The sequence below is a fragment of the Ictidomys tridecemlineatus genome, unplaced genomic scaffold (assembly GCF_052094955.1).
Source record: "Ictidomys tridecemlineatus isolate mIctTri1 unplaced genomic scaffold, mIctTri1.hap1 Scaffold_338, whole genome shotgun sequence".
NCBI classification, from domain to species: Eukaryota; Metazoa; Chordata; class Mammalia; order Rodentia; family Sciuridae; genus Ictidomys; species Ictidomys tridecemlineatus.
This window is the reverse complement of record NW_027522400.1, coordinates 36,798-106,814: the sequence shown is the minus strand read 5'-3', so window position 1 is coordinate 106,814 and position 70,017 is coordinate 36,798.

Genomic DNA, 70,017 nt, shown 5'->3' with positions numbered 1-70,017 from the left:
AGGGTGGAGGGGTCTTGCCCTGGTGGGGTTAGTACCCTCGACCCTGGCTGGGGCAGAGAAAGGAGGTCATCCTGGAACCCAGGGTGAAGGGGTCTCGCCCCTGAAGGGGAGAGTGCTCTGAACCCTGGCTGCGGTGCTGTGCAGAGCTCCCAACAGCACCCAGGTTGGAGGGGTCTCTCCTCTGGATGGGAGAGTGTGGTGGCTTGTGGAGCTCCCTCAGGTACCAACGTTGGAGTGTTCTCCCCCTTCTCGTGGGAATTGCCCTCCACACTGGCTGCAGTGGCGTGTGGATTTCCCCCTGGCACCCAGGGTTGACTGGTCTCATCCTTGGAGGAAGGAGTTTCCTAGAGCTTGAGTGCAGTGATGTGCAGATCTCTCCCAGCATGGGAGGGGTGGGAGAGGGTCTCTGCCCTGGAGTGGGGAGTGCCCTCAAACCTGGCTGGGGAGGCATGCGGGGCTACCCCCTGTCACCCAGGTTTAAGGGATCTGGCCCATAGAGTAGGGAGTGTCCTCCACTCTGGCTGAGGTTGCTTGCAAAGCTGCCTCAGGCACCCATGTTGGAGGGGTCTTGACCCAGAAGAGAGTGCAGATTGACCCTGGCTGAAGAGGTGTGCTGAGCTCCACCCAGGGTGGAGGCTTCTTGCCCTTGGAGGGGGGAATCCCTTGGAAAGTGTTGGAAGCGGTTTGAGGAGCTCCCACTGGCACCCAAGGTGGAGGGGGCTCTGGCCTGTAGGGAGGAGTCCCCTCCATCCTTATGAGGAGGTGTGCAGAGCTCCCTTAGGCACCCAGGATGGAGGGGTCTCTCCCCTGGAGAGGGTGTGTCCTCGACCCTTGCCTGGGGTAGTATATGGACCTTCCCCTGGCACCCAGGGTGGAAGGTTCCCGCCCTGGAGCGGGGAGTCCTCTGGAACCTTGCTGCAGCAGCATTCGCACCCAGGGTGGAGGGGGGAGACCCCTCGGGCCTGCCTGGGTGGTGTGCAGAGTTCCCCCTGGCACCCAGGGTGGAGGGGTCTCACCCCTGGGGGGGGAGTATCCATGAGCTTGGATGCAGCTGCATGTGGAGCTCCCACAGGCACCTAGGGTGGTGGGTCTTGCCCATGAAGGGGAAGTCCCCTAGACCCTGGTTGCGGAGGTGTGCAGAGCTTCTCTTGGCACCCAGGGTTGAGGGATCTCATCCCTGGAAGAAGGAGTTCCCTGGAGCCTGTGTGCATAGGCTTGCAAGCCCCCCTGGTTCCCAGGGTAGCACTCTTGACTCTGCCCTGGAGGGGGGAGTACCCTCAACCCTGGCTCAGAAGGCTTGTGGAGCTCTCCCCTGGCACCCAGGTTGGAGGGGTCTCGCCCCTGTGGAGGGGAGTGCCCCCCCCAGAGAAGGGAGTGCCCTCCACCTTGGCTGCTATGGCCTGTGAATATTTCCCAGGAGCCCAGGTTGGAGGGTTCTCCCCCCTGGTGGGGCAGTGCACTGAACCCTGGCTGCAGCAGCTTGCTGTGCTCCCCATGGCACCCAGGTTGGAAGGGTTTCCCACCCAGGATGGTGGAGCACCCTCCAATTAGCTGACTTGGAGTGTGGAGCTCCCCTAGTGTCCAGGTTGAAGGGGGCTTCCCCTTAGTTGCAGCGGCATGCAGAGCTCCCCGTGCTCTCCCCTCCAGCACACCAGTTAAAGGGGTCTCGCCGCTGGAGGGGGGAATGCCCTGTACCCTGCCTGGGCCGGCATAAGGAGCTCCTCCCAGCACAAAGGGTGGAGGGTACTGGTCTGTGGAAGGGGGAGTGCACTAGACCCTGGCTGAAGTAGCATGTGGAGCTCCCCTGGCACCAGGTTTGGAGTGGTCTTCCTCCTGGAGGAGGTGTGCCCTTGACTCAGGCTGCTGTGGAATAAGGAGCAGCTTAAGGCGCCCAGGTTAAAGGGATAGTCCCTGGAGAAGGGAGTGCCCAAGACCCTGGCTGAAGCGGTGTGCTGAGCAGCCCCAAGCACCCAGAAGTCTTGACCCTGGAGAGGGGAGTCCCCTCCACCCTGGCTGCAGCAGCATTGGAGCTCTCCCAGTCACCCAGGGTTGAGAAGTTTCACCCCTGGAGGCGGGAGTCCCCTGGAGCCTGGGTGCATCTTCGCATGGAGCTCCACCTGGCACCCAGGTTGGAGGGTTCTCTATCCTGAATGGGGGAGTGCCTTCCACCCTGGCTGAGGTGGCAGGTGGAGCTCCCACCCCCCGTCCCTGGCACCCAGGTTGGAGGGGTCTCACCCCTGGAGGATGGAGTTCCCTTGACCCTGGCTGAAGCAGCATGTGGAGCTCCCCAGGCACCTCATTTGGAGTGGTTTCCTTCCTGGAGGAGGTGTGCCCTTGACCCTGGCTGCAGAGGCTTGCAGAGCACCCCCCTGGCACCCAGGTTGGAGGGGTCTTGCCCCTGGAGAATGGAGTGCTGATCCACCCTGGCTGCAGTGGTGTGCTGAGCTCTCCCCCTGCACCCAGGGTGGAGGAGTCCTGCCCCTGGAGGGGGGAGTCCTCTGGACCCTGGCTGCAGCAGCACTGGAGCTCTCCCAATCACCCAAGGTGCAGGGGTTTCATCCCTGAAGGTGGGAGGTCCCTGGAGCCTAAATGCATCTTCTTCTGGAGCTCCCCCACCAGCACACAGGGTGGAGGAGCCCACCACTGGAGAAAGGAGCCCCCTTGACCCTGGTTGCGGGAGGGGGGTGTGCATAGCTGCCCCTGGCACCCAGGTTTTAGGGGTCTCCCTCCTGGAGAAGGGAGCGTACTCAACAGGGCTGTGGTGGTGTGTGTAGCTCTCCCTGGCACCCAGGGTGGAGGGGTTTCTCCCCTTGAGGGGGAATGTCCTCAACCCTGGCAGGGGCGGCATAAGGAGCTCCTCCTGGCACCCAAAGTCCAGGGATCTCAACCCTGGAGCAGGGAGTCTCCAGCACCCTGGCTGTGGAGGCTTTTGGAGATCCCATGGGCAACCAGATTGGGGGAGTCTTCCTCCTGCAGTGGGGAGTACCCTCGACTTTGGCTGTGGTGGTGTGCAGAGCTCCCACCTGCACCCAGGTTGCAGGGGTCACCCCGGGATGGGAGTGTGCCCTTCACCCTGGCTGCGGTGGCTTGTGGAGTTCCCCCTGGCACCCAGTGTTGATGGGTCTCCTCCCTGGAGGAAGGAGTTTCCTGGAGCCTGAGTGAAGCCATGTGTGGAGCTCCCCTGGCACTCAGATTAGAGGAGTCTCCCCATTGGAAGGGGGAGTGCCCTGGATCCTGGCTGCACTGGTGTGCAGAGCTCCCCCCTGGCACCCAGGTTAAAGGGATCTCGTCCATGGAGTGGGGAGTGCCCTGGACCCTGGCTGAGGCAGCTTGCAGAGCTGCCTCAGGCACCCAGGTTAGAGGGCTATTGCCCCTGGAGAAGGGAGTTCAGATCAACCCTGGCTGAAGAGGTGTGTTGTGCTCCCCCTGGCACCCAGGTTGGAGGGGGTCTCGCCCCTGGGGGAATCCCCTGGTACATGGTTGCAGCAGTGTTCTGGTGTGCGGAGTTCCCACTTGCACCCAAGGTGCTGGGGTGTTGGGAGGGGTGGGCTCGCGCCTGTAGGGAGGAGTTTCCTTCATCCTTGTGAGGAGTTGGGCAGAGCTCCCTCAGACACACAGGTTGGAGAGAATCTCTCCTCTGGAGAGGGAGTATCCTTGACCCTGCCTGGGGGGCATAAGGACCTATCCCTGGCAACCAGGATGGAGGCTTCCAGCCCTGGAGGAGGGAGTCCTCTCGACCCTGGCTGCAGCAGGGTGAGCACCGAGGGTGGAGGGGTTGCCCCTGGAGGAGGGAGTCCCATTGACCCTGGCTGCAGTGGTGTGCGGAGCTCCCCAGGTACCCAGGGTGGAGGGGTCTGGCCCCTGGAGGGAGGAGACCCCTCAACCCTGCCTGCAGTGTGGCGTGCTGAGCTCCCCAGGTACACAGGGTAAAGGAGTTCCACCCCTGTAGGGGGAGTTCACTCAACCCTGGCTGCAGCAGCATGAGGAGCTCCCCCTGGCACCCAGGGTGGAGGCGTCTCGCCCCTGGAGGAAGGAATCACCTTGACATTGGCTGCAGTGGCTTGCGGAACTCCCACAGGGACCCTGGGTGGAGGGGTCTCCCCCTGGAGGGGGGAGTCCCCTCAAGCCTGGGTGCGGTGGAGGTGGCCTGCGGAGCACACCCTGGCACCCAGGTTGGAGGGGTCTCCATTTTGGAGGGAGTAGCACACTGAGCCTGGCTGCAGTGGCATCGAAAGCTACCTCTGGAACCTAGGTTGAGGTGTCACTCTCTAGAGGGTGGAGTATACTTGGCCCTGGCTTTAGCTGCATGTGGAGCACTCCTGGTCACCCAGATAGGGGGAGTCTCACCCCTGAGAAGGGAGTGCCTTTGAGCCTGGCTGTGGCAGCGTGGTGTGCTATCCCTGGCACCCAGCATGAAGGGGTCCTACCTCTGGAGAAGGCAGTCCTCTGGAGTCTGGCTGCAGCAACATGCTGAGCTTCCCCTGGCACCCAGGTTGGAGGGGGTCCTGCCATGGAAGGGGGAGTCCCCTAGACCTTGGCTGTGGCAGCAAGTGGAGATCCCTCACCCCCGCACCTAGGGTACAGGGGTCCCAACCTGGAGGGAGCTACCCCTGAAACCCAGGGTGGAAAAGCCTCCCACCTGGAGAGAGTAGTCCCCTTGAAACAGGCTGCAGCAGCATGGGGACCTCGCCCTGGCAACCCCTCGCCCCTGGAGGGAAAAGTCCCCTGGAGTCTGTCTGAAGTAGCAAGCAGAGCTTGCCCTGGCACCCAGGGTTTAGGGGCCTCCATTCTGGAGTGGGGAAGTCTCCTGGAAGCTGAGTGCAGTGGCCTGTGGAGCTCCCCCAATCACCCAGGATGGAGGGGTCTCGCCCCAGGAGAAGGGAGTTTCCTCCAGTCTGGCTACCCCAGCATGCACAGATTCTCTGGGCATGTACAGGTCACACCCATGGAGGGTGGATTGCCCTGGATCCTGGGTGCAGCAGCATGCAGACCTTACCTGGCATTCAGGGTGAAGGGGTCTCACCACTGGAGGAGGAAGTGCCATCGACCCTGATGCACCCAGGGTGGAGAGGACCCGACCCAGGAGGTAGGAGTACCCTAGACCCTGGATTCTGTGGCCTGTGGAACTCCCCCTGGGACCCAGGTAGGAGGAGTCTCGCCCCTGGAGAAGGGAATACCCTCCACCCTGGCTTCAGCAGCATGCTGAGCTCCCCCTGACACTCAGGGTGGAGGAGTCCTGCCCCTGGAGAAAGGCGTCCCATGGAGTCTGGTTGCAGTAGCATGAGGAGCTAGCCCTGGCACCCAGGGTATAGGGGCCTTGCGCCTGGAGTGGGGAAGTATCCTGGAGGCTGAGTGCAGTGGCCTGTGGAACTCTCTCAGTTACCCAGAGTGAGGGCTGTCATGTGTGGTGGGGGGAGTCCACTGAGCCAGGGTGCAGAATCATGCAGAACTCTCCCCTGGCACCCAGGGTGGAGGGGTCCCATCCCTGGAGGACAGAGTCTCCTCCAGTCTGGTTAGGGCAGCATGGAGAGATTCCCTAGGCACTTATGTTGGAGGGGACCCACACCTGGAAGAGGATGTCCCCTTGACATGGCTGCAGCAGTGTGCGGAGCTCCCTCTGGCACCCAGGTTGGAGGGGTCTCACTCCTAGAGGCAGGAGTCTCCTCAACCCTGGCTGCAGTGGCATTTGGAGCTTCCCTTGACACACAGGGTGAAGGGATCTCACCCTTTGAGGGAGGAGTCTCCTGGAGCCTTGTGCCACAGCCTGAAGAACTCCCCCTGCCACCCAGGGTCGAGGGGTCCCACCCCTGTAGAAGGGAATCTCCTGGAGTCTGGCTGCTGCAGCATGCAGAGTTCCCCAGGGCACCTATGGTGAAGGGGTCGCCCCTGGAGGGGAAGTCCCTTCCACCCTGGCTGAGGCAGCATGCTGAGCTCCCCCTGGCACCCATGGTGGAGGGGCCTCGCCCCTGGAGGGGGGGGTGACCTGGACACTGGGTGCATCAGCCTGCAGACCTCACCTGGCATTCAGGGTGGAGGAGTCTAGCCCCTGAAGAGGGGAGTGCACTCCACCCTAGCTGGGGCAGCATAATAACCTCCCTCAGGCACCCAGGGTGGAGGGGTCTCGCCCCTGGAAGAGGGAATCCCCTTGTGCCTGGATGCAGCAGCATGTGGAGCTCTCCCTGGCATGTGGAGCTCTCACCTGGAGGGGGGAGTCCCCTTGACCCTGGCTACTGCAGCATGTGGAGCTCCTTCCTGCACCTAGGGTGGAGGGGACCCCCCGTGGAGAGAGTTGTACCCTGGACCCTGGCTTCTGTGGCTTGTGGACCTCCTCCTGGGACCCAGGTTGAGGGGGTCTTGCCCCTGGAGAAGGGAGTGCCCTCGACCTGACCCTGGCTTCAGCAGAGTCCTGAGCTCTCCCTATCACCCAGGTAGAGGAACCCCGCCCCTGGAGAAGGATGTCCCCTGGAGTCTGGCTACAGCAGCATGTAGAGCTTCCCCCAGCACCCAAGATCAAGAGGTTTCACCCATGGAGGGGGGAGTTCAGTCGAACCTGGGTGCAGTGGCTTGCGGAGATCCCCCTGAAACCTGGGGTGAAGGGTTCTGGCTCCTGGAATGGGAAGTGCCCTCAAGACTGGCTGCTGTGGTGTGCAGGGCTTCCCCACCACCTAGGGTGGAGGGGTCTTGCCCCTGGAGGGGGGAGTCCTCTGGATCATGGCTGAGCTGAGTGCAGAGCACCCCCTACACCCAGGGTGGAGGTGTCTCCCCCTGGAGAGGAAAGTGCATTCAACCATGCCTGCAGTGGCGTGTGGAGCTCCCCCTGTCACCTAGGCTTTAGGGGTCTCCCCCCTGGATGGGGAATGCCCTAGATCCTGGCTGCAGCAGCCTGTTGCAGAGCTCCTTCTGGCAGAGTGGCAGGGTCCTGTCCCTTGAGAAGGGAGTCCCCTGGAGTCTGGCTGCTGCAGCAGCATACAGAGCTCCTCCCTCCACCTAGGGTGGAGGGGTCCCACCCCTTGATTGAGAAGTTCCCTAGACCAGGACTGCAGCAGCATATAGAGGTCTGTCCCTGGAGGAAAAAGTCCTCCAGAGCCTGTCTGCAGCAGCATGCAGAGCTCACCCTGGCATCCAGGGTATAGGGGTCTCGCCCCTGGAGTAGGGAAGTCTTCTGGAGGCTGGGTGCAGTGTCCTACCAAGCTCCCCCACTTACCCAGGGTGGAAGGGTTCTGCCCCTGGAGAAGGGAGTCTCCTCCAGTCTGGCTAGGGCATCATGCACAGATTCCCTGGACACTTAATTTGAAGGGGTACCATGCTTGGAAGGTGAAGTCCCCTCACCCGTGGCTGCAGCGGCATGTGGAGCTCCCCCTGGCACCCAGGTTGGAGGGTCTCGCCCCTGGAGGCAGGAGTCCACTCAACCCTGGCTGCACAGGAGTTTGGAGCTTCCCCTGACACCCAGGTTGAAGGGATCTCACCCCTTGAGGGAGGTATCTCCTAGAGCCTGTGTGCCACAGCCTGAGGAGCTCCCCCTGACACCCAGGGTGGAGAAGTCCCACCCCTGTAGAAGGGAATCTCCTGGAGTCTGGCTGCAGCAGTATGCAGAGCTCCTGCTGGCACCTAGGATGAAGGGATCCCACCCCTTGAGGGGGAAGTCCCTTTGGCCCTGGCTGCAGCAGAGTGCTGAGCTACCCCTGGCACCCAGGGTTGAGGGGTCTCACCCCTGGAGGTGGGGAGTGCCCTGGACCCTTGGTGTAGCAGCCTGCAGTCCTCACCTGGTATTCAGGTGGAGGGTTCTTGCCCCTTGTGGGAGAAAGTGCCATGGACCCTGGTTGCAACATGCAGAGCTCCTAGGGTGAAGGGGTCTTGCCCCTGGAGCAGAGAGTGCACTCCACTCTGGCAGGGAGGTTTAAGAAGCTCCCTCAGGCACACAGGGTGGAGGGGTCTAGCCCCTGGAAGAGGGAGTTCCCTTGAGCCTGGGGGCAGTGGCATGCAGAGCTCTCCCAGACACCCAGGTTGGAGGGGTATCTCACCTGGAGTGGGGAGTCCCTTGACCCTGGATGCTGCAGCCAGTGGAGCTCCTTGCTGCACCCAGGCTGCAGGGGACGCCCCTGGAGAACCTGGCTTCTGTGGCTTGTGTATCTCCCCCTGGGACCCAGGTTGGAGGGGACTCACCCCTGGAGAAGGGAGTGCCCTCGACCCTGGCTTCAGCAGCATGCTGAGCTCCCCTTGGCACCCAGGTGGAGGAGTCCCTCCCCTGAAGAAGAGTATACCCTGGAGTCTGGCTGCAGCAGCATGCAGAGCTCCCCCTAGCACCCAGGATGGAGAGGTTTGGCCCATGGAGGGGGGAGTCCCCTTGAGCCTGGGTGCAGTGGAGTGTAGATCTCCCCCTGGCCCCCAGGGTGAAGGGGTCTTGCCCTTGGAGAAGGAAGTCTTGTGGAATCTGGCTAAAGCAGCATATATTGCTCCCTCCTGCACCTAGGGTGGAGGGGCCCCACCCTTGGATGGAAGAGTACCCTAGACTCTGGTTGCAGCAGAGTTCAGAGCTCCGCCTGGAACTCAGGGTGAAGGGGTCTCGCCCTTGGAGTTGGGAGTGCCCTAGACACTGGGTGCAGCAGTTTAGGAGCTCCCCCAGGCACCCAGGTTAGAGGGGTCTCTTCCCTGGAGGGCAAAGTGTGCTCAATCCTGACTGCAGCAGAGTATGCAGCTCCTTCTGGCACCCAGGGTGGAAGGGTCCTGCCCCTGGAAAAGGGAGTCTTCTGGAGACTGGCTGCAGCAGCATGCTGAGCTCCCCCCTGCCCCTAGGGTGTAGGGATTCTGCCCCTGGCTGAGGATGGAGTGCTGTTGACCCTGGCTGCAGCATGCAGAGCTCCCCTGGCTACCACAGCAGAGGGGTCTCGCCCTTGGAGAGGTAAGTACCCTCCACCCTGGCTTCAGTGGAATGCTAAGCTACCCCAGGCACCTAGGGTGGAAAGGTCTCCCCCCTGAAGCAGGGCGTGCCCTTCACCCTGGCTGCAGCAGTGTGTTGATCTCCCTCTGGCTCCCAGGGTGGAGGTGTTTGGCCCCTAAAGTGGGGAGTGCCCTTGACCCTGGCTGCAGCAGCATGCAGAGCTCCAGCAGGCTCCCAGGGTGAAAGGTCTCGTCTCTAGAGTGGTAGTGCCCTCGGTCCTGGCTGGGGTGGCATATGGAGCTCCCCCTGGCACCCAGGGTGGAGGGTTCTCACTTCTGGAGGTGGATGTGTCCTCGACCCTGGCTTGGGAGCTTGTGGAGCTGCTTCTGTCACCTAGATTGGAGGAGTCTTGCCCATGGAGAAGGGAGTGCACTGGACCCTGGCTGCCTTGGTGTGCATAGCTCCCTCAGGCACAAAAAGGGAAGAGTCTTGCCCCAGGAGGCGGGAGTCACCTCCAGCTTGGCTGCAGTAGCATGGAGATCTCCCCCCACCCCAGCTTCCAGGTTAGACCGGTCTCCCTTCTGGAAAGGGGACTGCTCTGGACCCCGACTGCAGTGGCTTGTAGAGCTTTCCCAGCACCCATCGTGGAGGGGTCTCCAGCCTGGAGGTGAAAGTCTCCTCAACCCTCGCTGTGGCTGCTTGCTGAGTTCCCTCAGACACCAAGGGTGGAGGGGTCTCGCCCCTTGAGGGCGGAGTCCGGTATACCCTGGTTGCAGTGGCTTGTGGAGCTCCCCTGGCACCTAGGTTAGAAGGGTCTCCCGCCTGGAGGGGAAAGTGCCCTCAACCCTGGCTGCAGTGGCTTGTGGAGCTCCCATAGGAAACCAGGTTGGAGTTCTCTCTCCTCTGGAGGAGGGGAGTGCTCTCAACCCTGGCTGCAGCAGCAGGGTTGAGCTCCTCCTGGCTCTCAGGATGGAGGGGTCTCATCCGTGGAGCGGGTAGTGCCCTTGACCCTCGCTGCAGCAGCGTGCTGAGCTCCTCCTGTCTCCCAGGGTGGAGGGATCTCGCCCCTGGAGGGGGGAGTGTCCTCGAACCTGGCTGGGCGGCATATGGAGCTCCCTCTGGAACCCAGGGTTGAGGTGTCATGCTTCTAGAATGTGGAGTACCCTTGGCGCTGGCTGTAATGGCGTGTGGAGCTTCCCCTGGCACCCAGGGTGGAGGGGTCCCGCCCCTGGAGAAGGGAGTTCCCTGGAGTCTGGCTGCAGCAGCCTGCAGAGCTTCCCCCTGCACCTAGGGTGGAGGGGTCCTATCATTGGAGGGAGAATCCCCATGACCCTGGCTGCAGCAGTATGAGGAGCTCCCTCTGGCAAGAAGGGTGTAGGAGTCTTGCCCCTGGAGAGGGGAGTGCCCTCGACCCTGGCTAGGGCAGAATAAGGAGCTCCTCCTGGCACCCAGGGTGAAGAGGTATCACCCCTGGAGGCCGGAGTCCCCTGGACCCTGGCTTCAGGGTTGTGCAGAGTTACTCACAGAACCCAGGGTGGAGGGATCTTGCCCATGGAGGGGGAAGTCCCATCGACCCTGGCTGTGAAGGCTTGTGGAGTTCCCCTCCCTCCAGCACCCAGGGTGAAGGGGTCCTGCCCCTGGAGATGGGAATCCCCTCAAGTCTGGCTGAGACTTCGTGAAGAGCCCCACCCCCTGTACCTAGGGTGAAGGGGTCTTGCATCTGGATGGGGGAGTCTCCTCGAAACTGGCTGCAGCCGAGATGCAGCTCCCCGGGAACTAGGGTGGAGGGGTCTTGTCCCTGGAAGGGGGAGTCTCTTCAAGCTTGCCTGCAGCAGCATGCGGAGCTCGCCCTAGCACCAAAGGTATAGGGACCTCATCCTGCAGTGGGGAAGTCTCCTGGAGCATGGGTATTGCATCCTTCGGAGCTTCCCCAGTCACCCTGTGTGGAGGGCTCACATCCATGGAGGGTGGAGTCCACTTGAGCCTGGGTGCAGCATCCTGAGTAGCTCCCCCCTGCAGCCAGGGTGGAGGGATCCCGCCCCTGGAGAAAGGATTCTCCTCCAGTCTGGCTGAAGCAGCATGCAGAGCTCCCTTGGGCACCTAGGGTGGAAGAGTCTTGCCCCTGGAGGGGGAATACCCTCCACCCTGACTGCAGAAGCGTGCTGACCTCCCCCTGGCACCCAGGTTGGAGGGATCCTGCCATTGAAGGATCCAGACCCCTCGACCCTGGCTGCGATGAGAGTCCCCTTGAATCTGCTTCAGCATTGTGCAGAGCTCCCCTCCACACCTAGGGTGAAGGGGTCCCACCCTGGAGGAGAAAGTGCCTTCCACCCTGGCTGGGGCGGCATAAGGAGCTCCCCCTGGCACTCAGGGTCGAGGGGTCTCGCCTCTGGAGGCAGGAATTTCCTAAAGCCTGGCTGCAGTGTCATGCGGAGATCACCCTGACACCCAGGATGGAGAGCACTTGGCCCTTGAGGGGGGGGAGTCTCCTGGAGCCGGGGAGCAGCAGCCTGTGGATCTTCCCTCTGGCACCCAGGGTGGAGGGGTCCTGCACCTGTAAAAGGGAGTCTGGCTGAGGCAGCATACAGAGCTCCCCAGGGTACCTAGGGTGAAGGGATCCCACCCCTGGCTGAAGCAGCTGTGGAACTACCCCAGGCACTCAGGGTTGAGGGGATCCCACCTCAGGAGAATGGAGTCCCCTGGAGTCCAGATGCAGCAGGTTGAAGAGCTTCCCCCTGCACCTAGGGTGTTGGGGTCCCGCTGCTGGGGGGAGGAGTCCCATCAACCCTGGCTGCTGCAGTGTGCAGAGCTCCCCCTGGCACACAGGGTATAGGAGCCTCGCCCCTGGAATGGGGAAGTCTCCTGGAGCCTGGGTGTGGTTGTCTGCAGAGCTACCCCAGTCACCCAGGGTGCAGGAGTCTCATTCTTGGAGGGGTAGTCCACTTGAGCCTGGGTGCAGAATCATGCAGAGCTCCCCACTTGCACCCAGGGCGGAGGGGTCCCGCCCCCGAAGAAGGGAGTCTTCTCCAATATGGCTGCGGCAGCATGCAGAGCTCCCTCAGGAACCTAGGTGGCATGGGTCTTGCCCCTGGACAGGCGGCATGGAGAGATCCCCCAGGCACTTAGGTTGGACTGTTCCCGCCTCTGGAGGGGGAATTCCCCTGGACTCTGACTGCAGCTGCATGCACAGCTCCCCTGGGCATGGGCATTAAGGGTGGAGCCATCAACACCCTGGAGGGTAAAGTGACCTCAACCCTGGCTGAAGTGGCATGCAGAGCTCTCCCTGGCACGCAAGTTGGAAGCATTTCCCCCAGAGTGCCCTAGATCCTGGCTGCAGAAGCCAGCGGAGCTCCTTCTGGCACCCAGGGTGGAAGAGTCCCGCCCCTGGAGAAGGGAGTCCCCGTGAGTCTGGCTGCACCAGTGTGAAAAGCTCGCCCCTGCACCTAGGGTGGAGGGTTCCCACCCCTGGAGGGAGGAGTCCCCTGGACCCTGGCTGCATGTGGAACTACCCCAAGCAACCAGGGTGGAGGAGTCTCGCATCTGAAGCGGGGAATCCGATTGACCCTGGCTGCTGTGGCGTTTGGGCTCCCCGGAACCCAGGGTGGAAGGGTCTTGCCCCGAAGGGAGGACTCCCCTCAACTCTGGCTGCAGCTGCGTGTGGAGCTCCCCCTAACACCAAGGGTGGAGGGGTCTCACCCCTTGAAGGGGGAGTCTCTTCCAGCCTGGGTGCCATGGCCTGCTGAGCTCCACCCTGGCATCCAGAGTGGAGAAGTCCTGCCCCTGTAGAAGGGAGTCCCCTCAAGTCTGACTGCGGAATCATGCAGAACTCCCCCAGGCACCCAGGGTGGAGGGGTTTTGCCCCTGGAGGCGGGGATTCTCCTTGAACCTTGGTGCAGTGGCATATGGAGCTCTCCACAGAACCCAGGGTGGAGGCGTATCATGCCTGAGGGGGCTTCCCCTCTAGCCTGGGTGCAGAGGCATGCAGAGCTGGCCCCTGGAGGAAGTAGTGGCCTGGGCCCTGGCTGCAGCAGCATGCAGAGCTCTCCCTGGCACCCACGGTGGAGAGGTCTCACCCCTGGAGTGGGGAGTGCCCTCCACCTGGTTGAAGGTTTGCTCAGCTCCCAAGGAACCCAGGTTTTAGTAGTCTTACTCCTGGAGGGGGGAATCCCCTCGAGCCTGGCTGCCTTGGTGTGCAGAGCTCCCCCAGGCACCCAAATAGTAGGGGTCATGCCCCAGGATTTGGGAATCCCCTAAACCCTGGCTGCAGCACTGTTTGGGGCTCCCACTGGTCCTCAGGGTGGAGGGGTCAGGCCCCTTTGGGGCAGAAGTCTCTTGGAGCCTGGGTGCAGCAGCCTGAGGAGTTCACCCCAGCACCCAGGGTGGAGGGGTCTCGCCCCTGGAGGGAGGAGTCCACTGGAGTCTAGCTGCAGTGGCATGCTGAGCTCCCTCCCACCCCCCGTGCGCAGGGTGGAGGGGTCTTGCACCTTGAGGGGGGAGTTTCCTTGAGCCTGGGTGCTGCATCCTGTGGAGCTCCCCCTGACACCCAGGGTGACAGGGTCCCCTTACCGGGGAAAGGATTCTCCTAGAGTCAGCCTGCAGCACCATGCAGAGCTCCCCCTGGCATCAAGGGTGGAGGGGTCATGACCCTGGAGAGGGGAGTCCTCTGTAATTTGGGTGAAGCATCCTGAGGAGCTCCCTCTGGTACCCAGGATGGCAGGGTTCCTTTCTGAGACCCCTCCACTGTGGTAGCTCTCCCTAGCACACAGGGTGATGGGGTCTCACACATATAAGGGGGATTGCCCTGGACCCTGGCTTGGTGGGAGTAAGGAGCTCCTCCCTGCACCCAGGGTGGAGGAGTCTGGCACCTGGAGGAGGGAGTCCCCTGGACCCTGGCTGCGGCTGCGTGTAGAAATCCCCCCACAGAGGTCTTGCCCCTGGAGGGGGGACTGCCCTTGACCCTGGCAGGGGCAGAGTAAGAAGCTCCTCTGGGCATCCAGGGTGGAGGGTTCTCTCCCCTGGAGAAGGGAGTGCCCTCGACTCTGGCTGGGGTGGAGTAAGGACCTCCTTCAGGCACCCAGGGTGTAGGGGTCCTGCTCCTGAGATGGGAGTCCCCTGGAGTCGGGTTTCGGAGGTATGCAGAGCTCCCCCTGGCACCCAGGGAAGATGGGTCTCACCCCTAGAGTGGGAGTCCCCTTGAACCTGGCTGCAGCAGCTGGGAAGCTCCCCCTGACACCCAAGGTGGAGGGGTCTCGCCCCTGGAGTAGGAAGTGTCCTTGATCCTGGAAGCCAAGGCCTGCAGAGCTCCCCCCAGCACCCAGGGTGGTGGAGTCCCGCACCTCTAGAAAAGAGTCCCCTCAAGTTTGGCTGCGGCAGGATGCAGAGCTCTGCACTCCAGAGCACCTAAGGTGGAGGGGTACCCCCCCCCCCCTAGAGGCGGGAGTCCACTGGAACTTGGTTGAGCAGCTGGGAAGCAACCCAGGGCAGCCAGGGTGGAGGGGTCTCACCCCTGGAGGGTGGAGTCCAGTCAAGCCTAGGTGCAGTGGCATGCGGAGCTCCCCCCACCCCTGCCGGGCAACCTAGATGGAGGGGTCTCAGGCCTGGAAGGGAGAATTCTTTGGAACCTGGGTGCGACAGCATGAGGAGCTCCCCCAGGTATCTAGAGTGGAGAGGTCCTGCCGCTGGAGCTGCGATTCCCCTTGACCCTGGCTGCAGTGGCATGTGGAGTGACCTCAGGCACCCAGGGTAGAGGGTTCTCATGCCTGAGGGGGGGAGTTCCCTCAAGCCTGGGTGGTGCAGCAGCATGAGGAGCTCCTCCAGGCACCTAGTGGAGGGATTTCGCCATTGATGTGGGGATTCCACTTGACCCTGGCTGTAGTGTCATGTGGAGTGACCTCAGGCACTCAGGATGAAGGGATCTTGCCCCTGGAGGGGTGAGTTCCCTCCAGCCTGGCTGCAGCTGTGTGCTGAGCTCCCCCAACACCCAGGGTGGAGGGCTCTCGCCCATGGAGAGGGAAGACCACTCGACCCTTGCTGCAGTGGCTTATGAGGCTCCTCAGGTACCTAGTTTGGAGGGTTCTCGCTCCTGGAGAAGGGAGTGCCCTGGACCCTGGCTGCAGCAGCTTGCAGAGCTCCTTCCAGCACCACTGAAGATGGAGAGGTCTCCACCCTGGATGCAGGAGTCCTATCACCATGGCTGCAGGCATGCTGAGCTCCCCTGCAACCCAGGATAGAGGGGTCTTGCCCCTGGAGGGGAAAGTCTCCTCAACCCTGGCTGCAGCAGTGTGAGGAGCTCCCCTGGCACCCAGGGTAGAGGGTTCTAGCCCCTGGAGGGGGGAATCTCCTGGAGCCATGGTGCAGCACCCTGTGGATCTCATCCTGGCACCCAGGTTGGAGGGGTCTTGCTTCTGGAGGGAGGAATCCCAACAAGCTTGGCTGGGGCAGCATTCGGATCTCCCCAGGCCACCCAAGGTGGAGGAGTGTTGCCTCTGGAGCTGGTAGTACCCTTGAACATGGCTTGGGCAGAGTATGGGGCTCCTCCCCTGCACCAAGGGTGGAGGTATCTCCCCCCTTTAGGTGGGAGTCTCCTTGCCCCTGGGTGCCGCGGCCTGCAGAGCTTCCCCTGGCACCCAGAGTGGTGGGGTCCTGCACCTCTAGAAGGAAGTTCCCTGGAGTCTGGCTGCTGCAACATGCAGAACTTCAAAGGTCACCTAGGGTGGAGGGGTACGGCCCCAAGAAGGGGGAGTCCACTGGATCCTGGTTGAGCAGCTGCGGAGCAGGCACCCAGGGTGGAGGAGTCTCGCCCCCGGAGGGGGAGTCTCCTGAAGCCTCGGTGCAGCAGCTTGTGGAGCTCCACCCAGTATCCTAGGTGGAGATGTCTCCCGCCTGTAGGAGGGAGTCCCCTCCAGCGTGCATGCAGCGGTGTGGGGAGCTCCCCCAGGCACCTAGGGTGGAGGGTTTCCGCCCCTGGAGAGAGGAGTCCCCTTGACCCTGGCTGCTGCTCACTTGGGCACCCAGGGTGGAAGGTCTCATCCCTAGAGGGTGGAGTGCCCTCAAAACTGGCTGCCGCAGCCTGCAGAGCTCCCCCAGCACCAAGGTTGGAGGGGTCTCCACTCTGGAGGGGGCAGTGCCCTCCACCCTGGCTGTAGGCGTGCTGACATGCTCGCCCCATAACCCAGGTTGGAGGGGTCTCGCCCCTGGAGGGGAAATTCCCCTTAAACCTGGTGCAGCTGCGTGAGGAGCTCCACTGGCACCAGGGTGGAGGGGTCTCGCCCCTTGAGGGGGGAATCTCCTTGGTGGAAATGGGAGTCCCCTCCACCCTGGCTGCAGTGGTGTATGGAGCTCCCCTAGGCACCCAGGGTGGAGTGGTCCTGCACCTGGAGAAGGGGGTGCCCTTGACCCTGGCTGGGGCAGAGTAAGGAGCTCCTCCAGACACCCCTGGATAGGGGAGTCCCCTCACCCTGGATGCAGTGGCATATGAAGCTCCCCCAGGACCCTAGGATAGAGGGGTCACCCTCCTAGAGGGGAGCAATCCTCTCCACCATGGCTAGAGCAGCTTTCGGAGTGACCCCCAGCACCCAGGGTGGAGGGATCTCCCACTTGGAGGGGGGGAGTGTTCTCAACCCTGGCTGGAGTAGAGTAAGGAGCTCCTGCAGGCACCCATTGTGGAAGGGTATTGCCCCTGGGGTTGGGAGTCCCCTGGACCCTGGCTGCAGGGAGGGCGGAGCTCCCTCCAGAACCAAGGGTGGAGGGGTCTCAACCCTGGAGGGGGCAGTCTCCTCTACCGTGGCTGCAGCGGCTCGGGAGCTCCCGGAGCACCCAGGTCTAGGGGTCTCCCCCTTGAGGGGAAAGTACCCTCAACCCTGGCTGCTGTGGCTTGCAGAGCTCCCCCAAGTTGAAAGGGCCTCTCCCTTTGAGGGGAGAGAGCCCTAGACCAGGCTGCAGTAGCATGCAGAGCTCCTTCCTGCACCCAGGGTGGAAGGGTCTCCCACCTGAAGGGGCGAGTCTCCTGGACCCTGGCTGCAGTGGCCTGTGGTGCTCCCCCAGGCTTCTAGGGTGGAAGGGTCTCGCCCTTGTAGGGGGAAGTTCCCTTGACCCTGGCTTCAGTGGCATGCAGAGCGACCCCCAGCACCTATGATGGAAATGTCTCGCCCCTGTGGGTGTGTGTGGGGGGGAGTCCCATGGACCCTGGCTGAGGCTAAGTGTGGAGAGCTTCCCCTGTCACCCAGGGTGGAGTGGTCTCCCCTTTGCAGGGGGGGGGAGTGCAATGGACCCTGACTATGGAGGCCTGTGGAGCTCCCCCTGGCATCAAGGGTTGAGGGGTATCACCCCTAGAGGGCGGAGTGCCCTCCAACCTGGCTGCAGCAGCATGCAGAGCTCCCTAGGCTTCCAGGGTGGAGAGGTGTCATGCCTGGAGGGGGGAGTCCCATGGAGCCTGGGATCAGCAGCTCATGGAGCTCCTCAGGCAGCTAGGGAGAAGGGGTCCCACCAATGGAAGGGGGATTCCTTTTGATCCTAGCTGAAGCAGCATGCAGAGCCAACCCCAGCACCCAGTTTGGTGGAGTCTCCCTTATGGAGGGGAAAATGCCCTCAACCCTGGCTGCAGTGGCATGCTGAGTTCCCCTTGGCACTCAAGTTGGAGGGTCTCGCCCCTGGAGGGTGTGTCTCCTTGACTCTGGCTGCCATGGTGTGTGGAGCTCCCCCAGGCGCCTAGGGTGGAGGAGTCATTCCCCTGTAGGGGGGAGTGCCCTGGACCTTGGCGGCAGCAGCGTGGGGTGCTTCCCGAAGCTCCCAGGGTGGAGGGGTCCTGCTCCTGGAGGAGGGAGTTCCCTGGACCCTGGCTCAGGTGGCATATGGACCTTCCCCCAACAGCATCCAGGGTGGAGGGATATCCCTCTGGAGCGGGGAGTCCTTTAGACCCTAGGTGTGGCGGCATGCCCAGCTTTTCTGGGCACACAGGTTGGAGGGGTCTCCCCCATAGAGGGGAAAGTGCCCTCAACCCTGGCTGCAGTGGCATGCTGAGCTCCCCCTGGCACCCAGGTTGGAGGGTCTCACCCCTGGAGTGGGAAGTCTCCTGGACCTGGGTGCGGTGGCATTCAGAGATTCTCCCCCTCCCCGCACCCAGCGTGGACGGGTCTTACTCCTGAAAGGGGGAGTCTTCTCGAGTCTGGGTGCAGAGGCATGAGGAGCTCCCCCAGCACCCATGGTGGAGGGGTCTCGCCCTGAAAGGGGAGTGCCCTCAACTCTGGCTGCAGCATGTAGAGCTCACCTGGCTCCGATGGTAGAGGAGTCTTGCCTCTGGAGGGGGGAGTGGCCTCCACCCAGGCTGGGGCAGCATAGGAAACTTCCCCTGGCACCCAGGTTGGAGGGATCTTACCCATGGCGGGGGTATTCCACTCAATTCTTACTGAAGGGGCTGCGGAGTGACCCCAGGCACCCAGGGTGTAGGAGTCTTGCCCCTGGAGCGGGGAGTGCCCTCGACTTTGGCTGTGACAGTGTGTGGAGCTCTCCCCTGCACCCAGGGTGGAAGGGTTTGGTTCTTGGAGGAGAAAGTGCCCTTCATCCAGGCAGGGCGATGTATGAAGCTCCCCCTGGCACCCAGGGTGAAGGGGCCTTCCTCCAGGAGAGGGAATGCCCTCAACCCTGGCTGGGGCTGCATGCGGAGGTCCCCCTGACACCCAGGGTGGAGGGATCTCGCCCCTTGAGGGGGAATCTCCTGGAGCCTGGGTGTCGCAGCCTGCGGAGCTCCCACCCTGCACCCAGGGTGGAGGGGTCCCGCACTTGTAGAGGGAGTCCCCTTGAATCTGGCTGTGGCAGCATCTAGAGCTCTCCAAGTCGCCTAGGGTGAGGAGGTTTCATTTAGCCCCTAGATGTGGGAGTCCACTGGATCCTGGATGAAGTGGCTGTGGAGGGACCCCAGGCGCCCAGGGTGGAGGGGTCTAGCCCTAGGAGGAGGGAGTCCCCTGAAGCCTTGGTGAAGCTGCCTGAGGAGCTCCCCCCTTCACCCAGGGTGGAGGGGTCTCAAGTCTGGAGCAAGGAGTCCCCTCCAGCCTGGTTGCAGCTGCCTTGGGAGCTCTTCCAGGCAACTAGGATGGAGAGGTCCCTTCCCAGGAGGGGGCATTCCCCTGGACTCTGGGTGCAGTGGCAGCATACTGAGCGATCCCAGGCACCCAGGGTGGAGGGGTCTACCCCCTAGAGGGGAAAGTGCCCTCTACCCTGGCTGCAGTGGTGTGTGGAGCTCCCCCTTGCACCCAGGTTGGAGGGGTCTTCCCCCTGGAAGGGGAGTACCCTGGATCCTTACTGCAGCAGTGTGTGGAGCTCCTTCAGGCACCCAGGGTGGAGGGATCCCGCCCCTGGAGGAGAAAGTGCCCTCCACCCTGGCTGGGGCAGCGAATGGATCCCCCACCGCACCCAAATTGGAGGGGTTTTGCACCTTGAGGGGGGAGTCTCAGAGCTTGGGTACCAGATGGCATGAGGAGCTTCCTCAGCCCCCTAACCAGGGTGGATGGGTCCTGCAACTGGAGAATGGAGTCCCCTCAACCCTGGCTGAAGTGGCTGCAGAGCAATTCCTGGCACCCAGGGTGGAGGGGTTCTGCTGTGCAACCAGCACACTAGCTTCATACTAGAGGTTCCAAACACAGAAGTTAACTAGTGAGATCAAAATAAAGACACATAAAACTCAATTTACCTTTTTCTTGCCCAGCTCAGAGATGGATTCTCCTGGCTCATGCCTGGAGCCACCTGGCAGTAGTGAGGTTTACACAAGAGACCAGCAGGGGAGAGGAAGAAGCACACCAGAGAGTGGGCTTTTATTGGGGAACAAAAAATTCAGGGGAAATTCCATCCAATGAAGGTGGAGGGAGACAGCATTCCAAAGTCAGGGTCAGTGATTGGTTTCCAGGTCAATGGTCAGCCACACCCCCACATGGACAAGCCCTTGCACCTGGAAAGGGTGGGGAAAGCTCTGTTGCAGCTGGTCTGAGCGCCTCACACCCAATCAGGGAGGTATCTAGTCAGATGTGAGAATGGCTTCCCACAGGGGCCTCCAGCCTGGAGGGGAGTCCCCTGGAGCCTGGCTGTGGCAGCATGCAGAGCTTGCACTGGCACCTAGGTTGGTAGGGTCCCGCCCCTGAGGGGGAGCATCCCCTCGACCCTGGCTGCAGCAGAGTGTGGGGCTTCCCCTGGCACTCAGGTTGGAGGAGTCTCCCCCCTGGAGATGGGAGTCCCTTCAATCCTGGCTGCAGTGGTGTTTGGAGCTCCCCCAGGCACCCAGGGTGGAGGGGTCTCGCACCTGGAGAAGAGAGTGTCCTGGACCCTGGGTGCAGCAACCTGCATACCTCACTAGGCATTCAGGGTGGAGGGGTCTCCCCCCTGGAGGGGGAAGTGCCATTGATCCTGGCTGCAGCACAAAGAGCTCCCCTGGCTCCCAGGATGAAGGGGTCTTGCTCCTGGACTGGGCTGTAAACTCCACCAATGCTGGGATAACATAATAAGCTCCCTCAGGCAACCAAGGTGGAGAGGTCTCGCCCATGGAACAGGGAGTCCCCTCGAGCCTGGGTGTAGCGGCATGTGGAAGCTCTCCCTGGCACCCAGGTTAGAAGGGTTTCTCACCTGGAGGAGGGTGTCCCCTTGACCCTGGCTACTGCAGCATGTGGAGCTCCTTCCTGCACCCAGGGTGGAGGAGTCCTGCCCTTGGAGAGGAGCAACCCCTGGACTCTGGCTGCAGCAGCATGCAGAGCTCCTGCCCCAGCACCCAGGGTATGCCGCAGTCCGGCTGCAGCAAAATAAGTATCAACGTACACAAGTTGTTCGTCACCCCCCATTATTTTGCTGCAACCAGAATGCAGCAAGGGTAGAGAGGTTTCGCCTGTGGAAGTGGGAGTACTCTTGAGCCTGGGAGCAGCGGCGTGCAGAGTTCCTCCTGGCACCCAGGGGTCTCACCCATGGAGCAGGGCGTGCAGGGCTCCCTCACCACCCAGGGTGGAGGGGTCTTGCCCCTGGAGGGAACAGTCCCCTCAACCCTGGCTGCAGTGGCTTTCAGAGAGACCCCAGGCACCCTGGCTGGACGGGAGTCTAGCTTCTGGAATGGGGAGTCCACCGAACATGGTTGCAGCTGGGTGTGGAGCTGCCCCCAACACCCAGGGTGGGGATGTTTCCCCCTGGAGGGGAAAGTGCCCTCAACCCTGCCTACAGTGGTGTGGGGAGCTCGCCCTGGCACCCAGGATTGAGGGGTCTCTACCCTGGAAGGGAGAATGACCTAGATCCTGGCTGCAGCAGCATGATGTGGAGCTCTTTCTGGCACCCAGTTTGAAGGGGTCCCGCCCCTGAAGAAGGAAGTCCCCTGGTGTCTGGCTGCAGCATCATAGAGTTCCACCCTGCACCTAGGGTGGAGTGGTCCTGCCTGGACAGAGGAGTCCCTTAGACCCTGGCTGCAATAGCCTGCAGAGCTCTGCCTGGAACCAAGGGTGGAGAGTTCTCACCCCTGGAGGGGGGAGTCTACTTGACCCTGCTGCAGCATCCTACGGAGCTCATGCCTGGCACCCAGGGTGGAGGGGTCCTACCCCTGGAGAAGTGAGTCTCCTCCAGTCTGGATGTGGCCTCATGCAGAGTGCCCCCTGCACCTAAGCTGAAGGAGTCTCGCCCTTGGAAGGGGGAGTACTCTGTACCCTGGATGTAGTGGCATGTGGAGCTCCATCTGGCACCCAGGTTGGAGGGGTCTCACCCCTGGAGAAGAAAGTGCCTTCCACACTGGCTGCAGCAGCTTGCTGAACTCCCCTTGGCACCCAGGGTGAAGGGGTCCCGCCATTGGAGAAGGGAATCCCCTGGAGTCTGGCTGCAGCAGCATGCAGAGCTCCCCATTGCACCTAGGATGGAGGGGTCCAGTGATTGGAGGAGGGAGACCCCTTTGACCCTGGAGGCATCTGCGTGTGGAGCTTCCCTGGCACCCAGGGTGGAGGATTGTCACCCTTGGATGGGGGATTCCCTGGAGCCCAGGTGCAGCAGCGTGAGGAGCTTCCCCCTGCACCCAAGGTGGAAGGGTATCTCCCCTAGAGTAGGGAGGGCCCTAGGCCCTGGCTGCAGCAGCGTGCAGAGCAACCCCCAGCACCCAGGGTTCAGGGGTCTCGCCACTGAAGTCCACTGAGCCTGGGTGCAGAATCATATGGAACTCCCCTCTGGCACCCAGGGTGGAGGAGTCTGCCCCTGGAGAAGAGAGTCTTCTCCAGTCTGGCTAGGCAGCATGCACAGATTCCCTGGGCACATAGGTTGGAGGGGTCCCTTGCCTGGAGGGGGAATCCTTTGGACCCTGGATGCAGCAGCGTGCTGAGCTCCCCCTGGCATCCTGGTGAAGGGGTCTCTCCCCTGGACCCTGGAGGGGGAAGTGCCATGGACCCTGGCTGCAGCATGCAGAGATCCCCTGGCTCCCAGTGTGAAGGGGTCTTGTCCCTGGACACCTGTTTTCACTCCATCGTGGCTTGGATGATGTAAGAAGCTCCCTCAGGCAACCAGGGTGGAGGAGTCTCACTCCTGGAACAGGGAGTCCCCTGGAGCCTGGAAGCAGGGGCATGCGGAAGCTCTCCCTGGCTTTCTCAACTGGAGGAGGGAATTCCCTTGACCCTGGCTACTGCAGCATGTGGAGCTCCTTCCTGCACCCAGGGTGGAGGGGACCTGCCCCTGGAGGGAGAAGTACCCTGCACCCTGGTTTCTGTGGTGTGTGGACCTCCGCCTGGGACCCAGGTAAGAGGGGTCTCAAACCTAGAGAAGAGAGTGCCCTTGACCCTGGATTCAGCAGCATGCTGAGCTTACCCTGGCACCCAGGGTGGAAGAGTCCTGCCCCTGGAGAAGGGTGTCCCCTGGAGTCTGGCTGCAGCAGCATACAGAGGTCCCCCTATCCCCCAGGGTGGAGAGGTTTTGCCCATGGAAGGGGGAGTCCCTTGGAGCCTGGTTGCAGCATGTGTGGGTCTCCCTAGGGCACCGGGTGAAAGAATCTTGTCCCTGGTGCCCGGAGTGCCCTGGACCCTGGCTGCAATGGCGTGCAGAGCTCTCCCATCACTCAGGGTTGAGGGGTCTCACCCCTGGACGAGGGAGTCCACTGGACCCCGGCTGCAGTGATATGTGGAGTGATTCCCAGGCACTGAAGTTGGAGGGGGTCTTGCCACTGGAGGGGTAGTCCCCATAACCCTGGCAGCAGCAACATGCGGAGCTCCCCTCAAACCCAGAGTGGAGGGGTCTCGCCCCTTGATGGGGGAGTCTTCTAGAGCCTGGGTGCAGTGGCCTTTAGAGCACACCCTGCCATCCAGGATGGAGGAGTCTCTCTGCTGGAGGAGAAAGTCCCCTCAGCCTGGCAACCAGGGTGAAGGGGTCTCACCCCTGGAGGGGGGAGTACCCTGGAATCTGGCTTGGGAAGAATAAGGAGCTCCTCAAGGCACCTACAGTGATTGCTGAGCTGCTCCAATCACCCAGGGTGAAGGGGTCTCGCCCCTGGAGGGGGGAGTACACTCCAATCTGGCTTGGGAAGAATAAGGAGCTCCTCCAGGCACCTACAGTGGAGGTGTATCGCCCCTGGAGGGGGGAGTCCCCTCCACCCTGGCTACAGCAGTATGCTGAGCTACACCAAGCACTCAGGGCAGAGAGGTCTAGCCCCTGTAGAGGGGAGTGCCCCAGACCCCGGCTGGGGCGGAGTAAGGAGCTCATTCAAGCACCCAGGGAGGAGGGGTCATGCCATGGAGGGGGGAGTCCCCTCAACTCTGGATGAAGCTGTGTGTGGAGCTACCCCTGGCACCCAAGGTTGAGGAGACTCACCCCTTGAGAGGAGAGTTTCCTGGAGACTGGGAGTAGCGGCCTGTGGAGCTACCCCGGGGCACCCAGGGTGAAGGGGTCTAGCTCTTGGAGGGGGGAGTCCCCTCGAGCCTGGATGAAGCATCATGTGGAGCTCCCACCAGCACCCAGAGTGGCAGGGCCCCATTTTTGGAGAAGGCAGTACCCTCCAGCCAAGGTTCAGCAGCTGTGTGGAGATCTCCCCTGTACACACGTTTGAGGGGTTTCACCCCTAGAAGGGGAAGTCTCCTCGACCCTGGCTGCAGCAGTGTGTGGAGCTCCACCATGAAAGCACCCAGGGTAGAGGGGTCTCCCCTGGAGAGGGGAGTGCCCTCAACCCTGGGTGCAGCAGCATGCAAAGCTCCCCTTGGCAGCCAGGGTGAAGTGATCCCAACCCTGGAGATGGGAATCCCCTTGAGGCTGGCTGCAGATGACTGAGGAGCTTCCCCTGGCACACAGGTTGGAGTCTTCTCACCCCTGGAGAAGGGAGTGCCCTAGGCCCTGGCTGCATCAGCATGAGTAGCTCCCCCCTTCTCCCAGGGTGGAGGGGTCTCACTCCTGGAGGAGGGAGTCCCTTCCACTCTGGCTGCAGCAGCTTGTGGAGCTCCCTACCTCAGGCACCAAGGGTGGGGGGAGGTCTTGCCCCTGGAAGAGGGAGTGCCCTTGACCCTGACTGGGGCAGAGTAGGGAGCTCCTCTGGGCACACAGGCTGGATGGGTCAACCTCCTGAATGGGGGAGTCCCGTGGACCCTGGCTGCAGTGGTGTGTGGAGCTACCCCAGGCACCCAGGTGGGAGGGGTCTCACCCCTGGATTTGGGAGTGCCCTTGACCCTGGCTAAGGCAGAGTAAGGAGCTCCCCTCAGCATGCAGAGTGGAGGGATCTTGCACCTAGATGGGGGAGTCCCTTCCACCCTGGCTACAGTGGTGTGCGGTGTGCAGTGTGCAGAGCTACCCCTGGCACCCAAGGTGGAGCAGTCTCAGGGCAGGGGCGGGGAGTACCCTGAAATCTGGCTTAGGCAGAGTAAGGGCCTCCTCCTGGAACCCAGCATGGGGGTGTCAGGCCCTGGATGGGAGAGTCCCTTTGAACCTGGCTCCAGCAGTGTGCGGAGCTCCCCCTGACACCCAGGTTGGAGGGGTCTTCTCCCTGAAGGGGAGAGTCCCTTGGAGCTTGGGTGCGGCTGCATGCAGAGCTACCCCCAACATCCAAGGTGCAGGGGTCTAACCCATGAAGGGTAAAGTGCCCTCAATCCTGGCTGCAGTGGTGTGGAGCTCACCCTGGTACCCAGGTTGGAGGGTTTTCCCCCCTAGAGGGGGGGGCCCTCCATCTTGGCTGCAGCAGCATGTGGAGCTCCTTCAGGCACCCAGGGTGGAGGGGTCCTGCAGAGCTCCCCCCTGCACCTAGAGAGGAAGGGTCCCGCCCCTGGAGGAGAAAGTGCCCTCCACCCTGGCTGGGGCAACAAATGGAGCTCCCCCCAGCAAGGATGGAGGGCTTTCACCCCTTGAGGGAGGAGTCTCCTCTAGCTTGGGTGCCTTGGCCTGTGAAGCACCCCCTTGGCACCCAGGGTGGAGAGGTCTGCCCCTGGAGAAGGGAGTCCCCTCAACCCTGGCTGAAACAGCTGCTGAGGGACCCCAGGCACTCAGGGTGGAGGGGTCTCGAGCCTGGAGGGAGAAGTGCCCTTGCAGAGCTTGTGCTGGCACCTAGGTTGGAGGGGTCCTGCCCTGGATGGGGAAGTCCCCTCGACCCTTGCTGAAGTGGCATGCAGAGCTGCCGCAGCCCGGCTGCAGCAAAATAACTGGGGGGGGGGGGTGTGACGAACAACTTGTGTAGATTGATACAGCAGGAGTAGGAGCCGTTTATTGTAGGACCAGAGCAATATTTATACATTCCACACAGCTTATCTTAATTAGCATAAACTAGATACAGCAGTCAACCAATAAGGAATCTCTACACTTAATGGCTTGCTTTTGTTACTTCTCAAACCACTCCCTCTGGCATTTTGCCAGGCACCATCCAGACTTGTTTATGAACTCTAACATTTCTCTGGCAAAATGCCAGGCGCCATAATGACTTGTTTACAGACTCTAACACAGAGCTACCACCAGCACCCGGGTGGAGGGGTCTCGCCCCTGGAGTGGGGAGTGCCCTTGACCCTGGCTGAGGTGAAGTAAGGAGCTCCTCCAGGCACCCAGTGTGGAGGGGTATAGCCCCTGGAGGGGCGAGTCCCCTCGACCCTGGCTGCAGGGTCTTTGTAGCTCCCTTTGGCAGCAAGGGTGGAGGAGTCTTGCCCCTAGAGGGGAGAATCTCCTCGACCCTGGCTGCAGTGGCTTGCTTAGCTCCCTTGGCACCCAGGTCTAGAGGTCTCACTCCTGGAGGGGAAAGTACCCTCAACCCTGGCTGCTGTGGCGTGCAGAGCACCCTTGGCACCCAGGTTGGAGAGGCCTTTCCCTTTGAGGGCAGAGTGCCCTAGACCCTGGCTGCAGCAGCATGCAGAGCTCCTTCCTGCACCCAGGGTGGAGGGGTCCTGTCCCTAGAGAAGGGTATCTCCTTGAGCCTGGCTACAGCAACATGCAGAGCTCCCCCCTGCACCTAGGGTGGAGGGGTCTGGCCCCTGGAGGGAGGAGTCCCTTCAACCAAACCTGCAGCTGCATGAGGAGCTCCCCAGACACCCAGGATGGAGAGGTCTACCTGGAGGGAAAAGTGCCCTCAATCCTGGCTGCAGTGGCGTGCGGAGCTCCTTCAGGCACCCAGGGTGGAGGGGTCCCGACCCTGGAGAAGGGAGTCCCCTGGAGTCTTGCTGCAGCAGCATGCAGAGCTCCCCGCTACACCTAGAGAGGAGGGATCTGGCCCCTGGAGGAGAAAGTGCCCTCCACCCTGGCTGGGGTGACGAATGGAGCTCCCCCTGGCACCTACGGTGGAAGGGTTTCTTCCCGTGAGCAGGGAGTATCCTAGAGCCTGGATGATGAGGCCTGGGGAGCTCCCCCCCTCCCCCCGACACTCAGGGTGGAGGGGTCTCAAGCCTAGAGGGGGGAGTGCCCTGGAGCCTGGTTGTAGCAGCTTGCAGAGCTTGCCCTGGCACCTAGGTTGGAACGGTCCCACCCATGGAGGGGGGAGTCCCCTCGACCCTGGCTGCAGCGGCCTGTGGAGCCACCCCCAGCACCCAGGGTGGAGAGGTCTGGCCCCTGAAGGGGCAGTGCCCTCCACCCTGGCTGCAGCAGTATACAGAGCTCCTTCGGCTGCCAGGGTGGAGGGGTCTCCAGCCTGGAGGGCAAGTCCCCTCTAGCATGGGTGCAGCGGCTTGCAGAGCTTCCTGGCACCTAGGGTGGAGAGGTCCCACCCCTGGAGAGGGGAGTCCCCTGGACCCTGGCTGCAGAAGCTTGCAGAGCAACCTCCAGGTCCCAGGGTGGAGGGATCTCGCTCTTGGAGGGGGGGAGTGCCCTCAACCCTGGCTGGGGCAGAGTAAGGAGCTCCTCAGGGCACCCCTGGAGGGGGTAGTCTCCTGGACCTGACTGCAGAGTCATGCAGAACTTCCCCTGGCACCTAGAGTGGAGGGGTCAAGCCCCTGAAAGGGGGATTCCCCTTGACCCTGGCTGCGGTGGCTTTCAGGGTGGAAGAGTCTCACCTTTGGAGGAGGCAATCCCCTTGACCCAGGCACCCAGGGTGGAGGGGTCTTGCACTTAGTGAAGGGAGTGCCCTTGACCTTGGCTAGGGCAGAGTAAGGAACTCCTACTGACACCCAGGGTGAAGAGGTCTTGCCCCTGGAAGGGGGAGTCCGCTGGACCCTGGTTGGGGAGGAGTATGGAGCTCCTTTCAACACCCAGGGTGGAGGGGTCTCGCCCCTGGATGAAGGATTCCCCTTAACCCTGACTGCAGTGGTGTGCTGAGCTACCCCTGGCACCCAGGGTAGAGGGGTCTCTCCCCTGGAAGAGGGAGTGCCCTCGACCCTGGCTGGGGTGGAGTATGGAGCTCCTCCTGCCACCCAGTGTGGAGGGGCCTCTAGAAGGGGCAGTCCCCTTGACCCTCGCTTCAGTGGTATGTGGAGCTCCCCCAGGCACTGAGGGTGGAGGGGTCTCGCCCCTGGAGGGGGGAGTGCCCTTGACCATGGCTGCTGAGGTGTGCTGAGCTACCCATGACACCCAGGGTGGAGGGGTCTCACCCATGGATGGAGGAGTCCCCTCGAGCCTGGTTGAAGTATCCTGTGGGCTCTCCCAGCACCCAGGGTGGCAGGTTCCTGTTCCTGGAAAAGGAAGTCCCCTCTAGCCTGGGTCTGGTGGCATGCAGAGCTCTCCCTGGCACTCAGGGGGGAGGAGTCCCATCCCTAAAGGAGAAAGTGCCCTCTACCTTGGCTGAGGCCAAGTAAGAAGCTTTTCCCAGTTCCCAGGGTGGAGGAGTCTCGCCCCTGGAGGAGGGAGTGCCCTCAACCCTGGTTGGTGTGAAGTATGGAGCTCCTCCTGGCACCCAATGTGGAGGGGTCTCACCCCTAGAGGGGGCAGTCCCTTTGACCCTGGCTTCAGTGATGTCCACACATTACTGAGCTCCATGCTCCCCCAGGCACCCAGGGTGGAGGGGTCTCGCCCCTGGAGGGGGGAGTGCCCTCGACCCTGGCTGCTGGTCCTGGGGAGCTCCCCCTGGTAACTAGGTTGGAGGGGTCTCTACCCTGGAGGGGGCAGTGTCATCCACCCTGGCTGCAGGCATGCTGAGCTCCCCCTGGAAACCAGGTTGGAGGGTTTTCGCCCTAAAGGGTGGAGTCCCCTTGAGCCTGGGTGAAACATCTTGCTGAGGTCCTCCCAGCACCAAGGTGGAGGGGTTTTGCCCTTGGAGGGGGGAGGCCTTTGGAGCCTGGGTGCTGTGGCATTTGGAGCTCCCCCAGGCATCCAGGATGGAGGGGTCTTGCCCCTGGAGGTGGGAGTGCCCTCGATCCTGGCTGCAGCACCATGCAGAGCTTTCCCAAGCTCCCAGGGTGGAGAGGTCTCCCCCTGGACAGGGGAGTGTCCTCGAGCCTGGGTAAAACATCCTGTGGAGCTCCCCCTCGCACTCAGGGTGGCAGGGTCCCATTCCTGGAGAATGGAGTCGCCTCTAGTCTGGCTGCGGTGCCATGCAGAGCTCCCCCTAGCACCTAGGGTGGATGGGTCCTGCCACTAGAGGAGGAGTCCCCTGGACCCTGGCTGCAGCAGGTGGGACCCCAGGCACTCTGGGTAGAGGAGTCTCGCTCCTTGAGGAGGGAGTCCTCTGGAGTCTGGGTGCAGTGGTGTGTGGAGATCCCATGGCACCCAGGGTGGAAGACTCTCGCATCTGGAGTGGGTGTGCCCTTGATCCTGGCTGCAGTGGCGTGAGGAGCTTCTCCTGGCACCCAAGGTGGAGTGGTCTCGCCCCTGGAGGGGGATTTCCCCTCAAACCTGGCTGCAGCGGGGTGAGGAACTCCGCCCACCCCTGGCACCAAGGGTGGAGGGATCTCTCCCCTGGTAATGGGAGTCCCCTGCAGTCTGCCTCCTGCAGTGTGCAGAACTCCAGATGGGAGTTGGAGTCCTCTTGCCCCTGGAGAAGGAAGTGCCCTGTACCCTTGCTACAGCAGCATGTGGAGCTCCCCCTGGCATTCAAGGTGGACTTATCTCGCACCCAGAGGAGGAGGGAGTCCCCTTGAGCCTGGGGGAGTTCTCTAGACCCTGGCTGCAGCAGCATGAGCACCCAGGGTGGAGGGGTTGCCACTGGAGGAGGAAGTCCCCTGGACCCTGGCTGCATTGGCATGTGGAGCTCCCCAGGTACACAGTGTAAAGGAGTCTCACCCCTCTAGGGGAATCCACTCAACCCTGGCTGCAGCAGCATGAGGAGCTCCCCCTGGCACCCAGGGTGGAGGAGTCTCGCCCCTGGAGGAAGGAATCACCTTGACATTGTCTTCAAAGACTGTCTGCAATGGTTTGCAATCTCCCACAGGGACCCTGGGTGGAGGGGTATTGCTCCTGGAGAAGGGAGTGCCCTGGACCCTGGCTGCAGCAGGAAGAGGTCTCTACCCTGGATGCAGGAGTCCTATCCACCATGGCTGCAGGCATGCTGAGCTTCCCCTTTCCTGCAACCCAGGTTGGAGAGGTCTTGGCCCTGGAGGGGAAAGTCCCCTCAACCCTGGCTGCATCAGAGTGAGGAGCTCCCCTGGCACCCAGGGTGGAGGGTTTTAGCCCCTTGAGGGTGGAATCTCCTCGAGCCTGGGTGCAGCACCCTGTGGATCTCACCCTGGCACCCAGGTTGGAGGGGTTTTGCTTCTGGAGGGAGGAGTCCCATCAAGCTTGGCTGCGGAGGCGAGAGGATCTCCCCAGGCCACCCAAGGTGGAGGAGTGTTGCCTCTGGAGGGGGTAGTACCCTTGATCTTGGCTTGGACAGAGTAAGGGGCTCCTCCTTGGCACCCAGGGTGGAGGTATCTCCCCCCTGGAGGCGGGAGTCTCCTGGAGCCTCAGTGCTGAGGCCTGCGGAGCTCCCCCTGGCACCTAGGGTGGTGGGGGTCCTGCACCTCTAGAAAAAAGTTTCCTAGAGTCTGGCTGTGGCAACATGCAGAACTTCCCAGGTTACCTAGGGTGGAGGGGTACCACCCCAAGAAAGGGGAGTCCACTGGATCCTGGTTGAGCAGCTGTGTAGTGACCCCAGGCACCCAGGGTGGAGGAGTCTGGCCCATGGAGGGGGGAGTCTTCTCAAGCCATGTTGCAGCAGCTTGTGGAGCTCCACCCAGTATCCTAGGTGGAGGTGTCTCCCGCCTGTAGGGGGGAGTCGCCTCGAGTCTGGGTGCAGCCGTGTGGGAAGCTCCCCCAGGCACCTAGGGTGGAGGGTTCCGCCTGTGGAGGGAGGAGTCCCCTTGACCCTGGCTTCTGTGGTATGCTGAGCTCACCTGGGAACCCAGGGTGGAGGGGTCTTGCCCCTTGATGGGGGAGTGCCCTCCTCCCTGGGTGTATCATGCAGAGCTCTCCAGGCTCCCAGCATGGAGGGGTCTCGCGCCTGGAAGAGGGAGTCCCCTTGAGGCTGGGTGCAGTGGCATGTGGAGTTTTCCCTGGCACACAGGTTGAATGGGGGTCTCTCCCCTGGTGCAGGGAGTCTCCTTGACCCTGGTGGCAGCAGCATGTGGACTCCTTCCTTCCTGCACCCAGGGAGGAGTGGTCCTGCTCTTGGAGAAGGAAGTGCCCTTGACCCTGGGTGCAGCAGCGTGCTGAGCTCCCTCCAGCATGCAGGTTGAAGGGGCCTTGCTTCAGGAGGGGGGTGTGCCCTTGACCCTGGCTACAGGGGCTTGCAGAGCTGCCCCTGGCACCCAGTTCCAGAGGTCTCACTTCTGGAGAAGAAAGTGCACTGGACCCTAGCTGCTGCAGCGTTTGTAGCTCCCCCAGGAACCCAGGGTGGAGGAGTCTCACCTCTGAAGAGGTGAGTTCTCTGGAGCCTGGCTGCAACAGCCTGAGGAGCTCCCACTGGCACACAGGTTGGAGGGGTCTTGCCTGTGGAGAAGGGACTCTCCTCTAGTCTGTCTGCAGCAGCTTGCAGAGCTACCCTGGGCACCTAGGTTGGAGGGGTCCCGACCCTGGATGGGGGAGTCCCCTCGACCCTGGCTGCAGCAGCAGGCAGAGCTACACCCATGACACCCAGGGTGGAGGAGTCTTGCTTCTGGAGGGGGGATTCCCCTCATTCCTGGCTGCGGAGGCATGTGAGGCATGTGGGGCTCCCCCTGGCACCCAGGGTGGAGGGGTCCCGCTCCTGGAGAAGGAAGTCCCCTGGAGTCTGGCTGCAGCAGCATGCAGAGCTCCTGCCAGCACCCAGGGTGGAGAGGTTTCGCCCCTGGAGAGGGGGATCCCCTCGAGCTTGGATGCATAGGCATGGGGAGCTCCCCCAGGCACTTATGGTGGAGGGATTTTGCCCCTGCTGGGGGGATTCCCCTCGACCCTGGCTGCAGTGGGATGCGGGGCGACCCCAGGCACCAAGGGTGGAGGAGTCTTGCCCCTGGAGGGGAGAGTCCCCTTGACCCTGGCTGAAGCTGCATGTGGAGCTCCCCAGGACACCCAGGGTGTAAGGGTCCCGGACTTGGAGGGGGAAGACCACTTGACCCTTGCTGCAGTGGCTTGAGGTCCTCCCCTGGCACCCAGAGTGAAGAGGTCCCACCCCTGGTGGGGGCAGTTGAGCCTGGATGTGGCAGCGTGCAGAGTTCCCCCTGGCACCAAGGATGGAGGGGTCTCCACCCTGGAGAGGGGAGTGCCCTCCACCCTGGCTGCAGGTGAGCTGAATTTCTCCAGATACCCAGGTTGAAGGGGTCTCACCCCTGGAGAATGGAGTGTCCTGGACCCTGGCTGAAGCAGTATGTGGAGCTCCCCCTGGCACCCAGAGTGGAGGGTCTTGTCCCTAGAGGGTGGAGTGCCTTCCAAACTGGCTGCAGCAGCTTGCAGAGCTCCCCCCTCACCTAGGTTGGAGGGGTCTCCACCCTGGAGGGGGGAGTGCCCTCCACCCTGGTTGCAGACCCCAGGTTGGAGGGGTCTCGCCCCTGGAGGGGAAATTCCCCTCAAAGCTGGCTGCAGCGGCGAGAGGAGCTCCCCTGGCACCAGGGTGGAGGAGTCTCACCCCTTGAGGGGGGAGTCTCCTCAAGCCTGGGTGCAGCACCCTGTGGAAATGGGAGTCCCCTCCACCCAGGCTGCAGTGGTGTTTGGAGCTCCCCTAGGCACCCAGGGTGGAGTGGTCCCACACCTGGAGAAGGGGGGTGCCCTCGACCCTGGCTGGGGCAGAGTAAGGAGGTCCTCCAGGCACCTAGGGTGGAGGGGTCACCCTCCTAGAGGGGAGGAGTCCCCCTGGCTGCAGCGGCTTGTGGAGCGACTCCCAGCACCCAGGGTGGAGGGATCTCCCATGTGGAGGGGGGAGTGCCCTCAACCCTGGCTGGAGCAGAGTAAGGAGCTCCTGCAGGCACCCATTGTGGAGGGGTATTGCCCCTGGAGGGGTATTGCCCCTGGAGGAGGGAGTCCCCTTGACCCTGGCTGCAGAGTGTGCTGAGCTCCCTCCAGCACCAAGGGTGGAGAGGTCTCAACCCTGAGTGAGGAGTCTCCTACAGGGAGCTCCCCGAGCACCCAGGTCTAGGGGTCTCCCCCTTCGAGGGGAAAGTACCATCAACCCTGGCTGCTGTGGTGTGCAGAGCTCCCCCAAGTTGAAAGGGCCTCTTCCTTTGGGGAGGGGGTGTGCTAGACCATGGCTGCAGTAGCATTCAGAGCTCCTTCCTACACCCTGGACCTGGGGAGTCTCCTGGATCTGGGCTGCAGTGGCGTAGGATGCTCCCCCAGGCTTCTAGGGTGGTGGGGTCTCGCCCCTGTAGGGGAAGTTCCCTTGACCCTGGCTTCAGTGGCATGCAGAGAGACCCCCAGCACCTAAGGTGGAAATGTCTCGCCCCTGCGGGGTGAGTCCCATGGAACCTGGATGAGGCTAAGTGTGGAGAGCTCACCCTGTCACCCAGTGTGGAGTGGTCTCCCCCCTGGAAGGGGGAGTGCACTGGACCCTGGCTGTGGAGGTGTGTGGAGCTCCCCCTGGCACCAAGGGTGGTGGGGTCTTGCCAACAGAGGAGGGAGTGCCCTCGACCCTTGCTGAGGTGGAGTAAGGAGCTCCTCCAGGCACCTAGGGTGGAGGGGTCTCCCTCCTGGAGGGAAGAGTCCCCTGGACTCTGGCTGCCATGGTGTGTGGAGCTCCCCCAGGCATCTAGGGTGGAGAAGTCTAGCCCCTGTAGAGTGGTGTGCCCTCGACCCTGGCTGCAGCAGAGAGGAGTGCTCCCCCTGGCTACCAGGGTGGAAGGGTCTCTCCACTGGAGGGGGGAGTGCCCTGGACCCTGGGTTTGATGGCTGCAGAGCTTTCTTGGGCACACAGGGTGGAGGGGTCTCGCCCCTAGAGGGCGGAGTGCACTCCAACCTGGCTGCAGCAGCATGCAGAGCTCCCTAGGCTTCCAGGGTGAAGGGATCTCACACCTGAATGGGGGAGTCCCATGAAGCCTGTGATCAGCAGCTTATGGAGCTCCCCAGGCAGCTAGGGAGAAGGAGTCCCGCCAATGGAAGGGGGATTCCTTTTGATCCTAGCTGAAGCAGCATGCAGAGCCAACCCCAGCACCCAGTTTGGAGGAGTCTCCCCCCTGGAGGGAAAAATGCCCTCAACCCTGGCTGCAATGGCATGCTGAGTTCCCTTTGGCACTCAGGTTGGAGGGTCTGGCCCCTGGAGGGTGTGTCCCCTTGACTCTGGCTGCCATGGTGTGTGGAGCTTCCCCCAGGCACCTAGAGTGAAGAGGTCTTGCCCCTGTAGGGGGGAGTGCCCTGGACCTTGGCTGCAGCATTGTGGGGTGCTTCCCCCAGCTCCCAGGGTGGAGGGGTCCCACTCCTGGCTCCGGTGGCATATGGAGCTTTCCCCCACAGCATCCAGGATGGAGGCATATCCCCCTGGAGCGGGGAGTCCCTTAGACCCTGGGTGTGGCGGCATGCCCAGCTTTCCTGGGCACACAGGTTGGAGGGGTCTTGCCCATAGAGGGGAAAGTACCCTCAACACTGGCTGCAGTGGCATGCTGAGCTCCCCCTGGCACTCAGGTTGGAAGGATCTCACCCCTTGAGGGGGGAATCTCCTGGAGCCTGGGTGCAGAAGCATGCAGAGCTCCCCCAGCACCCAGGGTGGAAGAGTCTCGCCCTGAAAGGGGAGTGCCCTCAACCCTGGCTGCAGCATGTAGAGCTCCCTGGCTCCCATGGTAGAGGAGTCTTGCCTCTGGAGGGGGGAGTGCCTCCACCCTGGCTGGGGAGGTGTATGGAGTTCCCTCCTGCACCCAGGTTGGAAGGGTCTTGCCCTTGAAGGGGGAGTGCCCTCCACCCAGGCTGGGGCAGCATAGGGAACTTCCCCTGGCATCCAGGTTGGAGGGATCTCACCCATGGAGGGGAGAATTACACTCAACTCTTACTGAAGGGGCTGCGGAGTGACCCCAGGCAAGCAGGGTGTAGAAGTCTTGCCCCTGGAGGGGGGAGTGCCCTCGACTTTGGCTGTGGAGGTGTGTGGAGCTGCCCCCTCCACCCAGGGTGGAGGGGTTTCCTTCTTGGAGGAGAAAGTGCCATTCATCCTGGCAGGGCAGTGTATGAAGCTCCCCCTGGCACCCAGGGTGAAGGGGTCTTGCCCCAGGAGAGGGAATGCCCTCAACCATGCTGGGGCAGCATACGGAGGTCCCCCTGACACCAAGGGTGGAGGGGTCTCGCCCCTTGACGGGGGAATATCCTGGAGCCTGGGTGCCACGGCCTGCAGAGCTCCCACCCTGCATCCAGGGTGGAGGGGTCCTGCACTTGTAGAGGGAGTCCCCTTGAGTCTGGCTGTAGCACTATGTAGAGCTCTCCAAGGCGCCTAGGGTGAAGAGGTTTCGCCCCCAGATGCGGGATCCTGCTGAAGCGGCTGTGGAGCGACCCCAGGTACCCAGGGTGGAGGGGTCTACCCTAGTAAGACGGAGTCCCCTGAAGCCTTGTTGAAGCGGCCTGTGGAGCTCCCCCCCTTCACCTAGGGTGAAGGGGGTCTCTAGCCTACAGCGGGGAGTCCTCTGGAGCCTGGTTGCAGCTGTGTGGTGAGCTCTTCCAGGCACCTAGGGTAGAGAGGTCCCTCCCTGGAAGGGGGATTCCCCTGGACCCTGGGTGCAGAGGCACCCAGGGTGGAGGGGTCTACCCTCTGGAGGGGAAAGTGCCCTCAACCCTGGCTGCAGTGATTTGTGGAGCTCCCTCTTGCACCCAGGTTGGAGGGGTCTTCCCCCTGGAAGGGGAGTGCCTTGGATCTTTACTGCAGCAGTGTGCTAAGCTCCTTCAGGCACTCAGGGTGGAAGTGTCCTGCCACTGGAGAAGAGAGTCCCCTGGAATCTTGCTACAGCAGTGTGCAGAGCTCCCCCATGCCCCTAGAGTGGAGGGGTACCACCCCTGAAGGAGAAAGTGCCCTGTACCCTGGCTGGGGCAGAGTGGAGGGGTTTCATACCTTGATGGGGGAGTCTCAGAGCCTGGGTACCTTGACTCCCACACCCAGGGTGGATGGGTCCTGCCACTGGAGAATGGAGTTCCCCCTGGACCCTGGCTGAAGCAGCTGCTGAGCTATCTCAGGCATCCAGGGTGGAAGGGCCTCAGAGCCTTGAGGGTGAGTCTCCTGGAGCCTGGTTATGGCAGCGTGCAGAGCTTGCCCTGGCACCTAGGTTGGTAGGTTCCTGCCCCTGAAGAAGGGAGTCCCCTCGACCCTGGCTGCAGCAGAGTATGGGGCTCCCCCTGGCACTCAGGATGGAGGAGTCTCCCCCCTGGAAATGGGAGTCCCTTCAATCCTGGCTGCAGTGGTGTTTGGAGCTCCCCCAGGCACCCAGGGTGGAGGGATCTCATACCTGGAGAAGGGAGTGTCCTGGACACTGGGTACAGCAACCTGCAGACCTCACTAGGCATTCAGGGTGGAGGGGTCTCGCCCCTGGAGGGGGAAGTGCCATGGATCCTGGCTGCAGCATACAGAGCTCCCCTGGCTCCCAGGGTGAAGGGGGTCTCGCCCCGCCCCTGGAGTATGGAGTGCAATCCACCCTGGCTGGGGCGATATAAGAAGTTCCCTCAGGCACCCAGGGTGGAGGTGTCTCTCCTCTGGAAGAGGGAGTCCCCTTGAGGCTTGGTGTAACTTCATTAGGAGCTCTCCCAGGCACCCAGGTTGGAGGGGTATGTCACCTAGATGGGGGATTCCTTGACCCTGGCTGCTGAAGCATGTGGAGCTCCTTCCTGCATCCAGGGTGGAGGGGACTCGCCCCTGGAGGGAGGAGTACCCTCAACCCTGGCTTCTGTGGCGTGTAGACCTCCGCCTGGGACCCAGGTTGGAAGGGTGTTGTCCCTGGAGAAGGGAGTGCCCTTGACCCTGGCTTCAGCAGCATGCAAAGCACCCCCTGGCCCCCAGGGTGGAGGAGTCCTGCCCCTGGAGAAGGGCATCCCCTGGATTCTGTCTGCAGCAGCATGCAGTGCTCCCCCCAGCAACCTCTCCCAGGGTGGAGAGGTTTCACCCGTGGAGGGGGAAGTTTCCTCGAAACTGGGTGCATCGGCATATAGAGCTTGCCCTGGCACCCAGGGTGAAGGGGTCTCGCCCCTGGAGGGGGGAGTCCCCTTGACCCTGGCTGCAGTGGCCTGCGGAGGGAGCACAGGCACCCTGGGTGGAGGCGTCTCGCTAGTGGAGAAGGGAGTCCACCCAACCCTGGCTGCAGCTGGCTGTGGAGCACCCCCAGACACCCAGGGTGGGGGTGTCTTCCCTTGGAGGGGAAAGTGCCCTCAACCCTGCCTGCAGTGGCATCTGGAGCTCCCCCTGGCACCCAGGTTTGAGGGGTCTCCCCTCTGGATGGAGGAATGCCCTAGATCCTAGTTACAGCATCATGGTACAGAGCTCTTTCTGGCACCCAGGGTGGCGGGGTCCCGCCCCTGGAGAAGGGAATGCCCTGGAGTCTGGCTGCACCTAGGGTGGAGGGGTTCCACCCCTGGACGGAGGAGTCCCCTAGTCACTGGCTGCAGCATTGAGCAGAGCTCCACTTGGCACCCAGGGTTTAGGGGCCTCGCCCCTGGAGTCTAGAAATTTCCTAGAGGCTGGGTGCAGTGGCCTGTGGAGCTCCCTCAGTCACCCAGGGTCGAAAGTTCTCGTCCTTGGAGGGGGGAGTTCCCTGAGCCTGGTGCAGAATCATGCGGAACTGGCACCCAGGATGGAGGGGTCCTGCCCCTGGAGAAGGGAGTCTCCTCCAATCTGGCCAGGGCATCATGAATAGATTCCCTGGGCACCTAGGTTAGAGGGGTCCCGCTCCTGGAGGGGCAAATCCCCTCGACCCTGGCTTCAGAGGCCTCCATATCTCCCCCCTGTCACCCAGGTTGGAGGGGTCTCGCCCCTGGAGGCAGAAGTCCCCTCAACCCTGGCTGCAGAGGCGTTTGGAGCTTCCCCTGAAATCCAGGGTGAAGGGATCTCGCCCCTTGAGGGAGGAGTCTCTTTGAGCCTGTGTGCCACAGCCTGCAGAGCCTCCCACCCACCCCTGGCACCCAAGGTGGAGGAATCCTGCCCCTGGAGAAGGAAGTCTCCTGTAGTCTGGCTGCAGCAGCAAGCAGAGCTCCCCCAGGTACCTAGGGTGAAGAGGTACCGCTCCTGGAGGGAGAAGTCCTTTGACCCTGGCTGTGGCAGCATGCTGAGTTCCCCTTGCACCCTGGAAGTGGAAGTGCCATGGACCCTGGCTGCAGCATGCAGAGCTCCCCTGTCTCCCCTGGCTCCTGGATGGGAAAGTGCACTCCACCCTGGCTGGGGCTGCATAAGAAGCTCCCTCAGGCACCCAGGGTGGAGGGGTCTCGCCCCTGGAAGAGGGCGTCCCCTGGAACCTGGGTGCAGCAGCATTCGGAGCTCTCCTCAGCACCCAGGATGGAGGGGTATCTCACCTGGAGGGGGAATTCCCCTTTATCCTGGCTGCTACAGTGTGTGGCGCTCCGTCCTACACCCAGGGTGGAATGGACAGGCCCCTGGTGGAAGGAGTACCCTCGACCCTGGCTTCTGTGGCTTGTGGCCTTCTCTGGGGACCCAGGTTAGAGTGGTCTCGCCCCTGGAGAAGTGAGTGCTCTTGACCCTGGCTTCAGCAGCCTTTGGAGCTCACCCTGGCACCCAGGGCTAAGGGATATCGCCTCTTGAGAGAGAAGTCTCCTGAAGCCTGTGTGCCACAGCTTGCGGAGCTCCCCCTGACACCCAGAGTAGAAGGATCCCGCCCCTGTAGAAGGGAGTCTCCTGGAGTTTGGCTCCAACAGCAGATCTCCCCAGGCACACAGGGTGAAGGGGTACAACCCCTGGAGGGGGAAGTCCCTTCAACCCTGGCTGCTGCAGCATGCTGAGCTCCCCTTGGAACCCAGGGTGAAGGGATCTTGCCCTTGGAGTGGAGAGTGCCCTTGACCCTGGGTGCAGCAACCTGCAGACCTCACCAGACATTCAGGGTGGAGGGGTCTCCCCCCTGAAGGGGGAAGTGCCATGGACCTTGGCTGCAGCATGAAGAGCTCCCCTGGCTCCCAGGCTGAAGAGGTCTTGCTCCTGGACTGGGCTGTAAACTCCACCATTGCTGGGATAACATAATAAGCTGCCTCAGGCAACCAGGGTGGAGGGGTCTCACCCATGGAACACAGACTCCCCTCGAGCCTGGGTGCAGTGGCATGAGGAAGCTCTCCCTGGCACCCAAGTTAGAGGCGTTTCTCACCTGGAGGAGGGAGTCCCCTTGACCCTGGCTACTGAAGCATGTGGAGCTCCTTCTTGCACCCAGGGCAGAGGAGTCCTGTCCCTGGAGAAGAGCATCCCCTGGAGTCTGGCTTCAGCATCATGCAGAGCTCCTGACCCAGCACCCAGGGTAGAAAGGTTTCACCCCTGGAGGGGTGAGTCCCCTTGAGCCTGGGTGCAGTGGGGTGCAGAGTTCCCCCTGCCACCCAGGGGTCTCACCCATGGAGCAGGGCGTGCAGGGCTTCCCCACCACCCAGGGTGGAGGGTTCTTGCCCCTGGAGGGGAAAGTCCCCTCAACCCTGGCTGCAGTGGCTTGTGGAGTGACTCCAGACACGCTGGGTGTGTGTGTGGGGGTCTCGCTTCTGGAATGGGGAGTCCAGTTGAACCTGGCTGCAGCTGAGTGCGGAGCTCCTCCCGACACCCAGGGTGGGGGTGTCTCCCCCTGGAGGGGAAAGTGCCCTCAACCTGCCTACAGTGGCGTGGGGAGCTTTCCCTGGCACCGAGGATTGAGGGGTCTCTACCCTGGAAGGGAGAATGACCTAGATCCTGGCTGCAGGAGCGTGAAGTGGAGCTCCTTCTGGCACCCAGTTTGGAGTGGTTCCGCCCCTGGAGAAGGGAGTCCCCTGGTGTCTGGCTGCAGCATCATACAGAGTGGAGTGGTCCCGCCTGGACAGAGAAGTTCCATAGACCCTGGCTGCAGCAGCATGCAGAGCTCTGCCTGGAACCCAAGGTAGAGAGGTCTCGCCCCTGGAGGGGGGAGTCTACTTGACCCTGGGTGCATCATCCTGTGGAGCTTCCGCCTGGCACCCAGGGAGGAGGGGTCCCGCCCCTGGAGAAGTGAGTCTCCTCCAGTCTGGCTGTGGCCTCATGCAGAGCTCCCCCTGCACCTAAGCTGGAAGGGTCTCGCACTTGGAAGGGGGAATACTCAGGACCCTGAATGTACTGCCGTGTGGAGCTCCATCTGACACCCAGGTTGGAGGGGTCTCACCCCTGGAGAAGAAAGTTCCTTCTACATTGGCTGCAGCAGCGCGCTGAGTTCCCCTTGGCAACCAGGGTGGAGGGGTCCCGCCCCTGAAGAAGGGAGTCCCCTGGAGTCTGGCTGCAGCAGCATGCAGAGCTCCCCATTGCACCTAGGGTGGGGGGTCCATTGATTGGAGGAGGGAGACCCCTCTGACGCTGGATGCATCTGCCTGTGGAGCTCCCCTGGCACCCAGGGTGGAGGGGTCTCACCCCAGGAGGGGGGATTCCCCGGAAGCCTGGGTGCAGCGGCTGAGGAGCTTTCCCCTGCACCCAAGGTGGAGGGGTATCGCCCCTAGAGTAGGGAGGGCCCTAGGCCCTGGCTTCAGCAGGGTGCAGAGCAACCCCCAGCACCTAGGGTTCAGGGGTCTTGCCCCTGGAGGCGGGAGTCCACTGAGCCTGGGTGCAGAATCTTATGGAACTCCCCTCTGGCACCCAGGGTGGAGGGGTCCTGCCTCTGGAGAAGAGAGTCTTCTCCATTCTGGCTAGGCAGCATGCACAGATTCTCTGGACACGTAGGTTGGAGGGGTCCAGTGCCTGGAGGGGGAAGTCCCTTGACCCTGGCTACAGCAGCGTGCTGAGCTCCCCCTGGCACCCAGGGTGAAGGGGTCTCTCCCCTGGATGGGGAAGTGCCATGGACCCTGGCTGCAGCATGCAGAGCTTCCCTGGCTCCCAGGGTGAAGGGGTCTTGTCCCTGGACTGAGGTGTTCACTCCATCATGGCTTGGGTAACTGGAGGAGGGAATCCCCCTGGACCCTGGCTACTGCAACATGTGGAGCTTCTTCCTGCACCCAGGGCATAGGGGACCTGCCCCTGGAGGGAGGAGTACCCTGGACCCTGGCTTCTGCAGTGTGAGTGTGTGGACCTCCCCGTGAGACCCAGGTTAGAAGGGACTTGCCCCTAGAGAAGAGAGTTCCCTTGACCCTGACAGCAGCAGTGTGCTGAGCTCCTCCTGGCACCCAGAGTGGAGGAGTCCTGCCCCTGGAGAAGGGTGTCCCCTGGAGTCTGGCTGCAGCATTATGCAGAGCTCCTCCCAGCCCCCAGGGTGGAGAGGTTTCCCCATAGAAGGGGAGTCCCTTGGAGCCTGGTTGCAGCATGTGCGAGGCTCTCTAGGGCACCAAAGTTGGAGGGGTCTTGCTGCTGGAAGTGGAGTCCTCACAACCCTGGCAGCAGCAGTATGCAGAGCTCTCCTCAAACCCAGAGTGGAGGGGTCTCGCCCCTTGATAGGGGAGTCTTCTAGAGCCTGGGTGCAGCGGCCTGTGGAGCACACCCTACCACTCAGGGTGGAGGGGTCTCGCCACTGGAGAAGAAAGTCCCCTCAGCCTGGCTGCGCTGCATGTGGAGCTCCACCAGGCAACCAGAGTGAAGGGGTCTCGCCCCTGGAGGGGGGAGTCCCCTCTACCCTGGCTACAGCAGTGTGCTGTGCTACCCCAAGCACCCAGGGTGGAGAGGTTTCGCCCATAGAAGGGGGAGTCCCCTGGAGCCTGGTTGCAGCATGTGGCAGCATGTTCAAGGCTCTCTAGGGCACCAAAGTTGGAGTGGGGAGTGCCCTAGACCCTGGCTGGGGCGGAGTAAGGAGCTCATTCCAGCCCCCAGGGAGGAGGGATCATGCCATGGAGGGGGGAGTCCCCTCAACCCTGGATGATGTTGTGTGTGGAGCTACCCCTGGTACCCAAGGTGGAGGCGACTCACCCCTTGAGGGAAGTTTCCTGGAGACTGGAAGTAGAGGCCTGTGGAGCTTCCCTAGGGCACCCTGAGTAAATGGGGTCTTGCTCTTGGAGGAGGAGTCCCCTGGAGCCTAGGTGAAGCATCATGTGGAGCTCCCCCTGACATCCAGGGTGGCGGGGGTCCCGTTTTTGGAGAAGGCAGTCCCCTCCAGCCAGGGTGCTCAGCATCTGGAGATCTCCCCTGTACCCAGGGTTGAGGGGTTTCACCCCTAGAGGGGGGGAGTCTCCTTGACCCTGGCTGCAGTAGTGTGTGGAGCTCCACCAGGCACCCAGGGTAGAGGGGTCTTCCCTGAGAGGGAAGTGCCCTCAACCCTGGGTGCAGCAGCATGCAGAGCTACCCCTGGCACTCAGGGTGGAGTGGTCCCACCCCTGGAGATGGGAGTCCCCTTGAGTCTGTCTGCAGAGGCTTGAGGAGCTTCTCCTGGCACACAGTCTTCTTGCCCCTGGAGAAGGGAGTGCTCTGGAGTCTTCTTGCCCCTGGAGAAGGGAGGGCTCTGGACTCTGGCAGCAGTAGCATGCATAGCTTCCCCCTGCATCCAGGGTGGAGGGGTCTAGCCCCTGGAGGGGAGAGTCTCCTCTACCTGGGTGCAGTGGTGTGTGGATCTACCCCTGGCACCCAGGGTGGAGGGATCTCACCCCTTGACGGGGAATTTTTCTCCACTGGGTGCAGTGGAGTGTGGAGCTTCCACCTCACCCAGGGTGGAGGGATCTCGCTCCTGGTGGGGGGAGTCCCCTAGACCCTGGCTGCAGCAGCATGCAGAGCTCCTCTTGGCACCCAGGGTGAAGTGATCTCGCCCCTGGAGATGGGAATTCCCTTGAGGCTGGCTGCAGAGGCCTGAGGAGCTTCCCCTGGCACACAGGTTGGAGTCTTCTCGCCCCTGGAGAAGGGAGTGCCCTAGACCCTGGCTGCATCAGCATGGGTAGCTACCCCCTGCTCCCAGGGAGGAGGGGTCTCGCTCCTGGATGGGGGAGTCCCTTCCATCCTGGCTGCAGCAGCTTGCAGAGCTCCCTACCTCAGGCACCAAGGGTTGGAGAGGGTCTTGTCCCTGGAGGAGGGAGTGTCCTTGACCCTGACTGGGGCAGAGTAAGGAGCTTCTCTGGGCACACAGGCTGGATGGGTCTCCCTCCTGTATGGGGGAGTCCCCTGGACCCTGGCTGCAGTGGTGTGTGGAGCTACCCCAGGCACCCAGGGGGAGGGGTCTCATTCCTGGATTGGGGAGTGCCCTTGACCCTGGCTAAGGCAGAGTAAGGAGCTCCCCTCAGCACGCAGGGTGGAGGGGTCTTGCCCCTGGATGGGGGATCCCCTCCACCCTGGCTACAGCTGTGTGTGGTGTGCCAGAGGCGGAGCTACCCCTGGCACCCAAGATGGAGCAGTCTCACAGGGTGGGGGGTGTACTCTGGAACCTGGCTTGGGCAGAGTAAGGGGCTCCTCCTTGAACCCAGCATGGAGGTGTCAGGCCCTGGATGGGGGAGTCCCTTTGAACCTGGCTGCAGCATCGAGCTGATCTCCCCTTGACACCCAGGTTGGAGGGGTCTCCTCCCTGAAGGGGAGAGTCCCTTGGAGCCTGGGTGCGGCTGCATGCAAAGCTTCCCCCAACCCCCAGGGTGCAGGGGTCTAACCCCTGAAGGGTAAAGTGCCCTCAACCCTGGCTGCAGTGGTGTGGAGCTCATCCTGGCACCCAGGTTGGAGGGTTCTCCCCCCTAGAGAGGGGACTGTCCTTCTGTCTGCAGCAGCATGTGGAGTTCCTTCAGGCACCAAGGGTGGAGGGGTCCCGCCCCTGGAGAATGGAGTCCCCTGGAATCTTGCTTCAGCAGCATGCAGAGCCCCCCTCCCTACACCTAGAGAGGAGGGATCTGGCCCCTGGAGCAGAAAGTGCCCTCCACCCTGGCTGGGGCAAAAAAGGGAGCTCCCCCCAGCAAGGGTAGAGAGCTTTTGCCCCTTGAGGGAGGAGTCTCCTCTAGCTTGGGTGCCTTGGCCTGAGGAGCACCCCCTCGGCACCCAGGGTGGAGGGGTCTGCCCCTGGAGAAGGGAGTCCCCTCGACCCTGCTGAAATAGCTGCTGAGCGACCCCAGGCACTCAGGGTGGAGGGGTCTCAAGCCTGGAGGGGGGAGTGCCCTTGCAGAGCTTGTGCTGGCACCTAGGTTGGAGGGTCCCGCCCTGGAAGGGGAAGTCCCCTGGACCCTGGCTGCAGTGGCATGAGGAGCTTCTCCAGGTAACCAGGGTGGAGGGGTCTGGTAACTGGAGAGGGGAGTCCCTTCAACCCTGACTTCAGCGGCGTGCCAAGCTCACCCTGGCACCCAGGGTGGAGGGGTCTCGCCCCTGGAGGGGAGAGTGCCCTCGACTCTGGCTGCTGTGGCGTTTGGGGCTTCCCTGGACCCAGGGTGGAAGGATCACGCCTCTGGAGAGTCCCCTGGACTCTGGTTGCAGCGGCATGATGAGCAACCCCAAGACCCCAGGGTAGAGGGGTCCCGCCCCTGGAGGAGGGAGTCCCCTGGAGCCTGGATGTGGTAGCGGCGTGTGGAACTCCCCCATCACCCAGGGTGGAGGGGTCTCGCCCCTGGAGGGTAGAGTGCCCTCAACCCTGGCTGCAGTGGCTTGGGGAGATTCCCCTGGAACCCAGGGTGGAGAGGTCGAGAACATGTAGCAGGAAGTGCCCTGGACCTTGGCTGCATTGGCTTGAGGTGCTCTCCATGGATTTTAGGGTGGAGGAGGTCTCTGCTCTGTATGGGGAAATCCCCTTGACTCTGGCTGCAGTGGCGTGTGGAGAGACCCCCTGCACCTAGGAAGGAAAGGTCTTGCCCCTGGAAGAGGGATTCCCCTGGACCCTAGCTGAGGCTACTTATGGAGCTCCCTCTATCACCCAGGGTGAAGGGCTCCCTTGAGACCCCTGGAATCTTGTTGCAGCAGCCTGCAGAGCTCCCCCCTGCTCCTAGAGTGGAGGGGTACCACCCCTGGAGGAGAAAGTGTCCTCCACCCTGGCTGGGGTGGCGAACAGAGCTCCCCCTGGCATCCACAGTTGAGGGGGTTTGCCCCTTGATGGGGGAGTATCCTAGAGCCTGGATGAGGAGGCCTGCGGAGCTCCACTTACCTCCCAGACCCTCAGGGTGGAGGGGTCCTGCCCCTGGAGAAGAGAGTCCCCTCAACCCTGGCTGAAGTGGCTGTAGAGCGACCCCAGGCACCCAGGGTGGAGGGGTCTCAAGCCTGAAGGGGGGAGTGCCCTGGAGCCTGGTCACTCTTGCAAAGCTTTCCCTGGCACCTAGGTTGCAGGGGTCCCACCCATGAAGGGGGAAGTCCCCTGGACCCTGGCTGCAGCGGCCTGTGGAGCCACCCCCAGCACCCAGGGTGGAGAGGTCATGCCCCTGGAGGGGGCAGTGCTCTCCACCCTGGCTGCAGCAGCATGCAGAGCTCCTCAGGCTTCTAAGATGGAGGGGTCTCGAGCCTGGAGGGGTGAGTCCCCTCAAGCCTGGGTGCAGGGGCTTGTAGAGCTCCCTGGCACATAGGGTGGTTGGGTCCCACCCCTGGAGAGGGGACTTCCCAGGACCCTGGCTGCAGCAGCTCGTGGAGCTATCCCCACGATCCAGGGTGGAGGGATCTCCTCTTGGAGGGACGAGTGCCCTCAACCCTGGCTGGGTCAGAGTAAGGAGCTCCTCAAGGCACCCAGTGTGGAGGGGTATTGCCCCTGGAGGGGGGAGTCCCCTGGACCCTGGATGCAGAGTCATGAAGAACTTCCCCTGGCACCTAGAGTAGAGGGGTCCGGCCCCTGAAAGGGGGAGTCCCCTCCACCCTGGCTGTGGTGGCTTTCAGGGTGGAAGGGTCTTGCCCCTGGATGAGGCAATCCCCTTGACCCTGGATGCAGTGGCGTGTGGAGCTACCCCTGGCACCCAGGGTGGAGGGGTCTCTCCCCTGGAAGAGGGAGTGCCCTCGACCCTGGCTGGGGCAGAGTATAGAGCACCTCCTGCCACCCAGTGTGGAGGGATCTCGCCCCTAGAAGAGGCAGACCCCTTGACCCTGGCTTCAGTGGTGTGTAGAGCTCCCCCAGGCACCCAGGGTGGAGGAGTCTCGCCCCTGGAGGGGGGAATGCCCTGGACTATGGCTGCTGCGGTGTGCTGAGCTACCCATGGCACCCAGGGTGGAGTGGTCTCGCCCCTGGTGGGGGGAGTGCCCTTGACCCTGGCTGCAGCAATGTGCAAAGCTCCCCCTGGCACTCAGGGTGGAGGGGCCTCGCCCCTTGAGGGGAGAGTTTCCTGGAGACTGGGTGCTGAGGCCTGGGGAGCTTCCACTGGCACCCAGGGTGGAGGGGTCTCGCCCATGGAGGGTAGAGTCCTCTTGAGCTCGGGTGAGACATCCTGTGGGCTCTTCTCGCACCCAGGGTGACAGGTTCCTGTTCCTGGAAAAGGAAGTCCCCTCTAGCCTGGGTCTGGTGGCATGCAGAGCTCTCCCTGGCACTCAGGGGGAGGGGTCCTGTCCCTAAAGGAGAAAGTGCCCTCTACCTTGGCTGAGGCCAAGTAAGAAGCTTCTCCCAGTTCCCAGTGTGGAAGGGTCTTGCCCCTGGAGGGGGAAGTGCCCCGACCCTGGTTGGTGTGAAGTATGGAGCTCCTCCTGGCACCCAATGTGGAGGAGTCTCGCCCCTAGAAGGGGCAGTCCCTTTGACCCTGGTTTCAGTGATGTGTTGAGCTCCCCCAAGCACCCAGGGTGGAGGGGTCACGTCCCTGGAGGGGGAGTGCCCTCCCTGCACCATCGTGGGGAGCTCCCCCTGGTACCTAGGTCGGAGGGGTCTCCACCCTCGAGGGGGAGTGTCATCCACCCTGGCTGCAGGCATGCTGAGCTCCCCCTGGATATCAAGTTAGAGAGTTTTCGCCCTGGAAGGTGGAATCCCCTTGGGTTTGGGTGAACCATCAAGCTGAGGTCCCCCCAGCACCATGGTGGAGGGGTTTTGCCCCTGCAGTGGGGAGGCCTTTGGAGCCTGGGTGCTGTGGCATGCGGAGCTCCCCCAGGCATCCAGGATGGAGGAGTCTTGCCCCTGGAGGCGGGAGTGCCCTCGACCCCGGCTGCAGCAGCTGAGGTGCCACCCCAGGCACTCTGGGTAGAGGGGTCTCGCTCCTTGAGGAGGGAGTCCTCTGGAGCCTGGGTGCAGAGGTGTGCAGAGGTCCCCTGGCACCCAGGGTGGAGGGGTTTTGCACCTGGAGGGGGGATTCCCCTCAACCCTGGCTGCAGCGAGGTGAGGAGGTCCCCCCCCCCCCGCACCCAGCGTGAGGGGGTCTCTCCCCTGGTAATGGGAGTCCCCTACAGATTGCCTCCAGCAGTGTGCGGAACTCCAGATGGCATGGGAGTTGGAGACTTCTTGCCCTGGAGAAGGGTGTGCCCTGTACCCTTGCTGCAACAGCATGTGGAGCTCCCCCTGGCCCTCAGGGTGGAGTGATCTTGCGCCAGGAGGAAGGGGGAGTCCCCTTGAGTCAGGGTACCGCAGTGTGTGGAGCTCCCCTTGGCACCCAGGATGGATGGGTCTTGCCTCTGGAGGAGGAAGTGTCCTCAATCCTGGCTGGGGCGGAGTAAGGAGCTTCTCTCCAGGGTGGAGGAGTCTGGACCCTGGAGGGGGGAGTGTCCTCCACCCTGGGTGCAGTGGCTTGGAGGGCTCCCCTGGGAACCCCGGTTGGAGGGGGTCTCCCCTCTGGAGGGGAAAGTTTCTTTGACCCTGGCTTAGGTGAAGTGCAGAGCTCACCCTGGCACCAGGTTGTAGGGGTCTCCCCCTTGGAGGGGAAGTGCCCTGGACCTTGTCTGTGGCGGCTTGTGTAGCTGCCACCTGCACCCAGGTTGGAGGTTTCTTGCCCATGGAGAAGGGAGTGCCCTCCACCCTGGCTGCTCTGACGTTTGGAGCTCCCCCCAGGCAACCAGGTTTCAGGGGTCACATCTCTGTATAAGGGAGTGTCCTCGACCCTGGCTGCAATGAATTTCGGAGTTCATTGCAGGGCGGGAGTACCCTGGACCCTGGCTGAGGTGGCATGCGGAGCCTTTCCCCCAACCCAGTTTGGAGGGGTCTCCTCCCCTGGAGGGCAGCATGCAGAATTCCCCCAGGCACCCAGTTACAGGGGTCTCCTCCCTGGAGAGAGGATTGCCCTCCACCCTGGCTGTGGTGGTGTGGGGAGCTCCACTCCCCCCACCCCCCCACCCCATACACCAGGTCACGTGGGTCTCCCCTCTGGAAGGGAGGAGTGCCCTCTACTCTGGCTGTGGCTACATGAGGAGCCCCCCACCCCGCACCCAGGTTGGAGGGGTCTTCCCATTTGAGGGCGGCATGCGGAGCCCCCCTCCCCCTGCGCACCCATTTTCCAGGGGTCTCCCCACTGGAGAGGGGAGTGCCTCCACCTTGTTTGGGGAAGTGTCCAGAGCTCCCACTGGCACCCAGATTGGAGGGGTTTCACCCCTAGAATGGGGAGTCCCTTCAAACCTGACTGCAGCAGCATGCAGAGCTCACCCTGGCACCCAGGGTGGAGGGATCTTGGATCTGGAGGGGGGAGTTTCCTCAAGATTGGGTGTGGTGACATGCAGAACTACCACCTGCACCAAGGGTAGAGGGGTCACATCCTTTGAGGGGAGAGTTCCCTGGACCCTTTCTGGGGCAAAGTAAGGAGCTCCTCCAGGCATCCAGGGTGGAGGGGTCTCGCCCCTGGATGGGGGAGTATCCTCGACCCTGGATGCAGGGGTATGCGGAGCTACCCCTGGCACCCAGAATGGAGGGGTCTGGCACCTGGACAGGGGAGTCCCCTTACCCTAGTTTCAGCAGCATGCGGAGCTCCCCTGAGACCCAGGATGGAGGGGTCTCGCCCCTGGAGTGGGGAGTGCCCTAGACCCTGGTTGAAGCAGCTTGTAGCTCCCCCAGGCACCCAAGTTGGAGGTCTCGCCCCTGGAGAAGGGAGTGCCCTGGACTCTGGCTGCAGCAGTGTGCAGAGCCCCCCCTGGCACCCAGGGTGGAAGGGTCTCTCCACTAGTAATGGGAGTCCCCTAGAGTTTGCCTGCTGCAGCGTGCGGAACTCCAGATGACATGGAAATTGGAGGTGTCTTGCCCCTGGAGAAGGGAGTACCCTGTACCCTTGCTACAGCAGCATGTGGAGCTCCCCCTGACACTCAGGGTGGAATGATCTTCCGCAGAGGAGGGGGGAGTCCCCTTGAGTCTGGGTGCAGCAGTGTGTGGAGCTCCCCCAGGCACCCAGGATGGATGACTCTCTCCTCTGGAGGGGGGAGTGCCCTTAACTCTGCCTGGGGAGGAGTAAGGAGTTTCTCCCAGCACCCGGGGTGGAGGAGTCTGGACCCTAGAGTGGGGAGTGCCCTCGGCCCAGGGTGCAGTGGCTTGCTTCCTTGGGAACCCAGGTTGGAGGGGTCTCCCCCCAAGAGGGGAAAGTGCCTTTGACCCTGGCTGAGGTGTAGTGCAGAGCTCACACTGGCACCAGGTTGGAGGGGTCTCCCCCCTGGAGGGGAAAGTGCCCTTGACTTTGGCTATGGAGGCTTGTGGAGCTGCCCACCCGCCCGCACCCAGGTTGGGGAGGTTCTTGCCCATGGAGAAGGGAGTGCCCTCCACCCTGGCTGCTCTGGAATTGGGAGCTCCTCTGGCACCCAGATTTTTGGGGACTCACCCCTGGAGAAGGGAGTGCTCTCGACTCTGGCTGCTGTGGAGTTTGGGGCTCCCCCTTCCCACTCCCAGGGTTGAGGGGTCTCCCCCCTGGAGGGGGATTACCCTCCACCCTGGCTGTGGCAGCATGCGGAGACCCCCCTGGCGCCCAGGTTGGAGGGGTGTCCCTCCTGGAGGGGGGAGTCCTTTCTACTCTGGGTATGGTGGTATAAGGAGCTTTTCCTGTCCCCCAGTTTGGAGAGGTCTCCCCCTGGAAGGCAGAGTCCCCTCTACCCTTGTTGTGGTGAGAGCTTCCCAGAGACCCAGGGTAGAGAGATCTCTCCCCTGGAAGAGGAAGTCCCCTCAACCCTTGGTGTAATAGTATACAGAGCTCCTCTAGACACCCAGGTTGGAGAGGTCTCCCCCCTTTATAGGGGTGTCCCCTCTACCCTGGGTGCCATGGTATATGGAGCTCCCCCTTACACACTGGATGGAGGAGTCTTCTCTCTGGAGGGGGGACTCCCTTCTTCCCTAGGTGCGATGGTAGATGGAGCTCCCCCTGATACCCAGGTTAGAGGGGTCTTCCCCCTGGAGGGTGGAGGCTCCCCATCCTGGGTGCGGTGGTATACAGAGCTGCCCCAACATGCTGGTAGTTAGAGGGGTCTTCCCTCTGGAGCGGGGAAGTTCCCTCTCTGGTTTTTGCTGTGGTATTCGGAGCTCCCCCCCCCCCCGCCTCCCACACTCAGGTTGCATGGTTCTCCCCCCTAGAGTGGGGAGTTCCTTCTACCCTGGGTTCAGTGATATTCGGAGATCTCTCCCCCTCCCAGATTGGAGGGGTCTCCCGCCTGGAGCAGGGATTCACCTCTACTCTGCGTGCAGTGGTACATGGAGCTCCCCTGGCACTCAGGTTTGAGGGGTCTCCTCCCTAGAGGGCAGAGTCCCTTCTACCTTGGGTCAGGTGGTATATGGATCTCTCCAGGCACTCAGGTTGGAGGGGTCTCCCTCTGCAGAGCAGAGTTCCCTCTACCCTGGTATGGTTGTATAAGGAGCTCCTCCTGATACCCAGGTTGGAGGGGTCCTTCCCTGAAGGGCGGAGTGCCCTCTACCCTGGGTGCAGTGGGGATCTCCCCCTGACACGCAGGATAGAGGGGCCTCCACCCAGAAGCTGAGAGTCCCTTCTACCCTTGGTGTGGTGGGGAGCTCCCCCAAAAACCAGGGTAGAGGGATCTCTCCCCTGGAATAGGAAATCCACTTTACCCTTGGTGCGATGTATACAGAGCTCCCTTGGACACCCAGGCTGGAAGGGTCTCCCCCTAGAGGGGGTAACCCACTCTACCCTGGGTGCTATGATATATGATGCTCAATCTGACACCCAAGTTGGAGGGGTCTTCCCCCTGTTGGGGTGAGTCCCCTCTACTCTGGGTGCAATGGTATATGGAATTCCCCATTATACACAGGTTGGGGGGGACTCCCCCCTGGAGAGGGACTCCCCTCTACCCTAGGTGCGATGGTATAAGGAGCTCCCCCTGAGACCCAGGTAGGAAGGTCTCCTTTCTGGAGGGAGTCCCCTCTATCCTGGGTGTGATGGTATTCAGAGCCCCTTACACACAATTTGGAGGGGTCTCCCCCCTGGAAGGGGGACTCCCCTCTAGCCTGGTGCTCCCGCCAATACCCAGGTTGGAAGGGTCTCCTTCCTGGAGGTGGGAGTCTCCTCTACCCTGCAAGAGGTGGTATATGCCCCCCCACACACCTAGGTTGAAGGGGTCTCCCCTTTGTACCCAGTTTTCCAAAGAATCTCCATACTGCTTTCCAAATTGGCTGCACCAACTTGCAGTCTCACCAACAATACATGAATGTACCTTTTCCCCCACACCCTCACCAACACTTATAGTTGTTTGTCTTCCTAATAGCTGCCATTCTGACTGGAGTGAGATGATATCTTAGAGTGGTTTTGATTTTCATTTCTCTGATTGCTAGACATAATGAGCATTTTTTCATATATTTATTGATTGATTGTATATCCTCTTCTGAGAAGTGTCTACTGAGGTCCTTGGCCCATATGTTGTTTGGGTTATTTCTTTCCTTGTTTTTTCATGTTGCTTGTGTTTCTTTTTTTCCAATTCTATTAGACTGGTGTGTTATTGTTTTTACCCTATAGATTTGTGTAGTGCTCTTATATGGTTCCAAGATCCTCACTTTATGGGGAAGGACAATGTTAACAGATCCTAATATCAAGAGTACATCACCTATGAACAAATTATTGTTATTAAGACATTTATAGTAGTCTCAATGTCCAGAAATGTTGGGTTCAATTATTATTTAAAATATAATCAATAGTTTCATAAAAGGTGTACAGTTTCTGTGGTGGACAATGAAACTGGGGTCAGGCATAGCACTATATGCTAAGGGGGAAAGATGTGAGGGTATGGGGTTAATATAACTTAGGAAATTTAAAGGAGAACTCCAAGAAGAGGGTTAGAAGCAAAGGAATAGATAGGAGGTAATTTAGGGTAGACAAGTACTTGGGAGGACAGTAGAGTACATAAAAATAGACACACGTATGTATTTAGAAAATTACAGGCTGTTAAAATAGTATAATTTGGACGGTACAAAAAGAAGAAAGAAGAAAAAAGGAAAAGAGAGAGAGAGTGAAAGAAAAAAGGGAGAGGAGAAAGAGAAAAAAAGAGAATTAAAAAAAAGAGGGGCCTTATGCAATTCATCTATATTATATTATTCATGTGACTCAGTTCTCATAGTTCTATTTCAAGTAAAGTTCTTGGTTTCACATATGTTGGGGTTATGAGGACCAGAGGATAGAAGGGTAGAGGAGGAAGAATAAGGAGGAAAATAACAACAACAAAAAAAAACAAAAGCTCTTAGAATTCCATTTCTTTTCTGCTTCTCTTCTCTTCCAGTAGGTGGAGTTGTCTTAATCAGGGTGAGAGGACTTGAGCCCCTCAGTATCCTCTCCCTCTCCTGCCTGGAGCTTCCCAATCCTGGTCTCTCTGATTTGCTCTGGGTTTTTCTCTCTTTAGTCACTAAACCCTCCTCTTCTGTGCTCATTAGGTCCCAACTTCAGGACCTCTCATCCTCAGGCTCCTGAGAAATGTCTACTGAGGTCCTTGGCCCATATGTTGTTTGGGTTATTTCTTCCCTTGTCTTTATTTAGTTTTGAAACAATTGTTGACTTAATGAAAAGATTTTTAAAAAGTTGAGAGGCTACATAATATCTTGCATAATTAGAGTACAACCATCAAAACTAATAAAACACATTGCAGACTATTATTGTTAGATTAATATTACTAATTAAATTATTTGAAATACTATTAGTTACCTACTTTATTCCAAGATTATAGTTTTTCCACTACCTTTTTCTGTTCAGGTCCAATCCAGGTTCTCACATTGCAATTCACTGTTGTATATCTAGTTTCCCCCTTCCTGTAATATTATTATTGGACTTTTTTCCCTCATGATCTTGACACCATTGAAGATACCAATCAGTTTATTTGTAGAATGCATCTCATTATATTTGTTTGGTGTTTTCTCCCGATTACATTGAAGTCCTGCCTTCTGAGAAAAATATCACAGCAGTAAAGGGCCTTTTCAGTGCATGGTATCAGGGGTGTGTGATGTTGGTGCATTTCATTGCTAATGATGTCAGCCTTGGAGGAGGTGATATTTACCAGGATGTCAATGTAGAGTTATCATTTTCCCTTTGTAATTAAGACATATCTTGGGAGACAAACTTGGGTTATGCAAATATCCTGTTTGTTCTTAAATTTGTATTGATGAATTTTGACATCCACATTTGGAACATGTTGTAATTGGTGTTATGTCAATCTAAGGATGGGTGTTTTAAAAATGGTTAATTTTTTATGCAGTTTTAAATTTTCCTGGAAGAAAGATTTTTCCCTTCTTCTTCATTTATTAAACTGTTATACTAGTATTGATTCATGGAAGATTATTTTATTATATGGAATACAATCAACTATTAATATTATCTGATTCACTGTTCACATTGTTCCACCAAAATCTCTTCTTTCAGACTGTGCCCTGTGACATTTGTGTTTAATAGATTTGTAACCTAATAAGTATATCTCTACAGAATGGTATTACCTCAAATTTCATATCCTAGAGAGGACCTGATTGTAATTAGCAATTTACATTCAGTCTTTTAAGGTTAAGGAGATAAATTTGGCAGGACTTAAAAAGAATTTTTAAAAGTTCCATATTTATCCCAAATGATGACTTCTAAGTGTTTACAGAACAAACAGTGTACACACGAGCAGCTTATTAGTCACTGGTAATAAAGCCAGAATATTTTATTAATTAGTAGCTGGATTAAACTATATGCTGACTAATAAACAATTGTATGTAAAGGGAAAATATAAAAACATTGTGTCCTTGAGATGTTTCAAGAATTCTCAAATGAATTATGATGTCTGACCCCCGCAGCCACCCAGCCCTGTCATCTTAGGGCAAGTCTGTGAGCCTGCATCCTCATTCTGGAAATAAAAGCTCTAGGCAATGGTTTTGTTTCCTGTGCTTTTCTTGCATACTTAAAATATCCCTTAATGTCCAATATATTTAGAGTACTACCTCTATTTTAGTTTTAATTTTAGTATCTGCTGATTGAATCCACAGTGCTAAATAAATTCAGTTAAACTTCAAATCCATGTTTATTTTAGGCATAATACATTGATGTTAGTGATGCTACCAATTCTATAGTCCTGCATACATACTGAGACATCATTTGATTTGAGACAATGCCACTGCTCATAGATTATAGGGTCTTATATAATAATTTAGACCAATCTGTGGTTTTCTGGAGTTTATGCACTTGTACAATAGACACATACAGACACAGAAAACTCATGCACACACACTTTTGTACTTTTGTTTACTGGGTTATAATGGGAATTCCTTCATTATTTCAATATTTTGTGGTGCTAGGGATTCAATCCAGGACATCATTCATATTAGGAAACAACTCTACCACTGAGTTCTACCCACACTCTTTTTTAAAAAAAAATTATTATTTTCAGTTTTTAGACTGGATCTTGCTACATTGCTGAGGCTTGTTTCATATATTTTAAGAAATAAAAAAAAATGTTAGTTTTTTTATCAACTCTTTTTTTTGGCCAAATTTTATTTTGAGTATGGGTCTTGTTAAATCCCAGAGGCTGGCTTTCTGCCTCATATTCCTAAGCACCTGGGCTCATAGTTGTGCATCACTGCCCTCAGTTAAAATACATTTGTTACTGCAGGTCTGCTCAGAATTTTGAGATAATAGTGCTGTTGTTCTCTCCTGAGTTTCTGTTCACAATAAGTGGTTGTTATGATGATGATCGAATTATAAACTGTAAGGAAACAGGAATGTTGACTTTAATGTGGAGACATGTGTGGAAATGTTACCAATCAGCCAATCCAGGGATTTTACCTGGATCTCTGCTGAACAGATTAGGCTGCTCACCCACATAAAAGTGAATAATGAAAAAATGAATTTTATGTACCCTAGCCTGAATCTCTTGTTTTCCCCTTGGATCTCCAGATTGTAGTCTCTAACAATGACTTCCCTGGGGTTTTCATGAAAGGAATGAAAAATGCCTGTTGCTTGAGTTGGTTGAAGATCTCTGCCTATTCCCATAAATAGAGAGAGAGAGAGAGAAAAAGAGGGAGGGAGAGAGAGAGAGAGAGAGAGAGAGAGAGAGAGAGAGATAGTCCTCCTTTTTATTATCCTATTTCACTTCCTCACTATTTGTATACTATATTTGTACCTCTCTCTACTCCCCTGGAGTTGAGAAACTGATAAAACTGGGGAGAAGGAGCTAGGTTGCTTGCTTTTCTGCTGGTGCCACAAAAGGGGTACAATTTATAGAAAAGAGAGATAAAAGGGGTACAATTTATAGAAAAGAGAGGTAAGCAATATACATATGTACATATACCTAGGCTGTACTTAGCCAGAGAATCTGTCAGTCTTAGTTTCCTTGACATCTATCTTCAGCCTGTGGGAGTTTTTATTCTCATGTGAAATTCAGGAGTTCTCTATTTCAGAAGGACTAGGTTTTAGATCCTATGCTGTAAAGCTACTGGTAAATTCTAACTCAAGCACTCAGATTGACCTTAGCCTGTTCCTCTTGTTTTTCCCTTGGATCTCCAGATTCTAAAATTTTGTAACCACCCCTCTCTGCTGTTGGTCATCTGGTCACAGTGCCAGATTAGTGAGGCCAGCCTTGGGAAAGCAGAAGAGAATCGGCAATGATGATAGATAATAGATGTGAGTGGTGGAAACATAGGGTTCAGGGGGCAATTCTATAAACTGTGCTGTCCTCCACATGATTTCTTTTTAGAAGCAATTTACCTGCAGTTCTGTCTAGCCTAAGTCTAATAAGATTCCTCAGTTAACAACCAGTTATCTGCAGGAGAAATGCAGGGCCAAAGACTCCTGCCTGCTGGTAAGAAGAACACAAGTTTTCTGAAGGAGGGCTTTTGTGACCTTCATTTAGGCCAGATTCCAAAAACCAATGAGATAGAGTAATTAAAAGCAAAGTATACTACCATAAAATCTATAGAACAAGTTCTATTTAGAAGTGATCAGCATGGGCCAAGGTGATCCAGAGTTGCTTTGAATTTTTAATATGTCATTATAATATTGAAATCTCTCCTCATGGGGAAAGACCCTGTGCAGTGGTGACTTGAAAGTCTAATGCAATCCTTCTATCAGCGAAAAGTCAAGAGGTGGACCTTGTATGACTCTATGAAAACTTCCCTGGGATCCCAAATAAACTTAGAGGTCAGGAGGGCTGCACCCTCTCTCTCTTCTTTGAGAGAATCCATTGTCTCCCTTGAGAGTCTTCCTTTTTCCCGTTGCTTCTATTAAACTCATGCCTGAGCTATTCTGAGAACCTCATCTGAAATCTTTCCAGAGAATGATCACACACACACACACACAAAAAAAAAAAAACAGTGACCAAGGACATCTAGGGTGGCTTTGACTCCACAGATGGCCTTGATCTCTAACAATGACTTTCCCTGAGGTTTTCATAAAAGGAGTAAAATATGGGGAGCACTTGAGTTTGTTGAAGATCTCTACCTATTTCCATAAAAATAAAGACATGTATATTCCTTCTTTTTAATAAACTATCTTCCTTCCTCATTATCTGTAACATACATTTGTAACCTCTCAACTCCCTGGGAGTTGAGAAACTGATTTGTGAGTAAATATTTCCCTTCTCCATTCTTTGACCTCTGAATAAAAATCATCTCCTGGATACTGTTTTAACATGGGATGAGCTTCCACAGTTGGGATGAATAACTCTACAAGAATCTAACATCCCTAGAGAAGTTCTGCAAATCTAATTTTTAACATGATTGCTAGTGACTTCTTGTTAGGGATTGTAAGAGTTGTGGTTCATTGTGATTCAGTTTTTTATTCAATAGGAATCTTTGAAAATAGTGTATGGGAAGATCTGAAGGACTGAAATAACTAGATATTATAACATTAAATGTTACATTTAATTTTCAAATGCAAATATGATCTTCAGAATTGTTGTTTGCAAGAAAAGGCTAAAAGAGATGCTTCTATGAATATTATTCTTTTATTTACATAGAGGAGACAGGTGAGACCAAAGCGAAAGATAAGTTCTTACTTGTGACATGAGTTGAAGAACACTTTAATGCTAAATTGTTGGAGTCATAATCTAAACACTGGAATAAATGCTTGTGAGTATTTAGGACTTTTCTAGGAAAGCCCTGGGTGAGAGGATTCCTGAAATGTTCTAGTTACTGAAATTGTTCTTAGTATGTTTTCTTTTTTTCCTTGGCCTGTTGTTATTGGAAATTTTGAAAACAAAAATATGAAACTCAGTTCAGGAATAAAAATATTTTTTCATTAAAAATAATATGAATTCTATTTAGAAATCAGATATAATTCTTTGGGATTTATTTCATTTATTTTCCTTGAAGAAAAGTATTGCATTTAGTTCATAGAAGACAGTTCTGAAACAACAGGAGCATTGCAACACTTGCTAATGTTATATGTTTATTATTTTCAAACTGATGTATACAGCATTTTTGTTACCATTACTGCAGTTTCCTTTGTTTCCCCAAACTAAAATCAGGCAGAAATACTGTTTGGCATGAACGAGTCTTTTATTCTTAAGCTATAATATAAAGAAGGCAGCATGTGGGAATGGGATTCATAGTCCAGTTCCATAAGAGAGAAATACAGTTTTTGTTTTGTTTTATTTTTTATTTTTTTATATCATATATAGGGCAGGCATGGTTTCTGTTGGTGCGACACACACACAACCAAATCAGTCAGGGTCACTCCAGTGAATTGTGTTGGCACAAAATAATCACACAGAGCCAGAGAAAATAGCTTTTTCTTGGGGTTCAGTGATGGCTCTTTTGCCCCAGCTCCCACAAAAGAAGAAAGAGAGGCAGACAAAAAAGAGAGCACCCCTGAAGCCCGATTTATTAAGGGGAAGGCCCACCATAAAGTTCCATTCAAATGAGGCAAGAGATGGGGTTTCATGGAGGTGTAGTCCAATCTCATTGGGTGATGCCCACTCCCAGAGCTGTAATTCCCCTGTGGAGCAGAGGTTGTGTCCACTCCTCCTGCACTGCAAGCAGAAGCTGGTGGCATATCTCCATTGCTCAAGGGTAAGTGTCATTCTAATCTTCTTTGTGCTCAGCTCCTGTTCATGGCAACCAGACACTCATTGGTGTCATCACAGGTAGTGTCCACTTGGGCTCTTTTCATCATAGAAGAAGTAGTCTTCATGGGCTACCTGTCTCATTATCATATTAGGTCTCTGTTCTGTGATATAATTTTAATATGCTAGTAAAGTTAATGTTATCATGGTTTATTTTAGTGACTAATTTCGACATGCCTTTATCCTCTATAAGCCTTACCACTGTTTTAGAAGAAAGTACAATATTAATATGTATGCCTGTGCATCACTGATAGTTAGCTTTATAACTTTGCTTTTCTCAGTCTGTGTTTCCTAATGTTTGCTGACCCCATTGTCTTGAGGACTGAGTGTACTACCTCACTTTCCAACTCATTTCTTTTTTAGCATTTTGTTATTTTTGAAAAAACAGGGGCAGAGGGAAATTTTTTCATGGATGACATTGGCTTTTCAAAAAAGAAGCTAGTTTTGTTGCAGGTAACATTTCAAACCTCTTGCACAAGATCAGTTCACATTAATGTCTTACTCCAATTAAATATTTTAATGGGTCTTTTGCAAATTTTTTAGTGAAATGTTTTAAATCTACTTTGTGAATGTAATATTCCGTTTTTGCTTTAAAGGATGGAGCTTCTTAACTATTGGCTTTATTTACTTAATAATTTTCATAGTTAATTTAGAATTTTGCTGAATTTAAATGGCCATTAAGGAAATGATTTGCCATTGTGAAAAATTATGTTGGAGTTTACTTTCTCAACTGACTGAAAGTGCATAACAACCAGAAATATAAAGTCTAAAATTATAAATTCAGAGAAATTTTATTGTGCTTGAGTGCTTTACTAAGCTTGTATTTGTAACAACAATGTTATACTCTCTAAATATAAAAAAAATATATAATAAAAAGGTGGCACGTGATCGTGAGGATCCTGTAGACCATCAATAAACTTAAGTTGTGTCATACTATACTTCAAGTACTACACCAGGCAAGTCTAAGGCTCCCCTGCCTTTTTCCTCCTTTATGAGATTCAAGTATCTTGTATACTCTTTAATTATCACTAAAATATTTGGCATCTAATTTGAGCACAAGAATTCAAAGTTGTCTTTCCTCCAATTATAAGTTCTAAGTATTCTCATCACAGTGATGTGGGCTGATCATTAGAAAAGAATCAACTGCAGCACAGTTTTAAACAGACTTGATTTAAATGTATTTTCAAGTGTTTACAATCACATTTATATGGACTATCAACTTACTACTGTTTCCCCCTCTACAGAAAGGTAGAATACGTCAAGATGTTTTCCAGTAATGACCAGGACTTTATCCCATTTTTACAAAAAAATACCACTGACCTCCCTGAGATGACCTCCAGTGACCTGAAGACATTTCCTGAAGGGGCTGTGTTAAGTTTCCATAATCTCTGATATCGTGAAAAAGTGAAGAGTGGCTTTATATTTGGGCGGAAAACAGTTGAGAAAAAATTACTATCAAATATCAAGTATATATATGAACTTTTTAAAAGACCACTTTAATGACCTATCTCAGGCATCACAGATTTTGCCTATTACCAATAATTTACTGTGAGCATTTGTGTTTTTGACTTTGTGCTGATGTATTGACACCTACTTTCATTCTTTTTGACTAAACTAAGACAAAAATTATTCCATCAGTAAAACTGACTCATGAATTGCTGACAAGATTTTTGTGTAGAAATAATGTGATTTGATCACATGCATGTTGAATAGATACACAAGCATACTGTGGGAATGTATATGTACTATGTCCTTATTGTTTAACTCACCCTCCTCCTCTCTCTTTCTCTCAATCTTTCTTTTTTTTTTTAATGTGTATTACAGATCAATCCCAGGGCTTTATGCACACTGGGCCATTGTTCTGACACTGAGCTATGCTCCTAATCCCACTTGCTTAATCTTTTCCATCTAGTAGACTCCAGACTCAATATACTGTTTCCTCTACTCAAGACTTTACATTGAGTCTATGACTCAGTGGTGTGCACCTCGGCAAAGGAGAACGCCATTGTTTTATGCTTTGTTAGCCTTATAAAATGTAGTAAGTATTGAAGTTTTTTAATTTTTTAAATTTTTATTTTTTTTTTTACTTTAAAAGACAGCAAGGATTGGTTTTATTGGTTACTTACATTTCTGGTTTAGGAATTCATGAGAAGGTAATCATTTTTCTGGCTGAAGTGTTTCCAAATTTTCTCTTGTCTGTTGGCTTCAAACAGTCTCTGATTTGTGAAGAGTTGCTTTCATTATATATTTGATTTGTGTTTGATAACCTACCATCATTGAAAATGGTGACAACATTTCAAACAATTTTGATTCTCCTTTGATTTTTGCTTTTCTGTTCATTGAATAAGAAAAACATAAAACAAAAGTTGACCATAAAAATTGAAGAATTTTTCGTACCTTCAAAGAATTCTATCATACTTAGTTTTTCTTCTTACCCAGCATTTGAGCTTTCTCTCATCTAGGAAAGTGTGTATGCACTGTGAACTCTGTAAAATAGCCATTCATTTGAGCTTTATTGGCAAGACTTTTCCAAGTGAAGATTTTTGTTTTCATTTTTGATGGTGTTCTGGGTATAATGGATGATAGAAGAAAAAAAAATAAAGCTCTACCCTTGTGCTATAACCCCAGCAGATTTTTTTTTTATATTTTATCTTCATACAGGGTCTTTCTAAGCTTCTCAGGCTGGTCTTAAATCATCGTGCCTTATCCCACCAATAACTGGGGCTGTACACATGTGCCCTGTGCCCTGATAAACAGAACTTTCAATATTATAAAACTATGTTTTACAGAGATGCCATGTATCATATTCAAACATAGAAAGAATTCATAAAACACTTTGAGACTATGCTAGAAAAGCTGTGATATTTATTTCCTATCTATTCATATTTTTTCTGTTATCTCTCAACAGATATTTCTATATACAGATAAAATTTGATTGGTAAGCTTATCAATAACATATACAGAGATATACAGAAAGATAAGGAATCTGTGTACACATGTAATCTTTTCTTCTCTCCTTATTAATGAGAGAAAGATGGTGACTTTGGGGTTTGTTGATTTCATATATAATTATTACATTAGTCTCAGCCTTCATCACAGTGTCATTGTTTCTGAATTTTTATGTTTCTCTCTCTTTTACATGCACCAGAAATATATATTTATGAAAACACACTATAGGATAAGAACCACTTATAAAGTGTAAAATTTCCATTTTATAAATAAGAGATATGTTATAAAGAATTGGTCATGGAATATATACCCCCCGACTCCTGTTCTTGCAGCTGTTCCAAAATCGTTAGACTGTATGACCTGTAGTGTTAGCTCATTACAGTTTTTAAAGTAGTTTGTGATGCTTATCTTATTCCATTCTCTATCACAGAGACATATGATGGTTTGTCTGGGAGACTTAGGTTATGGAGATACCTTTCCTTCCACCAGGTATTAATCCACTGAGGTTGTGGAACCTGATCCCTGTTTCTTCACTAATGCAGTGACAACAAACCATGAGCAATGTGTCTAAGTACAGGAAAAATCAATATAATTTGGCCAATTATGTTGCCTGTATCTCTCCATCTAAGCAGTTCTGAAGTTAATCATAATTCCACATAGGGAAACACAGGTGCTATATGGAAAAGTGATTTGGTATTTAAGTGTACCAAAAAAATCTGTATGATAACTCTGTGCAGTTATATACAGGTGAACATTGAAGTTGATGGCCCATAGTAGTTGAATATGGATAACTTTTTTCATTCAGGTATTAATTTCTCTGAATTATTAACATTTGCATGGTAAATGATATTGAATACATATTGTCCAGGTAGCAGGGCTGAACCATTTTTTTCTTTTTAAGGATTGAACTTGAAGGCAAGAGCTTTCTCAATAATGATGCTTACTCTTTTGATGGTATGCTATTCAACTAGTTTTCTAATACTAGATATAGGAGCACATGAACATTTGTCCACAGCAGAAATTATGGAGCCCTATTATCTGTTAATACTGGTGAGTAAGAACTGTGCTTCTCTGAGAGGGAAATTTCCCCTTGTTCTTCTTGTACCTTTTCCTGTCATTTAAAACATACTTTGAGGATTCTAAACATGGAATTTGGATGCTCCATGAGGACATAGATTGCTAAAGTCTAGAGAATATTCCAGCTCACCTTCTCAACTTTATCCAACCTTATTTTGTCACTATTCTAATGTAGTTAGTCCTCCATGTATTTTGAAAAGCAGTTTTTTAAGTATACTGTAAAGTTCCAAAGTCCATAGTACTAGGTCACTTCCTTTCTGTGTTCCTAAGAATCTCTTATATCAAATATTTCTGCTTATCTTTTCTTTATAATGGTTACTTAGTTCTAATCTCACAAGGCCCTAATGTTTGTATGTACCTGGTGAATCAACAGATGAGCAGAACGAGTTCCCTCATTTTTGCCCCATGACTCGGACTAAATAGGAGTTCTTAGGCAATCAATGCACATGTCATCTCTGCTATAATAAATATATTTCAGTGATACATAATTAGCATAAGCTCTTGTCATAGTTTAATTCTTGCATTTCTGACTTTGTCAACTACAATGTATTGCATTGGGAAAGTGATGTCCTTGTTTATATTTCATCTAATAAATAAAATACATTTTAATAAATACAGATGATTTCTTTGATTTATTGGATGCTTAGGCTGATTATTATGTAAGGGTTTCTTTGTAGAACCTTAAAACCACAGTCAAGAAACCACATTTTACTCACAGATGGTATGTTTTAGGCTTGACTTGGTTAGGTCAATTCTAAGTGTGTGCAGACACATAACATTGTCATTGTTTTGTTATTCTAGTGCACTTGGTATCACTTAGGACTATATCATTTAGCTTTCCCTTGTGTTCTGAGAAGTTCTTCCTGGCATCTCCACTGTGACACTTATTTCTAGTAGTTTGAATTGGGAGGATTAACCACATTTTCTGCTATATTTCATTATATTATTCTGTTTATCAGTTCTAGACTTTGGGTCATCTAAAGCCTGCATTTTGAACTCCAAATTATTCTTAATGTCATTTTTGGTCATTATGCCATAAAGTATACAATATAAACTATTTATATAGCATTTACACAGTAGTAAGTATTGTTAAGAAATAGAGAAATGATTTGAAATATACAAGATATGATTTTAAAGCAAAAAGGAAGTACATAAGTTACATTTGTGCAAATACTATACCATTTAAAGAGAAGGGACTTGAGTAACTTCAGATTTTGTATCTATGGACTGGGGTTCTACAACCAATGCCCCTTGCATACCAACAGATTACTACTTCTTAAACTTCCATTGTGTGCAGTAATAGAGAATGTTGAGGAGATGGTCTTAATCATTTGGGGTCTTCTAAATAATTAAAAAATATAATATAGATATAAGTATGTCATCCTTCCTTCCATACCACAAACAATGTTAGATATTCAGAGGTATACATATTCAAAGAATGAAGATTATTGTTTAGAGTAACTGGAAGGAATTTTAAGAGAATTGTTTCTAGCAGAAATGTTTGGAAAGTTGTAGGGTTCTTGAAAAGGGTCTTATCTAGAAATCATCTTAAAATCACTTGTTGGATTTTGACACATGTATTTTTGCCTTTTGTAGGGTTTATGTATTATGTTACAGAATTCCATTCCTATTCTGCCTTGGCTCTCATGGCTTGAGTGCATCAGTATCCTTCATGATGGGTATATGGTAAACTGTCTTCATTTGTTATGGTAAGTGGGTTCCCAATCTGTGACAAAATCAAAATAAAACCTGACTGGCTCATTTCCCCAGCCATGATCCATGAATGTCCCCCATTTGGGACTCTCCTTTCAAGATCAATGAATGAAACTCTACTGTTAATTTCAGTTAGCACATTTTCCTGGAGTCATGGGGGGTTTTCCCCAGTCACTCATTGTTTGAGGAAGAGGAAGGTTGTTGAGAAATATTATAGTAACATGGAAAGACTAACTAATGATGATAAGCATGTTGTGCTTTAATTATTTAAGGAAATAAATGAGAGGATGGGGGATTAGAATTTATAGTTGATATCAAAAGGAAAATTAGAAGAGAAACAACCATATAATTATATTTATAGTTGATATCAAAAGGAAAGTTAGATGAGAAACAAAGAACCATATTGGCTTTAGTGAACTACTCTACACCAGAATAACCTGTGTCAATACAGTTTGAGTGTTTCCAGCTCCCATAATTACAACTAGATTTGAAAAAACAACAAGAAAATATTGTTACTGTAAATCAGCAATATTATTGTGCTCCATTGTATCATTTTAATTATAATGTTTGAGTTATAAAATTGGGAGAGCATAAAATAACCACAGTGTAATATATCCAGAGTTCTCCTTTCTCAGCCAATGGGATGCAAAATCACAATCCTAGGCCACTTGAATTCCAGGAAAAATAATTTTAATTACTTTGGTGTGGCAAAGACATTAAAGGGAAAGAGAATATTTTTAGAAATAATAATAATAAAGATTAAACCTGAGGACATAATCGTGATAATCCCTTGACACTATTTACCTCGCCCCCTTGTGATAATCCCTTGGAAGTATTTATCTTGCCCTGCTCCCCCTTGTGTTTTAGGCTATTCAGGACAATAAATTTTGGGGATGAAACTACTGTCCAGAACTCAATACAATAGAAAGCAGTATCTGCTCCAACTATGTGATGTAAGTTTGGATTCAATGTCACATTGGATTTGCTTACTATCATAGTATGATGTGGAAAGATCCCTGGGCTTGGAGCTGGTAAGGATCCTCTCACAGTCAATAAGCTTTGCTGAGCCTATGTTTTCTCACTTGTAAAGTGAGTGTTGTACACTAATGTATATGATCATGCTGTGTGATTCTTGTTCTCTTAATAAAATATTATCTCAGTAAAATATTATCTAATGTGAAAAAATGAGTTCTTTTTCAGAACATTTGAATTTGTAATAGACTGTTTTAATGGTTTGGCAGTCTTTGAACCTGTGCATTATTGGATACTTATGAGCCCTACTCAGGTGCCTTTATGACCTGTAACAGGGATACTCACTCTATCCTGCTGTGCTCCAGCTGCTACCTAAGGTTCGAGCCTGATCCTGGGCCTCCTGGTATCTTCCCATAACTGACTATCTGCAATGCTCATTACAGGCTTGGAGCAAGAGCTGATAAAACATGATTTTCTTCAGAAGCGCTTTCTCCCCTCTGATCCTGGTTTTAGAATTCCTAGCCTTTTTTGGATTGACCATCTTGTGTGTAAGCAGAACTAAAAGGAGCTTTGATCATATGGGCAGGAGTCACAGATGACATCAGGTAAACTGAGGTTTCCTCACCAGGTGTAAATGAAGTTACTCCATCAGTATTTCCTTTGAGGAGAGCAGCATCATAGATTTGAAAACAAGTGAATCTGAGGAACCTAGAAAATTGGTTCACAGTATGGCTGTGTAAACATGGCCAAGTAAGTTAAGCTTGCATCACTTCTTTTTTGAAATGTGTATAATATTTATATTTCTTTAGATTGTTTTAGTAATTAACTAAGCTGTCAGGCACAAGATGCTTAGTATATCTAGCCAAATGTTAAATATTCAATAACTGTTACCTATTATATATGAAATGGCAACTACTGAACATTTAGGTGACCTATAGACTTTTTTAGGGGTAGCAACTATATTGAGTAAAATTTGAAAGATTCTTAGAATATAGTCATATATTTTTGTGTTGAATTTCAGATGTACTGGTGAAGAACTGTTGACAAATCAGGGCATCAATCTCTTACCTTTGAGTTTATGGAAGAATCATGTGGCTTTTGCTTTCTCATAATTGTCTACCTAAAATTGTGATTTCTTAAAAGAAGTTATTAAGCTCTCCTTTAATATACTATGAGTTACTCTTACATTAATAAGAAGCACCTCAATTTATTTTAAGTATCCAATGAAGTTTTTTGTTTCTTGTGCATGATTGCCAAATATACTGTCAAATTATTTTCAATAGAAAATATTTTCAGAAAAAACACAACTAATGTAATTATACAAGAAAGAATCCAAGCCAAAAACTATTGTATATTGTCATTAGACAGTAATTGTCGACAGTAATTGTGGGGAAGAAATCCAGTTGAATTTATTGGTCAGAAAAAAATGAATCCTGGATACTCTTGTCTAGTTACTAATATCTCTGGAATCAGTTTTCTCATTTTCAAAAGTAATATGATGATTAGTAGCCCTTCAGTTTTAATAGATTTGATATTAGTTAATAAATAACAGATGTTAATATATTAATGTTATAATGGTAGAATGAAATCTAAAATAGGCTGAAAAAAACAGAGATATATCCAGGGTAAAAAAATTATACAATTCTTAATACACCTTTATAATAAGAATAATAAGAATTATATGCAAAAAAAGATAACTCATGTATAATGGCATAATTTGGTGTGAACATACTTTGTATACAGAGTTACAAAAAATTTTGCTGTGAATGGATAATTATAATTTAATGCATTCCACTATTGTCATGTGTGTAAGAAATAAATAAAATAATAAAAAAATCATGATGATAGAAAAATTATGTTTATGATAAGTCTATTAAGATTGTGGAACTTACTGTAGTTCTCTATTGGAATTTTGAAGTTTCAGTAGTCTTGGTTGTGGGCTTTGAGATTTAGTAGAGGGCCAGGGATCTGTGAATATAGTTATTGTGCATTTTGGGCACATTCTTCCTCTGAAGTCACTTCACTCCCCAGATGTCTCAGTGGGATATATGTGGTTGATTCAGAATCTCCTGAGAGCTCTGTTAAGTCACAGATGTCTGGACCTGTCTGTCCCACCACAGCAGCACCTGCAGACCTGCCTCCTTGAAGAACTTGCCAGGACTGGATTTGGCCATGTACAAGGTCCATTAGCTCTTAAAGCTTTAGATTTATAGTCTAATGATGGTTGGATCTGGGTCCACACAGGATCCCCCTACTTGTACACCTCTTTTATTTCCATATACTGTGTTCTTTTTCACCTTTACCAGGAATGGGAAAGTATTTACCAGTAATACTGAAGTGTTTTTAATCCTTTTTTTTACTGAAGGGTAATTAACCAAAAGTACAGTTCAGTGAATTACTAAAAAAATGAAGACATGTGTGCAACCTCCAGTTCAGGCCAAGAAGTAAAACATGACCAGAACTGGGAGGCCCAGGTGCCCCTCTCCCAACCACTACTTCCTCTTTTCTCCATGGGTTGTTTTTGAAATGAAACTTATGTAATCATCTCCATTGCTCTTAACAGAACATCACTACAGCTCAGGTTTGTGGTCTTGTGTGCACAGCTACATAGTTAAATCTCCTTCCCACAATTAGTAAACTTTTAATTTTCAAATAATCTTAGATTTATAGAAAAGTTGAAAAGATAGTGTAGGAAGTTTTCATGTGCCCTTTGCCCAGATTCATTTAGTGTTAATATTTTATATGTTTCTATAAAACAAGGTACAGTGTCAGGCTAAGAATTAACATCAAGGCATTGCTGTTGATTCAACTGCACACTCTGTCCATTTCACCACTTTTCTACCATCATTGTTTCACTGTTCCAGGCTGCAGTTCAGGAGGTCACAGTCCATCCAGCTACCCTTCCTAAAAGCAAAATACTTATAGGAATCAAGGAATTTGGGGGCTAGTGAGCAGAGATCCCTAGTTACTGGTCATCCTGTTATATCATTTAGCCTATCTATTCTGCCTGTCATGTTGTTGCAACATGTGTCTGAAGACAAATATTTGTATTTTTATATTTGAATTTTAAGAAAAAATTTTCTTCTTGTGATTTTACTAAGCCTTCATCTCAAAACTTATAATGTAGTGTTCCTGGTTATTATGTGAATGTCAAGGTGAATAAATTTTTCTTGTGTTTTATACAGTTCTTCCTATGCCTTCCTCATTGTGTACATGCTTCCATATTATGTACAGGTATACCTCATGCTCACACTAGGCCAACCAGAATAAGCAAAACAGTCAAAAGTACAATACCTACACTTTTAAAAAATTGATTTTATTTTTTAAATAGATGACAATGGAATGCATTAGAATTCTTATTACACATATAGAGCACAACTTTTCATACCTCTGTATATAAAGTATGTTCACACCAATTCATGTCTTCATACGTGTAGTTTGTATAATGATGTCCATCACATTCCTCCATCCTTGCTAATCTCCTACCCCCTCTCTTCTCCTCCCAAACCTCTGCCCTATCTAGAGTTTGTCTATTCCTCCCATGCTCCCCTTTCCTATCCCAGTATGAGTCAGTCACCTTATATCAGAGAAAATATTCAGCATTAGTTTTTTGGGATTGGCTAACTTCACTTAGCATTATCTTCTCCTACTCGATCCATTTATCTGCAAATGCCATGCTTTTATTCTCTTTTATTGCTGAATAATATTCCATTGTTCATATATGCCACAATTTTTATTCATTTCTACTTTTAAAATATGAATTTAATGAGAATATATACTACTGTCTTTATCTCCATTTTATTTTACAATTGACTTTGTAGTTATATATATATATATTTTATTTTTGGACATTCTTGAGATTGAATTCAGTGACACTCTGCCAGGGAGCTTTATTTTCAATACAGCTCTTGCTATTGATCCTTCCATCTTCTTTTTTTAAAAATTTTTATTATTTGTTGTTCAAAACATTACATAGTTCTTGACATATTATATTTCACACATTTGATTCAAGTGGGTTATGAACTCCCATTTTTACTCCCTATACAGATTGCAGAATCACATGGGTTACACATCCATTTTTTTTTTACATATTGCCATACTAATGTCTGATGTGTTCTGCTGTCTTTCCTATCCTCTACTATCCCTCCTCCCCTCCCCTCCCCTCCCATCTTCTCTCTTTACCCTATCTACTGTAATTCATTTCTCCCCCTTGTTTTTTTCCCTTTCCCCTCATTTCCTCATATGTAATTTTGTATAACAATGAGGGTCTCCTTCCATTTCTATGCAATTTCCCTTCCTTCTCCATTTCCCTCTCACCTCTCGTCCCTGTAGTATAGTTTGAAATTTGGTATCACTATACCGCCTGATTCACACTTCCTGCTTAGAGTTGCTTTTGCTATTCTGGGTCTTTTATTTTTTCATATGAATTTCATGATTGCTTTATCTATTTCTACAAGAAATACCATTGGGATTTTGACTGGCATTGCATTAAACCTATAGAGAACTTTGGTAATATCGCCATTTTGATGATGTTAGTTCTGCCTATCCAAGAACAGGGTATATTTTTCCATCTTCTAAGATCTTCTTGTATTTCTCTCTTTAGGGTTCTGTAGTTTTCATTGTATAAATCTTTCACCTCTTTTGTTAGGTTGATTCCCCATTTTTTTTGAGGATATTGTGAATGGGGTGTTTTTCCTCATTTTCATTTCAGAAGTTTTGTTGCTGATATACAGGAATGGCTTTGATTTATGCATGATGATTTTATATCCTGCCACTTTTCTGAATTCATTTATTAGTTCTAGTAGTTTCTTTGTAAACCCTTTTGGGTCTTCTAGGTATAGAATCATGGCTTCCAAAAATAGTGATAATTTAAGTTCTTCTTTTCCTATTTTTATGCTTTTAATTTCTTTCATCTGTCTAATTGCTCTGGCTAGTACTTCGAGGCCTAAATTGAATAGAAGTGGTGATAGAGGGCATCCCTGTCTTGTTCCAGATTTTAGAGAGAATGCCTTCAATTTTTCTCCATTCAGAATGATGCTAGTCTGAGGCTTAGCTTAGATAGCTTTTACAATGTTGAGGTAATTTCCTGTTATCCCTAGTTTTTCTAGTGTTTTGAACATAAAGGGATGCTGTACTTTGGTGAATGCTTTTTCTGCCTCTATCAAGATGATCATATGGTTCTTATGTTTAAGTTTATTGATGTGGTGAATAACATTTATTGAATTCCATATATTGAAGCATCCTTTCATCCCAGGGATGAATCCTACTTGATAATGGTGCACAATTTTTTTGATGTGTTTTTGTATCCAATTCACCAGAATTTCATTGA